The 72,089-nt window shown below is 38.9% G+C and overlaps 1 protein-coding gene across 1 annotated transcript; it reads right to left on the reverse strand.

The window, feature by feature from the left end:
- Positions 1–5,573: 5,573 nt before the first annotated feature.
- On the reverse strand, positions 5,574–31,481 carry LOC145978158 (uncharacterized). Its single transcript, XM_083110597.1, has 3 exons — positions 31,375–31,481; positions 27,953–29,298; positions 5,574–6,157 (listed from the first exon to the last, which is right to left on the reverse strand). Exons 2-3 carry the CDS (start codon positions 29,217–29,219, stop codon positions 5,574–5,576), a joined length of 1,851 nt encoding a protein of 616 aa, XP_082966723.1. The 5' UTR covers positions 29,220–29,298; positions 31,375–31,481.
- Between the last annotated feature and the right edge of the window lie 40,608 nt (positions 31,482–72,089).

Consider the following 72,089-nt stretch of genomic DNA (forward strand, 5'->3'; position numbering starts at 1 on the left):
AAAGCATTTCTTCAACATTATTTAATGATGTGGATGTAGATTCGGCATCACTTGAGAGTTCACAAGGGGATGTGAAATCAGTACCGGGAAGAACGTTTGCAATAAGGTCGGCACACTGCGACGAAGCAAGGATTTTTCACAATTCTCGCGAGAGTCACTGCGCGACTTTTTGCAAAAAGAATTGCAAAATTGAACTTTGCGGCCACTTAGATTGTGTTTGGAATGTTGTGTTTTTCTTCATGCTGCATGGGAATAATAATTCAAATTATTATTATTATTATTATTATTATTATTATTATTATTATTATTACTCTCGCAAATCTTTGACTGTGATAAATTAGCCATTTTTATTATTTTTCTATAGCATTTTCCATAATATTTCAAAAGCTCAAGGGGGGTTTAAACCCGGTAACCCCCCCTTGCGTACGCCACTGAATGATTTTCATAAGTATAAGAATTACACGACGTTTAGCTCCATTGACTCACAGTAATGTCACTTGCCAACATCCAGGTCTTCACTGTTTACTCACACGGTACATAAAAAAATTGTAATATCACTTAGGTGATTAATATAGTGCGTCCATTTCGATCTGCAGCCGAGAGATCGGGAGAAACGTGGCGGGCGGCGCTGACGGAGATGCCGACATTTGAGGCCTGTAATGCCCGCTTATTTTTGTGGACATCTTGCAAAACGAGCACTAACCTGTGTTATAACACGCAAAAGTTCTTCTGTAATTCTTCCAAGTTCCACCCTTATATACACAAATAAATACGCTTTAGAAATTATATTAAGAGCCACAGATAATACTCTGTAAAATATTTTAATCATAGTTTTGACCAGTAACGTCCTGCTTAAGTTTATATCCTTGAAAGAGTTTTGTGTCGATGGGGATCGTTTGGAGGTTTCGAATGTGCAACACTGTATCAAGATTACGCTGCAGACGAACCGTTAAAAGCTAATGGTGTTCGTGAGCTTCCTTGCAATCCGAAATCTCCTAGCTCAAGTTTTTTGTTCCTTCGCGACTACAGAGCTGTGAATATAGTGGCAGGCAGATGTAAACCAAGAGCGTGTTAATTTCGTACTGTGCGTAAGAGTGTTATTCTTGGTTACTTGCCGTTACTTGTTTGTGTTATTGCAGTGTGTATGTGTGTTGTGTCAGTCAGACGATTGGAATGCCAGCCGCAAGGTTCACGTTAGAACAAAGAATTTTTATGTATGACACTTACGTGAAAACAGACTCGTGTCGAGACGTGTGTAGGCAATTTGTACAGAAATTCCCAGACGTTTCACCTCCACATAGAGATACGGTTAGACGTCTTGTCCTTAAATTACGAGAAACTGGATCGTTAAATTTTAAAACACCTAAGCAAAAACGACGGATTCTAACCGAAGCAAAACTCGATGAAATTGGTGCAGCGTTAGAACGTTCTCCAAACAAACCTCTACGCCGTGTTTCACAGGAGATGGGCGTGTCAAAATCATCAGCACATACAGCCACTAAGCTACTAAAATTAAAACCGTACAGAGTTTCTATAGTGCAAGAATTACGGCCCCCTGACAACGTAAGTAGAGTAAATTTCTGTAATTGGGTTTTGCAGAATATTGTAGATGGTATTGTTGATCCACAGTTAATAATTTTTTCGGATGAGGCATGGTTTCACTTGCGTGGTCATGTTTGTTCACAGAACAATAGATACTGGAGCACTGAAAATCCCCGAATAATACACGAAGTTCCGTTACACGATGCAAAAATTGGTGTGTGGTGTGCTGTAAGTGCCAAAAGAATAATAGGGCCTATATTTTTTGAAGACACAATAAATTCAGAGAGGTACCGCACACAAATACTCGCGCCGTTTTTTCAGTTGTTATCAGATAATGAGAGACAATATGGGTATTTTCAACAAGATTCGGCCACAGCCCATACCGCCGCTGATTCTTTGGACGCTATAAGGGAGGTGTTTGATGACAGAATAATTTCAAGAGGTTTATGGCCTTCACGTTCGCCAGATCTTACCGTATGTGACTATTATTTGTGGGGAACCTTGAAAAATATAGTCTACCGAAATAACCCTCATAGCATCGACGAACTAAAAGACAATATAAGGGCAGAACTAGGAAGAATTACGGAAGATGAACTTTTGCGTGTGAATCAAAATTTCATCAAACGATGCCAGGAATGTGTGAATGTAGGTGGACATCAGTTTGAACAACTCTTATAACACAGGTTAGTGCTAGTTTTGCAATATTTATATAAATGTCTGCATATGTCCATAAAAATATGCGGGCATTACAGGCCGCAAATGTCGGCACCTCCGTCAGCGCCGCCCGCCACGTTTCTCCCGATCTCTCGGCTGCAGATCGAAATGGACGCACGGTACTTACGAAACGTACAAAAAAATATTTTAGCAACAAAAAAAGTTCCTGTCAACAAAAGGGATAAAAGACAAACCGACTGACACAGTCCAATCCAATGCTCCGAAACATAATGTGGGTGAAGGGGAAAAGTATGTCATGCTACCAAGATGGCCGCCATCTTGGAGAAAACTTCATTTTCTTAAATGAAAAGGTGGTCATGTGAAACGAACGTCACACAGTTTATGATATAAAGGGAAAAAACTACTTTCATGTCAAAAATTATTTATTTTGCTTACAATAAACAATAATTTAAGTTAAGGTTAACATAATTTATCTTAAGCGTAAATCTAATGCTGACAAATTTGATTCAATACTGAAGATTCTCTAAATGTAGCTTCCAATAAAGAATACAATTATCTTCTTCTATTACCGTGCAAAATAGATTCTAACGGAACAAGTAATTTGAAACAATGCAAAATGTATTTTTAATTAGCTCTATTCTTACCAATTCAAAATTGTTACAGAGACTAACGACTGCCATTCTAGCCAAATCAAGTTTTACTTTCCAATTTATAAAATTATATAATTAGTTTCTTATTATATTTTGAAAATATTTGTTGTAAATTGCGTTTATAAGTTATATTCATCTTGTTTAGAAATTGGATCACTACTACAATGCCGTTAAAACGTTCATCTTATTCTTTAATTGATTCTCATTGATACGTGCACGCAAAATGCAAATGTAGCCCAATGAAAAACATGAGTGGAAATAAAACAATTAAATTAACCATGAATGTACAATTGTTATGCAGTGCAAAGTTTCACAACTCGGTGGTATTATACTACACCTACAGTGCTGTACAATATATTAGTAACAACAGAACACAAATCATATGTATCGCATTGTATAATTTTAAAAAAATCACAGTTATGGCATTATAACACTTTTCCTACTGTAACAATTGAATTCTCCATGATCATTATTATTGTGTATTACAGAGGTTCGCAGATCGGTGGGCAAGAGTTTCATCTAATCATTATTCATCCTCATCGTCGCGATTAGCAAAAAGTGGCAGAACACCATCATAAAATCACAAAACACACAAACAATTCAGAGATTGTAATGATTTCATACACTGTTCTCAACAATTCCTACCAATATGTCATGAAATGAATCATTATAATCAACATTCCAAAACAAACACAGGTATTCGTGCTAATGTTGCATTTTACCTTCACGTTACGATGTACAATATATATTTTATATGTGCCTTTAAGAAAGTGAAATGCGTATGAAACTAAAGCAAGCCATTAGTGCAGGTATTAAAAGCAGAGCCGTGCATTACTCTTAGAAAATACAAAATATTAACTAGGCATTCATTATACATTCATGAAACGAAAAATTATTACCACGTGAAGATCAAAATAACACGGTCACATAAACAACTTCCGAAACCAATATTCGCTAGACTCTAGTTATGTCAAGAAGGGCCGGAACAGATGACAATCACAATATTCAACCATATAGAAAATAAATCAGAGGCGAGGTGTCCGGTCATCGGGTGATGCGGTGGTGACAAAGCAAAATAATAGAAAGCTTGTATTTTAAATATTTTAGAGATGAAGTTGAAAAAGATAATATTTGCATATTTGTGCGAAAATATTCAAATGACAGCATTAAACGACTACAAATACGAAGAGATTCGCTACCCCTAACGCATCGAAACGAGAGACCAGAACTGCTCGTCGTGCTCAGCCCTCTCGCTAAGTTTCCTATTAGATGCAATGCTGTTATAGTCCGATTACTTTCAAAGCATCTCCAGCTTCCTGTGTGAGTCCAGCAAGCGAGCCTATCAACAGAGTAGAGCGTGAGCGGGAGAGTTAGCGAAAGGTGCTGGGTTGAGATGACGTCAGCGGCTCGCTTCTTGATTGGAGGCTTCGAACCTTTTGACTCGCTCCAAAGCTGCAAATGCAGAACACCCAGAGATGTTACGAAAGTAATCTCACTCTACTGGGCGAAGGCAGAGCTGAGTTGAGCGCAAGCGTTCGGCTCATTTCGGCAGTCTCAACCCGAAACGCGGAACCAGCCATAGTTAATCGCCTGAACAAAGACGCAGAAGGCCTTATTTTGACGTTATTGACAGTCTCTTGTGTCATGTAGCTGCGCGTTTTTCATAATTGCCCCTGCATTTGAACTTTTAAATCCCACAAAATTCGAATTATATTTCGGAAAGGACAATTTTCCTAATATTCTGCTTGCTGCCTTGCAAATATTCGAATGATTTTTATTTACAAGGCCTTAAAAATGAACGGATTGTGTTTTGTGGAACTTCAACATCCCAGGATAAACCCCCATGTAAATTGGAAGCATTTTTGATAGAAGAAAATTTAGACAACGCTTTAAAAGAAAGTTTTCCGTTTGGCTACATTTATTTGCACTATAAGAGATACAACACCATCAGTTGAGAGGAGTTCTTCTGCTCTCAAGAGAATTTATACTTTTAAAAGATCAATGCAAAGGAGCAGATGTGCAGAAGAACTCTTGTTGTTTATAAGAGAAAATGAAAAAATCTACAATACAGTAATTCGCAAATTCGCCACGGAAACAAAAACGTTAGAGTTTATGTCGAAGTAAGGTAAGACGATTTAGTACGGAGAGAATACAAATTAATCAGATTAATTAATTCTCATCGTATGAAACAGGATAATTTATCTTCTCGTTGTAATATCTATAGTATTGCAGCGAGCTTTTAGATTTGAAAACGCAATGACCTTGTCGTTTATCACGAAGAATCACATCGACCCCCCCCCCCCTCTTTCCGATCCGGTTAAAAAATCGACAGTGACATTCGGCAAATCTGAAGATGACTTAGCCTCGCCACTGCCACTGCAAATGATGAGAAAGCAGAAAAGTATATAACAAGATTCAATAACAAATCGAAAAAAAAACTATTATTACATCATTAATACGAGTATTGTACCACAAGTGATTATTTAAGGTTGTAAAGAAAAAGTGAAACTGTACTGCTGAACCCTCCAAGAATCCGTGTAAATGGACTAATAAAAATTCAAATCATATTCAAGAAATAAGATATATGCAGCTGCAAAAAGACAGAATCAGTATTATAGAAGACCGGAAAGTTTCAGAAATATGCATTTTTTCAAAATGCTCGAAAAACTCTACACCATTCATTTTTACGTACAAGTTGACATACCTCTAATCTTTGCACTTGAAGGAAACTAATTCCACCCCAAGAACTATGAGAGCCAAACCTAATCCTATAAGTAATGCGCCAAAAGCAGCTCTTAGATCATACAAAGTTATTGGAACATCTGATTGGTCGAGAACAGAAACATTTGTCAGTCCGTGAAATTCATCAATCCATCTATGAACTAGACCACTTTCCATCAGACCATCAAGAATAGCTATGAAATTCTCAATGTAAGGGAAATTCTTGGCAACAATGTAACTTGCCATGAGAAGCCCAATTCTCTCCTCTGCAACGTGTGTAAGTGGAATGCCACTGTCAGTTCTGAAATCTGAGCTCAGTGTACTGGCCTCACGAAGGTATATAAGGGAAACAGCATCTCTCTTAACACCTACCCGATCGATTATTTCCTCTTCACTTTCAACTACTTCTGCACTGATGGACAAATGCCTTAAATTCTTATCGTCAAAGAGCTTCAATTCTTCAATCCAACTTGGAAATGTGGCTACAGGCAAACCAGAACGAACAATGTCGTCTACGGTATCTATCTCATCATAAAATACAGGGGATATCATGAACCGTAGCAAAGAACCTTGGTACAAAGTGCGAACAATCAAAAAGAGAAGAATTGAAAATTGATATACAGTTTGCAGATATTTGTTTCTCGGTTCTCTCAAAAATGAACCGTTCAAGAATATAGATAGAATTTGTAACAAACTTGTGCTGAGTCTTGTATTTTGGAATGTTTCCAAATGAAAATGATGAGTGAACTGTTCACAGATTAATATGAAGATAATCGTTCCAACAACCGCTACCCACAGACTCAAATGAAACGGAAGAAACAAGAACATCCACTGGGGAATACGTTCCGACTTGGGGACCAGGAAAACGATATGAGAGTACAGAACAACTGTAAGGAAATCACCCTCTATGAACTTTCTATAATTCATTATCGCGAAATTCCCATACATGTCAGCGAGCGATGGAGCAGCACCGCCACATGATGTAACGTTGGATAGTCCCGTCTCCTTATTTCGATCACTGGGTAGCTTCCATGGAATAGGAGTAAAATTCAAACTTTCTATTACTGTTGCAAGTAGTTTCCTAAAATCAGATCTTCTTAAAGTGCAGTTATTCGTGAATAGGTTCGGCGTCTTGACAATATAGATGGGGTATCCGTTACAATGTCTTGTCCTTTCCTTCAGAGAGAGGGAAAAACCGGAATTTCTTGTAAGAATCTGACGATATTCATTTATTAAGATCTCCTGTGTAAATGGATTGTACGACCAGAAGCTGAGACAGTCATTCACTGCAGTTGAACATTTATCTTTCTCAACCAACAATTCAACATTGAGGATATATTCTTTCCATAGGATAGAAAAGGTTTGATTGACACTTTCCTGGCTACCAAATTGCTCCCTGATTAGAATTATGAATTTTGCTCTTGAGTTCCAGTAGTCGAGATGCTTGGCTCCTTCCAAAAGATTGGAAAGCATCTCGTTGTTGTCTGCCAGCAATAAGAAACAGTTTTTCTTGCCATCTTGGTAAGAATATGGAGAAGAAACGTTACAATCGGCAGAATAATTCATTCTCTGGATCATGACAGACAAATTATCTTGCTGAAAGATTCCTTTGAGGCTTCCTATTATGGTATGTCGATCCTCAGAACACTCTATGATCGAAACGCTATGCTGTACGTTGAGTTGAGTTTCACAAACTCTCTTCACAACATCCAAAGCATTGAAGTTTCGTTCAAAAGCTGTAGAAGTAGGAACATGGAGAAGCAGATGGGTACTCACTGAGCATGCAAGTAGACATATGAAGATAGGTGACAGTTCTATAAACCTCCATCTGAGTAATCCAAACGCCATTGTAAATTAGAATGAAACTGATGGACTGATTCTGAAATTAAAAGATAGAAGATTTCTTAAAGTTTTTTAATTGGAAGTTAATTAAGAAAAATATTGTGACTGAAAAATAAAATAAAATCTATTCTGTACTTTTTAACGAGAAGTTTCATTGAAAACGGAATATCTAATATTCCTCCCGTTGAGTTTAGTATTACCTTGATAATTAATAAATAAATATAAATATTTTCTTGAAGTTTGTGCATTAATAAACGAAATTTAACTTATAACTTGTCTACAATATGGAATATTCCACCTGGTAGGGACGCTTACATTATTCAAATCAACGTGCCAATTTATAAATCTAATATGCTAATTGCATAGTAGATATAACACTCGGCTGGCGCAAATAACTTCAACTGGATATTGTTCGACCTACAATATATGCCTTGTGTTGTAACATCTGGGTTCAAATATGATACAACAGCATCCAAATCCAGTGATTCGGGGCGTTGGGGCTCGACCAGGAGCTCAGATGACCCTGTTTATGATCCGAAATTTCGATCTTAACTGAACTCATGAAAATGTTCTTGTTCTTCTTTTGTTATTTGTGATATTTACTTCCTATTCATTGTTAAGTTCAAGGTATTGTTATGAAAATGGCAAAAGATTGCTCTGTTATTGTATGCGTGCATTATTATGTTGTTGTCATGGTTATAATTTTTCTATGTATTCTGAAACTAAGTGCACAAATGCAAATGGTTGTGATCAGAATACTTCATCAGTGCCGCCTCCGTCAATGCATAAAAACAAGAGAATAATTAATTATTAAATATTGAAATAATACAAATTATTTAATACCCAACCAGGGTGGTAGTATGAGCGTCGCTACAAGATACGTAAGCCAAGGGGTCAATACTCTCGATACTGTGATAACGGAGAATGGAAAGAAGTTCAATACCTAGCATACAAACGTTAAGTTGGAAAACTTTTTGCCACTTTTTGCCTCCTCACTATAGCCTATTAATGCTAAGCCTTGTCTACCAAGAGAGCCTCCCCGATGGCGTAGTGGTAGCATCGTCGCCTTGTAATCAAGGGGTCCCGAGTTTGATACCCGGTGGGGGTACATAGTGGTTCGGATCCCACTTTAAACTGTAGGTCCAGTCCCAATTAGCCTTAATGTGCATGAAGTGGACTTTAAACACCAACTCAATCAATCAATTGTCTACGAAGAAAAGTAAACTGTTCTTGCCCCCTCCCCAACACACACACACACACACACACACACACACGTAGTTTCACACCCAATTGCCGCTACTGCTCATTACTCGTACTCACTTCGGAATAAAGATTATTAAGATTTCCTTACAACATTAATAAACAAAACAGAATTCCCAGTTTCATGAAAAAATGCAGATGGTCAAATGTTCTTCTCCCAAAATAGAAGCACACTCTACGTGTAGTGCTGCACTGAGCTATAATACACGAAAATCATGTATACACCGCATATTTGTTGTTTTCGTGGAACACAAAAGAATAACAGAAAATTGTACCAATTGTTTTTCCTGCTAAATGTGATTGAAATTCCGGTTTGGTGAGAATTGCTTATGATTTATATTTACGCGTTGTTTGTGTGTGTAGGCTATATGTATAACACACATGTACAGACATGTTTGTCGTCATAAGTCACATGTTACTTTGTTTCTTTCTAGGAACTAGAATCTTGACACAATAATATTTCACCTGTGACAATATTATTACCATAAATCAAGAAAATGAAATTGCTTGCCAATTTAATCTTTAGGCAGCTTGATATTCTTAACGTCAATGTTTTATTGTTTCAGTGTGCGTAATACGTGATGTGTACTCTACTTGATTGAAATTTACCACATATTAAACTAGTGACCACAATATTTTTCCATTATCTGCTAATTGGTTTATTCCACTATGATATGAAAATTAAGTCACTCCAAAAGCAATCTTGCATTTGTATTTTTTGTATTTGACGTCTCTTGCGTACTATTGTTGGCTAATCGTGGCTATACGTATATTTGAATGAAATGGATGAAGGGACGCTCAGAAATATCACCCATGCCCAAACCGGCATTAAACCACAATTTTTATCCTATTTTCAAAATTAACTATACGTACATTACAACAGCAAGTCTTCTTATGTACATATACAGTATAGTATATCTATTAGCACTCTTGCTATTCTTGTTGTTGATGTTGGAGAGTTTGTAGTCAAAGCAAATCAATTTTTGTAACCTTATGTAAAATGTCATGAACAACAGTTGTGCATTTAACATGCATATAGTATACCTTGCGTGTTGTGTTGTCATTTCCTGTGGGTATTGGAGCAAGTCCATGTGAGTTCACTTTGTCCTTCCGCTGGTTCTCTTCCAATGTCCTCTTCTCCTTCGGTTAGGAATGCCCTGGTCATTCTCTCTGCTTTGGCATGAATGTGTATCCCGGTGGTAATATTTCCTCTGGGCAGTCTACTTCGACATGTCTTGTTTCGTTCGTTTTTAAACTCTTATGCACGTTGGCTTGTTGTCATGATTATTTTCTGGTTCGAACTCAGTTATCATGGTCGAAGCATCCCCCTTTTCTACTACTGCGTCACTACAATTCCTCTCTTGATTCTGTTTACATGGGTCGTTGTTATCTGTCGAATATAGCATTGTTCACTATCATAATTTTCCTTACCACACTCTCGGCATGTTCTCTGCTGTCCTTTATGGATAAGTTGTAATGTTTATTTTGTGTTTCGTGTTTTCATATATGGACAATGTCCTATAGGTGCATACCTTTTCTGTATTGATTTGCATTGGTTGATATGTACATGTGTGCACTAAAGTATCTAGTGGGTCAGCCTGGCTTAATTTTTTTCAAGATATTTTAACTAATATTGGTTATGTGGCAAATATGATACAATTTTAAACACAATTCTAAGCCTTTACATGCCAATTGTGTGTGTGTGTGTATATATAGTATAATACGTCAGTATTCATAGTTTGACTTCATAATGTTTCGAAATTATATGTTACTAGCCGGACCCTGTGGCCGAGTGGTTAGCTCATCGGTTTCGAATCCCGCTCGGGCTTGTTTGTTTGTGAATGTCCATTCATCAATTTCATCACTCATCCCCATCTTCGCAAATTAGCCAAGATGCACAAAACGCGAAGTAAAATAAAATCAATCAATCAATCAATTATATGTTACTAACACCGTAAATTAAACCCGAGACCCACTTACACTTTCAATACCAGGAAAGTCAGACTATTGCGGTTATTAAATGCCACGTTCTACCTCTCATACTAATCATGATAAGGAGATAGTATTGGGACAAACACCATAGTGTAGACTGGATTGCCCGATTAGAGTTCGAACCTGGGACCTCTGGTTTCGTAGCATGTTTGTTGACCTCTCGGATGTCCAGTAAATACCTCCAATGACGGTAGGAAGATTGCACATGTGGAACAGTGATTTAGGCGACACACAGCTTTATTGGCCTTATTGTGGAGTCCACTACACAAAACAGCACACTGGCGCCTCTCTCGCACGTTGTTTCCTGAAGGCAAGTTTGACTGACATTCACGGAGTTAATTTTTCTGCGGAGTAAGGGGGGTGATCTTTCCACAAAGCACCAAAATGTCAACCTCTCTTTCACGTACTACACCCTGGATTGCATTCTTGTAGGGTAACGAGACGCTGGCGTCTGGACACATAGTCAGTGTAATCGTCTATGGGGCTTGAACTTCCCATATTTGTTTGTGCTTCTTCCTTCATTGCGGCGATTTTTCATTCATTCCCATATCTTCATTAGTTTATCAGTCCATAATGTTTTGTATTAGTTAGAGATAAAGCCCAACACTTTTAGAATATTTTTTTTCTTCTGCAACTTAATGTTTCACATTGCACGAGGTCATTGCAAATAACTCAAGACTACGTCATCTTGTGCGTGTGTGTGTATGTGTGTGTGTGTGTGTGTGTGTGTGTGTGTGTGTGTGTACATATACTGTATATATTACACACACTACATGTTGCTTGTTCCATGATCCTGTTGTTAGCTCTCTTTTAGAACCTCCCCACAGCAGATTTTCAATGAAAGTTAATCGCTGAGATATTCCATCTCGTTCTTATCTTCCGAAACAGAGGTTGGCGGCAGGTAAGGTACAATGCTCAAATAAGAGACAGATCCCTAATAACATACACTTGGCTATCGTCTCCAGTACAGTCTGCAATTTTTCAGCAACTAAGGGGACTCAATGCTTGTGCTTCGAAGGCGTCATGGCCTTTGTTTGATGGCAGTTGAAAGTGAGCAACATTGAGAGCAGGCCTGGTTATTTGTCACACTTTGAACTCTTGTAGTGGTTTTATAACCAAAACGAACAACAAACAAGGTAAGTCACTATTTCAAAATATTGCATATAATAGTATAGATTACTAATACAAAAGATTACAATTTTTACCTGCAGCAGCCATTTCATTTTTATTCGTTTCGTTCCCCCAGTAAGCCATAACAAGGGATCCTACTAAGAGATAGTATATCTTAATTAGAACCATTATTTCTTGTACATATTTCAGACAAAAAGCTTAGGTAGTAATTGTTGAAAATATAAAATTCGATGAATTTTTTCGATTATTGTTCTCTTTCATGAAAACCCCCTTATTTGTTAATTTCCTCTGATATTAAATGTAATTTAACCAACTATTCCAGCTATGAACAATCCGATATTGAAATTGAATTAATTGATTCTAGTGAGTCGGAATATGGACTCCTTCAGAGCACACCAGGAGGAAGAAATGGTCTCAGCTTTCAAAATGTGGTTGTGAGGCAACCACCTGTTTAGTATTTATTTTTCAATAATAGTATACATATTATTTTTTTGTATGTTTTTCATGTGTAGTTTGTACTCTTTTCTGGAGTATAAGTGATCCAAGTAAGGAGGACTCTGGCGAGAAGGTGCGGATAGGAATTGTGTATTTTAGTTATATATATATATATATATATATATATATATATATATATATATATATATATATATACATATTTGTTTATATTAATATATTCCTATTCTCCTGGGGTATTTGGTTTATAGTTAGGGATTAATTGAGGTGAAGTACAGTGCGTCCATTTCGATCTGCAGCCGAGAGATCGGGAGAAACGTGGCGGGCGGCGCTGACGGAGATGCCGACATTTGAGGCCTGTAATGCCCGCTTATTTTTGTGGACATCTTGCAAAACGAGCACTAACCTGTGTTATAACACGCAAAAGTTCTTCTGTAATTCTTCCAAGTTCCACCCTTATATACACAAATAAATACGCTTTAGAAATTATATTAAGAGCCACAGATAATACTCTGTAAAATATTTTAATCATAGTTTTGACCAGTAACGTCCTGCTTAAGTTTATATCCTTGAAAGAGTTTTGTGTCGATGGGGATCGTTTGGAGGTTTCGAATGTGCAACACTGTATCAAGGTTACGCTGCAGACGAACCGTTAAAAGCTAATGGTGTTCGTGAGCTTCCTTGCAATCCGAAATCTCCGAGCTCAAGTTTTTTGTTCCTTCGCGACTACAGAGCTGTGAATATAGTGGCAGGCAGATGTAAACCAAGAGCGTGTTAATTTCGTACTGTGCGTAAGAGTGTTATTCTTGGTTACTTGCCGTTACTTGTTTGTGTTATTGCAGTGTGTATGTGTGTTGTGTCAGTCAGACGATTGGAATGCCAGCCGCAAGGTTCACGTTAGAACAAAGAATTTTTATGTATGACACTTACGTGAAAACAGACTCGTGTCGAGACGTGTGTAGGCAATTTGTACAGAAATTCCCAGGCGTTTCACCTCCACATAGAGATACGGTTAGACGTCTTGTCCTTAAATTACGAGGAACTGGATCGTTAAACTGGAACGTTCTCCAAACAAACCTCTACGCCGTGTTTCACAGGAGATGGGCGTGTCAAAATCATCAGCACATACAACCACTAAGCTACTAAAATTAAAACCGTACAGAGTTTCTATAGTGCAAGAATTACGGCCCCCTGACAACGTAAGTAGAGTAAATTTCTGTAATTGGGTTTTGCAGAATATTGTAGATGGTATTGTTGATCCACAGTTAATATTTTTTTCGGATGAGGCATGGTTTCACTTGCGTGGTCATGTTTGTTCACAGAACAATAGATACTGGAGCACTGAAAATCCCCGAATAATACACGAAGTTCCGTTACACGATGCAAAAATTGGTGTGTGGTGTGCTGTAAGTGCCAAAAGAATAATAGGGCCTATATTTTTTGAAGACACAATAAATTCAGAGAGGTACCGCACACAAATACTCGCGCCGTTTTTTCAGTTGTTATCAGATAATGAGAGACAATATGGGTATTTTCAACAAGATTCGGCCACAGCCCATACCGCCGCTGATTCTTTGGACGCTATAAGGGAGGTGTTTGATGACAGAATAATTTCAAGAGGTTTATGGCCTTCACGTTCGCCAGATCTTACCGTATGTGACTATTATTTGTGGGGAACCTTGAAAAATATAGTCTACCGAAATAACCCTCATAGCATCGACGAACTAAAAGACAATATAAGGGCAGAACTAGGAAGAATTACGGAAGATGAACTTTTGCGTGTGAATCAAAATTTCATCAAACGATGCCAGGAATGTGTGAATGTAGGTGGACATCAGTTTGAACAACTCTTATAACACAGGTTAGTGCTAGTTTTGCAATATTTATATAAATGTCTGCATATGTCCATAAAAATATGCGGGCATTACAGGCCGCAAATGTCGGCACCTCCGTCAGCGCCGCCCGCCACGTTTCTCCCGATCTCTCGGCTGCAGATCGAAATGGACGCACGGTACTACCACTGTACCCTCATATACGGTCCATGACAGATTACGGGCAGCTATGTATGGAATTCCAACATGTAGTGTAAGAAAATACGCAAGAGGGCAGCACCTCGTGTGACTGACCAAAAGGGGCACTTGTGGACACCCCCTCTACCGGCCAGTTCAAGAACCACCCCAGGAGGGAGAAGGGGGAGGTTTTTTTATGTTCCTTTTTCTCTCCGAGGAGAGAGGCTACAAAAAGGACACAACAAAGAAATAGTATGGCGGAGTAGAAGGACAGAAAAACAGCCTGTAGAGTGTGTGCGAGTGTTCATTGTGCAAACAGTGCGGATAAGAATTTTTCTTCATGTGTGAAATAGAACTAAAGACCAGAAAAGGAGTGGAGTATATAAGTGCGAAAGAAAGAAGCCGCTGAAGGAAAGTGTATAAGTAAAAGAAGAGGACTGAACTAAGTTAGAAGGAATATGCAGGTGAGAGTGCAGTGAATAAGGGCCCCAACGGAAGGCGCCTGGACTTAATTAGAGTGAATGGAAGTAGTACAGTGGGCCGGGTTCTACGCCCGAAAATGAGGTATAGTGAGGTACACAGTGTTGCCAACCTCTTACTCGAAAAAAATAACCAAGGTTTTTCTTTTTCGGTCTAACCTAACCTCAAACAAGGAGCTGGCAACCTTGTTTGAGGCTTTTCTCGCAGTGTTGCCAGCTGGGGCTCGGTGGGGCTCAGTGCCAACCTCTTACTCGAAAAGTTACCAAGGTTTTTATTTCTTGGGCTAATCTAACCTAACGCGAGGAGCTGGCAATCTTGCTTGAGGCTTTTCTCGCAGTGTTGCCAGCTGGGGCTCGGTGGGGCTCGCAGTGTTGCCAACCTCTTACTCGAAAAAATGACCAAGGTTTTTATCTTGGTCTAACCTAACCTCAAGCAAGGAGCTGGCAATACTGCTTGAGGCTTGTCTTGCAGTGTTGCCAATATTTTACTCGAAAAGTTACCAAGGTTTTTATTTTGGTCTAACCTAACCTAAGGCAAGGAGCTGGCAATCTTGCTTGAGGCTTGAGGCTTGCTTTAATTAATTGCATAAATCAAGGTTGCCAACCTACTGGTATTTCTACCATGGTTTTTTTTACAAAAAAAAGAGAGAGGGGGAAGAGTTAAACAACCGACAATGCTGCCAACACCTACCTATAGTTTTTCTTACTTGATAAGGGTTTAGCCAATTTATACACTGGCGTAACATACACACACTGTGCAATAGAGCCGGCAACAAATATATACTGCCGTAAAAGAGAGATGGCAACACAGTATGTGTGTGCGTGTGTGCGTGTATAATATGTAGCATTATTAACTAGAGTGTGTTGGCAACCTACTTGCAATTAAAAAAAAACTAGAGACGTCAATGTTGCCGTAAGATAAAGAGGGAGACTAAGCTGGCAACAGTGGTGAGCGAATATGCCTTATTTCCAAGTTCTGGGCGTCAATGTATATCGGGATTTTTGTAAAAATCTTATCGCGGGAACGATGTGCTGCACATGCATATGCGCGCACCTGTATTGTGACGCAAACAAACAAATAAATAATTGTTGTTTTTTAGGATTCCTGGCCCCTAACCCCGCCAGGGTGCGTGGTGCCCAACCCAAAAAGGTTCTAACGGCTGCGACTCTAGATAGTCGCACCTCTGTAGGGTTTCACGTGTTTTTTTTTTTTTCCCCCAAACTTCCATGAAACCCTACAGAGGACCTCCGTAATGCATGCAACGTGTACTAACGACTCTAGTGTTATTTTGATGTTGTAATATTTTTGGATATAGAGTTTTATTGTGAGATATAGATAAAAATAATTATGTTTATTATAATATTTTTTTGATGAAGATGGATAATGTATGTGTGTGTGTTACAAATAAAGTTGCATGCTTTTTTCTAGTGTGTGTGTATGTGTTTTTGATGTTTCGACAGCATCTGAAACGATAAAAAAGAATTTTATTGTTAATTTTCTCGTGTAAAAAAAAACAACAACAAATTTTTTTTGTGCAAATTTTCTGATTGTCTCTCGTGCTATAGTGCAAAAAAGATATTGTAACTGATAACTAATGAAATAGACATTTGTAACTGATCTGAACTAGTGAAATTTTCGTATTGTGCCATTGAAACTGATTGTGCTAGTACAAAAATTTCTTATTGTGCAAGAAAAAAATGTAAAAAACTTGTTAAAACTGCTCTGTGACCCTCTCGTTCTTCACGTCGTGGACGAAGGACTTCTCTGCAATCAGGATAACGCTGCATACGGTGTCCTCGGGCAGCGCGTCGTGGAACTCGCAGACGACCTTGATGTTGGTTCGATCGTTGACCACCACCTGCTTCCTCTTCGTGGTATTGATGACGAACATGGGTCTGCGGGTTTTGAATTCGCTGGGCGTGTAGTACATGTCCATGCTTCCCTCGGTCACGCGTTTGAAAGAGGTGTAAGCTTCGTAAAGTTTGAGGTAATCGTCTTTGGTCATGTCGAGGTTGTAATTCTCGCGCGGGAACACTTCGTTTCTGCCATTCTTCAGATAAACATTCTTGATCTTGCAGTCGTCGAACATGCTGGAATTTTTTTCCTGGTTGTTATCGCGCCCGGTCTGAAAGAGCACGACGACGAAATCTGGCATGTCGAACTGTATGTTGTTGAACTGCGTCGTCACGTCGAATTCCATGTGACTTCCCGACGCCATCTTCTGCACGCACTGGTAACCGTGAAAGTGAATCGGTACCTGCGGACTCTTCAAGATCTCCGCTTTGTACTTGAGGGCGTAGTTTGTTTCGTATTCTACGATCGGCATTCTCAATTCCATGCTCCGGATGACGCACTTGGCCGCTTCAGGTAATGTGTTGGCTATCGGCGTGCCGTCGGCGTTCAAGTTGGTGTATCGCATCAGTGCGTCGTTGTCGTTGGCCGCTCTTCGAAACGTGACGCGCAATCCTCCCTTCCACATGATCTCCTTGTAGTCCGAGAAGAATCCCGGCAGCAGACGCATGGGAAAAAGCACCGTGTGACTTTTAGTCGATATTTTGGTCCCCGCTTCGAATCCTCCCGCCTGGTAGTATGCTGCGTCTGTTTTGGATAATTTCAATGTTCCCACTGCCGTCGACGTGATGCCTGGATAATCTATTCTGTCTATGACGGTGTTGTGTTTCCTCACCTCCACCTGCGAGAACAGGTGAGGCACGAAGTTGTCCACGAGTATCAAATTTGCATTGGGCGGAAACGCATCTCCGTTTTCCTTCTTCACCACGTCGAATTGAAGGTAGAGGTCCGCTCTGTGAGGATGAACGAACCCATCGCCTACGTCCACGTCGTATTCGATCTCCCTGTTTGCTTCGTTGAGATTGGCGAACGTGCGACGGTTGGGAGGGAAAGATTGCAATTCGTAACTTTCGATTTGCTCCATTTTCACTATGTGTGTTATTTATTATACGTTGATCTCCACGATGGCCGTCGTAGTGGCACCTGCGAAATCCACCACGTCTCCTTTCTCGTTTGTCACCACCAACTCTATGTCGTCTATGCGGTTGCGGCATACTGGAAAATAGATCGGCGAAGAGGGTGTGTAGATGATCGGTTCCATGAATTCGGAACTGGGTTTGAACGTAGCTATGATTCCTGTCTGCTTGTGACTTCCCAGCAGCTCCCCGTCCGAGGATTTCGTGATCATGCCTTCCGCCACGTTGCAGTGAACGTTCAGAGTTTCGATGGCTAGAAATTTAGGAATATTGACTGCCGTGTGCTTGATGCCAGCTTCGAGTTTGGTGTTGTTCTCGAAACCTAGAAGTTCTCCTATGGTGCCCAGGTCCACGGTCTCCGTTGCCGATACGATTTCCACTCTGTGCGTGACCGAATTTTGAGAAAGGTACGTGCCTTTGGGTAACTGAGCTTGCAAAGTGGAAAGATTGTATTGACCTGGCGTGACGACAATGTGCTCGCTTCCGACGCTAATTTTGTTGTTGTGCTGCGTGACGTTAGGTATGAGGTACATGCTGTAGAATGCACGCAGAGCCACGGATTTAGGATAGACGATGTCGTCGTGCAGCGTGAGTTTCAAGATTGAAGATTCGCTCGTGAGATGGAACACGCCCATCGTATTTAAGATTCCACAATGCTTTCTGAAAATGTTCCACCGACGGGTTATTTATTTTAGACATGTATGCGAGAACAGAAAGGCATAGGTGGCCGCAGTTAACATCGGTGAAACCCTGGATGCGTTTGTCATTGTAGTAGAGGTTGGCAACACTGAGATACTTCACCAACCTGGCAGGTGGTGTGCCACCGAACGAATCGAAAACAAATGCATTGTTATCGTCAATTTTGAGGTAGCATATCCAATGTGTACCAGGATTTTTGTAACTGTCCAGGTTGACCACGCCATACTCCTTTTTCTTCACAGCAGAGGGTAGAGAATCGGACATGAAAACACCCCTGAAGTTTTTTATTCCCAACAGTTCGATCAGAGATTCAATATCGAAGTTGGACAGGGCTTCTTTTTTTTTTTATATTTCTTCAAAGCATCGAGGTTGCTTTTTTGTTTTTTGGTTATACCTTTCCCCTTCTTCTCCATAGCCAGGTTGTGACGTTTCTGTTCTTCCAACTCGGCTTTGTTCTTCTTCGAGTCGATGACGGTTTTCGCGATGGCGGCACTTCCGCCGGCCAAACTTCCAACAGCCCCCAATGCTGCCAGGATGGCTGGGATGCTGAATATGAAACCTCCGATTTTTTGCTGTTTCCGCGAACGCTGCAAGCGTCTCAATTGAGGTGTGCTGAGAAGTAATTTCATTCCGTGTCCTTTCATCAAGCAAGAACGTTTCTTCTCGCGTTGTTTTTTGGTGAGTAAACCATCGAGGGTACCTAGATTTTTCAGATTGGAGTATGGTATCTGGTACACGACACCTTTGGGCTTCATGTTGATGCTCTATATGTTATCTTCACGGTATGTTATTTATATATATGTTTTGAGATTTTTTTTGTTTTGTGTAATTTTTTTCGGTATGTTATTTATATATAAATGTTCTGAGATTTTTTTGTTCCGTGTAATTTTTTTTTTTCAAGGATATACTCCGCGCAGAGCTGTTACACAAATTCTATTACGTGCTTTGTTTTCTTACCAAGAAGTTCCTTTGTACCCTTGTACACGATTTGAGTTTTGTTCTCGATTAAAATAGCTAGCTTCTCGTCGGATAACATGTTAGCGTATCGATCTGGTAAAAATAGACTGTATTGTGCGTTGAGCAACAAACGCGCCTTGGGACCATACTGGGTAGAAACAATTGAACCGGAAGTTATCGTGTAAGGTTTGTCCACTTCTAATTCCTGAATTTTTACATACTCTACTGACAAATTTAGCATTTGTTTTAATGCTTGAAAGTCACTCATTTTTTCAGTCGTCATATTGAAGAGAAATTTTCAGTGTGTGTGTTATTTATATATCAAGTTTTCGACAGAGGAAAAAAGTTCGTGCTTCGGAAAACACGATGATGTGCGTGATAATATCTTCCGTCTCTTGTTTAGATCTACGCCAATCATCCGTGTATTGTCTTCTTCCCTGCCTCGCCTCGTGCAGTTCGTCCATCCTCTCGTTTAATTTTTCCCCTGCAGCCGAAAGAAGAGTGTCGAGATCACCGCACCTCATGCCACTGATCTCCCGAAGATAATCCTTAACAGCCATTTCACAAGGGATGCGAAATTCCGGCGTTGATCTCGCTATGATTAAAAGTTTATTAACATCTCCGTTTACTGCGTGTTTAAAAATTTTACACAACAGTTCGTGTGGCAAGACGGTTATACCAGACATGATGTGTTTTTTTTTTTTTTACTGTATGTTATTTATATACCCCACCCAAGTTTTTGTTTTGTGTTCATGGCGATGGTGGTGCCCAGTGCTGCAACTCTTTCTCCCAGCGAAGCGTCTCTGCTGACGAATCTTTCGAAAGCTGCGTGCTCTAACTTTCTGTCTGCTTCGTGACGTGCATCCAGTTCGGTGCGAGTGGTGTTGTAAGCGATGTCGTGATCTTTGCATGCGGCGTCCAACGGATTCACACCCCTGTCTCCTCTCTTCAATCTTTTCTCGAGTTTGGTACCTGGTCCGCAGTACTGGTAGCCGGGTAAATGCATCTCGAAAGGTAACTTGTTGATGATGTCGTTCACGAGACCCTTTCCTTCGGCCACGTTCCAGAATCTCGGAGGCAGCGTGTTGATAATTTTAATGAGGTAACCTATGCCCTTGTCGTCGTTCACGATGAAGTTGGAAAGTTTTGTGCTGATCATGTCCACAATTCCTACCTTCTCGTTGTAGAAATTACGATTGCCTGCAGTCTCCTCTCCTGCAATAACCAACAACCTGTCTATGAGCTTGCGCACGTCGTCCACCCAAACGAATTCTTTGGGCAGGGTGTTGTAGAGTTTGACGCCGCTGCCTGTTTTCACCTGGTTCCATATCGGCTTGATGAGATTTCTGTACTTCTCGCCGCTGCTGGATTTGACCCTATTCTGCGAGGCGTCGTTGTTTTGGTATAAGGCATCCGTCATGATCAAAATTTCCTTGTAACTCTGGTAATCTTCGTCGGTGTAATCTTTCGGCTGCTTTTTGGCAACGAGTTCCCACAATCCCACCGTACCCGGATACCTGTTCCAACTATCCTTCTCGCCTAAATTAACTTTAATGTCGTTGCCTTCGAAGGTAACTTTCGATTTTCCAATCTTCCAAACCACACCGCCGCCTTCGTTGCTCTCCATGCTCGGATACAATCCGAAAACTTCATCCTTGTCGAATTTCGCCGTGCTCAGGTAGTCTCGTGCCAAAGGTCCCAACTCGATCTTATCCAAAGACGACGACGTGCTACCTATGGCTCGACGTCGTGGCGGTACGTCTCTTAGTTCGAACGGCGTCGAAGGAATGCTCGAAATGGGCGTGGGTACGGTGTAATTTTTAGCTGCAAGTGGTACGAGTTCGTTGATCAAATTTTTATTTTGTTCCGTGACACCTTTAATTTCTTTACCTAGATCGCCGATGGCGTCGATCACAGGTTGATCTTGACGTTTCTTCTCTTCGTAGAATCCGCGATTCTCGGATTTCCAACCTTTGAAGCGTTTCGCGAGGTAATCGCGAAGCTTGAGATTTTCGTCTTCGATTTTTCGTTTCGTCATAGCGTTATTTATACTCATCGTTTCTCACAACGTTGCAACGTTTAGAAAGTCGTTGATTTTGTTTCTGTATTTTCCCTCGTTAGGTTTTCTCGTCATGTCGATCGTCGCGAATCCGAAATCGTCACTGTTCCAACAGTGGGAGCAGCAGCGTTCCGAAAATTGATTGTAGTTCATGTCTCCGCCTACGTAGTCATCGTACGCGTGCTTGAGGTTGGTGTGATCTTGACGAAACAAACATATGAAATTAGCGTTGTCGCGTACTAACTGTTTTGGAATTTTGGAAAACGTTTGAGCTAGGAAGAAGCAATCTATTCCTTTGTGACGACCTTGCGTGAAAAAATTGCGAATTTCATTTTGATTTTCCAGGATGACATCGTCGAACACAACGACTGAATTTTCACGACAATCGTGGAGTGGTTTTATTTCCGAAGAGAACGTTGCAATGTCCAGACCATCGTACAGTTTTATCAGTTGCTGGTATTTCGCTTGTTCGAGACTTTTCGAAAATACGTAGAGGTGCCTGTTCTTCCAATCTAACCAATTCGGTGCGAGGAGAAAATTGTCCACGAGCAGTGTTGTTTTCCCACACTCTGAAGGACCTACGATCAGACAGCGGATGCTGTCGGGATGCAACTCACCGTTCTTTTTTTTCGTTTGACTTTCCGAATCCGGTAGACGCTTCACCACGTTCCACGTACTCACAAGATCACTTCGTTCGCGTCGATCCAACTTTTTTCCGGAAGTCCCAGCCATTTGACAAACAGTTTGTCGCCTTTCCTACGCAATACTTTCTCGATGAGGTACGTGTCGGGATGTTTTGTTTTAGAGAGTTCCTCTTCGTAAAATCTTCCTTTCAAAATCTCGCCGCTACTATCTTTTATTATATACGTGTGTCGGTTTCCGGGTAAAACTCGAACCACCGTAAAAAGTTCCGTGCTCCAATTTTTTGTGAATCCCTTCTCGAAGGTGCGTTTGAATTTGCTGATCCTCACCTGGTCTCCAATTTTGAATTTTGATTTTTTGGTAGTCGTGGGAGTGTACTTTGGACAGTAAACTGTAGAAATTAAACGCTGCTCGTCAGATTTCGTAACGTCAGCTGGCTTCATGCCTATCGTTCTGTGTACCGTATTATTATAGGTGTCGACGAGTTCCGGCAGTATGTCGACCCATTTGTAATTTCCTCGAAGCGTGAATCGTTTCCACATGTGTGTTTTCAAGGTTCGATTAAATCTTTCCACGATGCTGGCTTTGATGTGACTGAAGGTCGAATAATGTCGAATGTCATGTTTTTGAATAAACTTTTGGAATACGGCATTGTAAAATTCCTTCCCCCTGTCCGTTTGCAAAAACCGAGGCCGTCTGTCGCTTTCGCGAAAAATTGTCTTGAATGCTTCCGTGACGCATGTCCCCGTTTTGGCTTTCAAAGGTAGAGCCCATGCGAATTTCGAAAACGTGTCTATGACGGTGAGGAGGTACTTGTTGCCCTTGTTCAATTTATGCACATTTTTCAAATTGTCGCTACTCATCTCCACGAGGTCACTTTGCCAGAGGTCATCGATTCCCTTGGTTACCACCGCCAAACGTTCGTAGTTGCGACGTGCAGGTTTATGCAATTCTTCGACGATGGCTTGCCTAGACATTTTTAGAGATTACGTTTGAAGAGAAGCACCAGCGTGATGGGATTCAAAGAGGGTGGCACCTCACCAGTGTTTTGAATGATCAGCTTATCGCCGGCACTCACGTCAAAAACGGTAAGATCTTCGTCTTCGTGTATTTCATATATGTTGCGCGTTTCGTTCCAACGTGCCAGAGGAATGTTTCCTGCTTTCTGGACACCACGATTCGATATCAAGGTCATGGTGGGAACGCTAGCTTTTCTGCCGTGAGACCAGTACGAAAATTCATTTATCTGAATCGTGCCATCGAGGAGAAACTTGTAGTACGGATGATAAGGATGTAACATGTACAGTTTGTTACCTTCGACGAACGTGGAGATTCTCTGTTGATTGGGTACGCTGTTGATTTCGATGGCTTGCAGAGAATGCAGTTTAGCGAATTTAGTATCGACGCTAACGAGGTTGCTGTGAAGCTGTCCCAGTGTATTTTGTACGGGCAACAAATGTTCGACGATGGTATCCGTTACTGTAGAAAATGACGGCTTGATTTTCACTTCCACGTTCAACTGCTTGAAGTTTTCGTTGAGTTCTTGTAATTTGGCACCGAAAGAGGCCAGCGTCGATTCCTGCGTGGATTCCAACACTCCAACTTGATCTCTGATGTTGACGACGATACTCTGAAGGTTCTCGACTTGATTCAATTTCGAACTTTTCTCGGTGAGATCGTTCACGATGCTTCGCATCTCGGTAAACTGCGTGTGAAGGTCGGCGACGCTCTGCGAAGTGGGCAGCGTCGACACCAGCGAAGCAAGTTCGTCTCGAATCTGTTCCACGTTCGCCGTTTCCGTTTCTAGTCGTTTCAGCATACGTGATATGCTCCTTTTCAAAGCGTGTAATTCTTTTGAGGTGGGGAGATTGGCCACCCTACTCTCGAGATCGCTCAATGAACTTTTGATGTCGCTCGAATCGGATAGTGCCGTCACCGCCGTTTTCAATTTTTCCAAATCTTCGCTCGAAGGTACGCTCGTCCGTAACGATTCCAAGTCATTCTGTATGTTGTCCAGTACGTGATGAAAATGAGCAAGATTTGATTCGACGTTCAAATTTTCTAAATATTCGATCTTCTGCTGAACCGTGCTCAACGTGTCTTGTATGCTCGTCAACGCGTTTGCTTCAGCGTGAATATTTTTAATTTCTTCGTTGATCAACTCCAGAGATGCCTGAAGCGTAGCGATGGTGGTTTGAATGTGTTCGAAATCTTGATAAGCCTCCAATTGAATTTTTATGTTCGCGACGCTTTTGCCGATGACTTGCAGTTCGTCTGACGATGGTAGGTTCGTCATGGTATCTTCCAAAATCTGTAACTTGGATTTAATTTCTTCCAACGTGCTGGCGAATTCTTCTTGTAATTTGGAAACAACAACATGCAAGCGTTCTACATCAATATCCTTCACGACGGTTTGAAGTTCAGAGAAATTCTTTTCGATTGCCGAAGTTCGTTCTTCGATTTCGAGTTTCAATTTTTCCAAATCTTCATTTTTCGATTGAAATTGCTGCAATTTGGCCAAATCATTTTGAAGCTTATCCACGCTCAACTGTATATTTTGAACGTTGTCGTAAGAAGGTACGTCGACATAATTTTTTATGAGCGTTTTCAGTTCGGAATCGATTTTCAGAATGGGGTCGAGACATTGCGTTTGGAGCGTAGCGATCTCCGACTCTAAACTTTTGTTTAAGGTCTCCTGCAAAGCGATCAAATCGCTCCTCAACTTTTTAATTCGGACGTCCAACATGAGAATCTCTTCTGCGTGGTCTACACGCTTGGTGTTGCCGAAAATATCGTTAGGCATTTTGGTTAACGGTTATTTATAATAGGATAGACGATTCGTAATTCTACGAAGAGAGGAATGAGTTTGTCGTAATCTCCTAGGAGTTCCACGTATAAACAATCTCCTGCAGAAACATCGTACGTAATGTTAGAAAGCATCTTGTCGTGCTTGATTCGAAAAATGTTCTTGCCGGTAGATATTTTGATTTCGCCTACGTTTTCCGGATTCACGGTGATTTGAAGTTTTCCATCGATCGGAATTTTGTAAAAATGTAAATTGTTGTTGAAGACGTAAAACATCTTGCCCACATCGTCATCCAATTTCGTCCAAATGCTGTTAAGGTGAACAATCAGTAGACCGTTGAGTTTAGTTAACATGGAAGGTAGAAATTCATGATCTGTCGTCGCGCGGTGTACAGTCTCCATGTTGGTTTGTTTTCGGAAACCAAAGAGATTCATAGGTATGCTGGTTATTTAAAATACGGTCAAAGTTTTTTTTTGTAATGACAGTCAGTGTTTTTTTTTTGTAATAACTAACAAAATGATTTTTTTTGTTTTTTTTGTTTTTGTTTTATGAATCTTCTGTTGAAGATGGGCATATGTTGCAGGTTTTGCTTTCTGCTAAGCGATAGTGCCCCCACGGCAGTGTGTGGATTCCACATTGGAGAACACACCTCTTGTCGTCGTTGGGATCCAGGGCAATCTTCCTCACTTTGTTGGTGGTCAACACATGGTCGACGCTCTGGATGCGCTGTTCTGCTCTTAGAACCGACGACCTGGTCTTGAGGCAATCCACGAAGTCCTCGAATGTGAGATGCTCCCGAACCACCTGTCTGCCGACACCCTTGGCCTTCTTGGTAACGCTACCCTCGGCTTTGATGGTATAGGCCTTGGCGCGAAGACCTGCAAACTCGAGAATCACATCTCCGTCCTTCTCATCTTTGAGTTTGCCAGGCACCTTCTTGTTGCGGGCCAGGATACCGCTCTGGTTCGGTTGGGGATAGCCTGACGTGTCAAAGAGGTTAACCAAAGATGGAACTGTGGCTATATCCCCGTATGCGTCGGCTGTGTGAACGTGGTACACCAAGCTGTCCGTGTCCGTGTAGAGAAGCGAGATGTTGTGGCCGTAGTGTGGACGTAATATGTCGTAGTATGTCTCGAACATGTGGAGCTTGCTCAGATCCAGAACCGTGGCTCCAACGTAGATGGGCTTGGTGAGTTTCACCACACCTTGCCTCATGTGAATCAGAGCCAGCTGCTCGTTATAGATTGTTCGAGACTTGAACAATGGACTCGCGACAAGCTGACGACATCGCTCTTTCCTCGTCACCAATTTTATGTCCACGCGATTCCGTACATTCTCCATGGTCTTGCCAAACACCGCATTATTCATGAGCTTGAAGAAATCCTTATCAAGCTCGGACGTGGCTGCGGTGCGGTGTTCAGTGTTAACTTCAATATATGGACGCAACCACGGAGAATGCTCGAACTTGAGGATACGGTGAACTGCGTGGACTGTGACCCCTTGCTGCATCAACCACCGGAGATTCTGGTAGTGAAGGACGTAATTCTTTTTGGGTTCGAAATCCATGACGAGCTTCTTCTGGTTGGAATCGGGTGGACACTTGAACTCGGGTGCAGGGGGAAGATCGCAGAACGAATCCTGCAGCTTCTCGGAGAACTCAAGGTCCACCTCGGCGAAGAACCCATGTTTCGAATCGTCGAAATCTTTAATGTTGAAGTTGGAAGGGTCAGCCCACTCGAACCCTCTAAAGGGGAGTGGCTGCATCATGGAGTGCCCATACAAGTTATTCACGTCCGTGTGCATGATGTAGCTGGACGGTTGGGTGGAGTCGTAGCCAGTAGCCATGTGATGGTTGTTGGCGTGCGAGTGTCGCTGCGACACCTGGACCATTCCACCCCGCACGGCACGTTCCACAAACAGCATCATGTCCACGTCCGAAAGAAGCTCCAGCTCAATTTTCGTCACCAGAAACATGGCTGACCATGCCAGTCCGGGGAGACTATAGAAGTAGGCGGGATCCAGGTGGTAGATGGTCTTCGCAGTTGCACGAAACGCCTGGATCACGTCGGCGAGGAGCGTCACATCAAGTCTGAGGTAGGCGTCGTGGTAGTCTCCGAGATTTTGGCAATCCAGCTCACACCACATGGACTGAGCATGGTTATAGTCATCCTCAGAGATGCCCGAGCCTCGCAGTTTGCTATAGAAGTTTGCTCGAGGAGGAAGCGACGTCTCCGCAAACTTGGTAGGGTCTGTGATGTATTCGTAGGGGTAGACCCCCTTACGCCTGAAGAGACCGGCGTCCAAGTTCGGAAAATTCGCAGAGGTGATAAGCATTTTCTCGTCGCTAAGCTTCCCCGCAAGAGCATCGAGGCTGGCTGGGAGAAACCTCAGGGAGTCGAGGAAGCGAAGTTCGACGGTAGAGTCGGATTCTGGGATTGGCACTCGTTTGCTCACACTGATGTAACGCTCCTCGTTCTGCGCCAGGACGTTGATTCGCTCGTTGTCGTACCCAAGATGCTTGATCAGGTGGTGAAAATCGTACCCCGAGCCGTTGTGAAAAAACACAGGGATGAAGCGCGGGTCCCGGGCCAAGCGGTTGCAATCGTTGCACCAAGGACCAACGTACCTACCGTTAAAGTGATCGTGGTGTCGGACTTTACAGTTGTTGGCGGTGTACTCCTTGACGCAGACAGGGCAAGCAATGGCCTCGTCGTGTCTACGTTGATCGTCGGGGGTCAGTGGGAGCATAGACTTGGGGGTCAACAGCACCTTCCCTATCTCGTTGGCTTCCACAACCATTTTCTCGAGGAAGTGTTTGGCAGCGTCGGGACCACGGTACACGTAGGGCTCGGGGGCGATGTGTTGGTCTCGTCGCACGACAACGTATGCAAAACTGGATGCCTCGTGGAGTTGGTAAGGGGTGGTGGAAGAAACTTCAGGATCGGGATCGCAAGTGGACAGGGGTTTGAGGAAGGCCTCGAAATCCGCGATGATGATGGCGGGGTGCTCTACCATGGCACCGTGCATGTGGAAACGTTCCACGGTGCCAGGTTCGGGCAAGTCTGCCAGCCCAGGTTCGTTGGCATTGCAGTAGAGCTTGTGGTTAGCAAGCTTCTCGGCAGCGATGTTGCGGCCTCTGATGCGCTGGTAATCCTGCCATTCTCGATTACGAAATTTAGACAAGCACCTGGGACAAACTTCTATGTGGGTTTTGTCTTTGCTCAGCTGGCTCGAAACAAGTCTAGAGAGAGAACGGATGAGGGTGTAGTGATGGTGAGTTTCATTCTTGATGAGCAGAAGGTGAATTTCCTGCGCACCGTCGTCGTCTACGTCGCTCACCCGAATGGGGTACACCACATTTTCGTCGATGAGGCCATAAACGTTGATGGCCAACCGAGGGTTGTGTGTACGGGCCTCAAACTTGCGAATGTCCGAAAGCGCCACCGGATAGTCGATCCCAGCAATGGCATCTTCCAGCTCTGGCTCATAGGGTAGGTAGTGGTTAACTCGGTATGGATGGTTTTTCCAGTCGACAGGGTGCAATGCTGCAAGCACAGACCAGAGAAAGCACTTGGCGTCACTGTTTTGAATGTTCAGGACGGCCTTTTTATCCTCAATCGCTTCTGGTAAGCGGACGTAGCTGGAGGCGGAGAGAGGCACAAACTTGGAAAGTTTGACGCGCAGCTCGTGAGGCTCACCACACAGCGAACCCCCCGAGCCCTTAGCTTCATGTTCTTCTTGCTTTGCCAGCAGCTCCTCGACAAACTTGTTGTAGATGTCCTCGAGGTTGTCGACATCCGCCAAATGCAGCGTCTTCGCCTTGGTGTTGTGGCAGAAGCTGTAAATTTCATCAGACGGCTTCTTGTACCAGCAACAAAGCGATGCGTAGAATTTGGTAGAGTGCGTTGCAAGCGCATCGCCGAGAATGGAAATAATTTGGGCTTGCACGTTCTCCAAAAAGCTACGCACGTCGCATGAGTCCTCCGAAGTAAAAGGAAAGTCTTCTAACAAATGCTGGAAAGCAGACTGGTTCGCTTTCGCCACATGCTTGACACGTTTGGCGGGTGGTGCATTGATGGTGGCTGCTTCTGCCTCTCTCTTGGTGGAGGTCGAAGGCTGTGCCCCAGATGTATTTTTGCTTAGACAAGTAAGCTTATGTTTCTTGGCATACGCAATCGTAATATGTTTATTGCATCCGGAACACAGTTCAGTGGCAGCCAAATGCTTGTCTGGCACGCAGGTGCGACAATGTCTTGCAAAATTTTTGCTTAATATAGTTTTTTTGCACACAGGGCAATTTTTCATGGAGCGCATTTTTTTTGGGTATGTTTATTTATATGTGATCTGTTGGTGGTAGAGTGTTGTCTTCCTCAAATATGTGTTTTAATCAACTCTATAAAAAAATAAAAAAAAAATATATAAGAAAAATATGATTGTAGATAGAAAAAACACAATAAATATTGTATGCATGTGTAATTCTATTTAGCTTATTTTTGCTAGACACGAATCTTCTTCAGATTTTATTGCCCACTAGTATATTTTTCTACCAATCTAGTAGAGGTGTGAAACTATGAAAATATACTTGTTTATATATATTTTTTTTGTTTTGGCTGATATAATAGCAAATATATATATAGTTATTTTGAAATTCTAAAACTTTCAGGTATACTTATTTTTATATGCAAACATACATCATAAAAAAATTACACAATCGTATTTTTTTTCCATACACATATTTTTTATTTTCAGAAAACAAAATTATTTTCGATCTTTATTTTTTTTAAAAATTTATTTGTGTTTATAGTATTTGTCGGGCAATAGCAGATAGAGCAAGAATCGTTTTCCTACAACCCATAGTTTATAAATTACAAAACATCTTAGAAATTACATCTTGAAATTTTAATCCAAAATAACTCAAAAACAGCAGGCACTAGTCATCATCCCTCCATTAGGTTGTAGAGTACTTCTAATTTTGTATCGAATACTATTAAAATTTTCGAAATAGGGTAAAAACTAAGCCAGCAAATCAAGTTTCTCAAAAAATAAAAAAAATTGTCTGTATTTCCGAAACTTGAGGGGGTGGAATTGATTTTATTTGCCAGTCGAATAGTTCTCGTCGAATCCTATCCAACAAACCTAAAATCATCATCCTAGCTCAATTAGGAGCCGAGAAAATCAATGTCTTGGAAAACATCTTAAGATTTTTGTCTTAAGAAAATTTTCTTGACAGACCGGAAGTAACATCTTGACAGACCGGAAGTCGACTTTCTTAAAAATTAAGATATTTGTCTTAAGACATTTTCCAAGACATTGATTTTCTCGGCTCCTATGGGGCCTAGAACCATGTAACTTTGGTCTATGCATATACCAGTACTTGTCCGACCCTGTGGCCGAGTGGTTAGGACATCGTGCTGCGATGCCAAGGGTCCCGGGTTCGAATCCCGTTTGGGTTTGGTTGTTTGTAAATATCCATTCATCAATTTCATCATTCACCCCCATCTTCGCAAATTAGCCAAGAGGCACAAAACGCAAAATAAAATAAACTAAATCAATCAATCAATCAATTAATATACCAGTATTTTTCCTACATGTTCACTCACCTTACAACCCACCCGATCAAAAAAAAATACTCCCTGCACGCATACACACATGTATAAATTTAAAATATAGGTTCGATATTGAAACAAAAATATTATTTTTTTTTCCTCTTCTCCTCTCTCTGGCCAAGATTGCAAATAATTGCAGAAATAATAATACCATGATATTTTTTTAGACTGTAAGTCTAAATAAATAAGATTCGAATAACTATGTACTTCTACTAGCCTTTGCGATGGCGCAGCGGTAGCATTATAATCAAAAAATCTCGGCTTCGATACCCGCACAAGTAGTTCTTGAAACTGTAGGTCCAGTCCCGATTAGCCTTACTGTGCATAAAATAGACTTAAAACATCAAATCAATCAGTACTTCCAACAGCCTCTGCGATAGCACTGCAATAGCCTTGTAATCTCGGCTTCGATACCCGCACAAGTAGTTCTTGAAACTGTAGGTCCAGTCCCGATTAGCCTTACTGTGCATAAAATAGATTTAAAAAAACAACAAAATCCAATCCAGAGTATCAACAAATTCAAAAAATAGAGTTTCCCCTGTACACTTGTATAATTTTAAACTCAAAGTTCGATATCCTGCAGAGGTGGTTCGGATCTCGCTGTAGGCTCAGTTTCGATTAGCCTTACTATGCATAAAATAGACTTAAAACAACAAAATCCAATCGAGAGTATCAACAAATTCAAAAAAAATAAAATTTCCCCTGTACACTTGTATAATTGTAAACTCCAAGTTCGATACCCAGTGGAAGTGGTTCGGATCCCACTGTAGACCCAGTTTCGATTAGCCTTACTGCGTAAATTTTAGTTTTATAGCTAGTCAAGCAACTTGTGTGCGTATAACTTATGCTGATATGGTACTCACCTGACAGACCAAACTAATTCGGCTTCTATTACACTTGATATTTACACTTGGTATAGCGTACACTTTTATGCGACTACCCAGTAGCAATACTCGACTGCAACTGATGTGCGAAGAATAGCAAAAAAGCAGGCAAAAGCCTTGGCATGTATCACACCCCCCCCCCCCCCCGATTCACCAGACGTTGATTGATTAATACCCGAGTGCTTCTGGCGTGCCCAGCGAGCGAAACCAACACAATATCACCGGAAGGTCTACTCCACCCAGTTGCGGCCAGTTTTTTTGTGCGGGTGACCTTCCGGTGATATTGTGTTGGTTTCGCTGCTGGGCACGCCAGTGACGCAGAAAGCTCCAAAGGCAGCGATCCAAATCATGATGAGCGTGGGAACATGAGGCGATAATATCTGATTGTCTCCGCCGCCATTATTCCCACCGAGGTCACCCGCACAAAAAAAACTGGCCGTAACTGGGTGGAGTAGACCTTCCGGTGGGGATAATGGCAAAGGAGATAATTAGATGCCGCCGCCTCACGTTCCCACGCTAACTCCTCTAGTTACTAGCAGTATTTTGCCAAATAACCAAAATATTACGACAACAATTAACCCACCCACTATTGCCGACACCACCACTACCATACAAAAAAAAAAACACGTGAAACCCTACAGAGGTGCGACTATCTAGAGTCGCAGCCGTTAGAACCTTTTTGGGTTGGGCACCACGCACCCTGGCGGGGTTAGGGGCCAGGAATCCTAAAAAACAACAATTATTTATTTGTTTGTTTGCGTCACAATACAGGTGCGCGCATATGCATGTGCAGCACATCGTTCCCGCGATAAGATTTTTACAAAAATCCCGATATACATTGACGCCCAGAACTTGGAAATAAGGCATATTCGCTCACCACTGTTGCCAGCTTAGTCTCCCTCTTTATCTTACGGCAACATTGACGTCTCTAGTTTTTTTTTAATTGCAGGTAGGTTGCCAACACACTCTAGTTAATAATGCTACATATTATACACGCACACACGCACACACATACTGTGTTGCCATCTCTCTTTTACGGCAGTATATATTTGTTGCCGGCTCTATTGCACAGTGTGTGTATGTTACGCCAGTGTATAAATTGGCTAAACCCTTATCAAGTAAGAAAAACTATAGGTAGGTGTTGGCAGCATTGTCGGTTGTTTAACTCTTCCCCCTCTCTCTTTTTTTTGTAAAAAAACCATGGTAGAAATACCAGTAGGTTGGCAACCTTGATTTATGCAATTAATTAAAGCAAGCCTCAAGCCTCAAGCAAGATTGCCAGCTCCTTGCCTTAGGTTAGGTTAGACCAAAATAAAAACCTTGGTAACTTTTCGAGTAAAATATTGGCAACACTGCAAGACAAGCCTCAAGCAGTATTGCCAGCTCCTTGCTTGAGGTTAGGTTAGACCAAGATAAAAACCTTGGTCATTTTTTCGAGTAAGAGGTTGGCAACACTGCGAGCCCCACCGAGCCCCAGCTGGCAACACTGCGAGAAAAGCCTCAAGCAAGATTGCCAGCTCCTCGCGTTAGGTTAGATTAGCCCAAGAAATAAAAACCTTGGTAACTTTTCGAGTAAGAGGTTGGCACTGAGCCCCACCGAGCCCCAGCTGGCAACACTGCGAGAAAAGCCTCAAGCAAGGTTGCCAGCTCCTTGTTTGAGGTTAGGTTAGACCGAAAAAGAAAAACCTTGGTTATTTTTTCGAGTAAGAGGTTGGCAACACTGTGTACCTCACTATACCTCATTTTCGGGCGTAGAACCCGGCCCACTACTCTACTAATGGAATAAGTAAAACAAATAATAATAGAGATCTCTAATAACGTAAATAACACGAAACTGTAAATACAACAAGAAGCAAAAGGTATATAACCAATAATGTTCGTAATAATTTAATCTTTTTTTTTAACAACACAGAAATAATAAATTCAATATTTGTATACATAGTATTGAACCGGTTTCTTTTAATGAACAAATTATAGTGCTCACGGCGGAGAGGTGGGAAAGGGTTAAGACCTAAGACTTTCATAAGAGTCTCATGCCATCTCTTTAGACTCTCCCCGTTGTGCGTTACAGTGGTCGTTGGGTGAACAAACAGTGAGGCGCTGACAAAAACCCATCATTTGCAGAACTTGCTCCGAACAGCGCAAACGTCAAATGAAGAGGCCATCAATATAATTATACAAGTTAATCAGCTCAACATTAAAATTATTAGAAAAACACTTTAATTTCACCTGGAAAATGTCAATTAAACAATAAGAATTTGCTGTTGTTACACTACTATTCAACTGACCCCTTCATTTTTAAAATCTCCCTAAGTTTATTAAAGTGCAAATGATTTAACAGTGTCATGTACAATTTCAGCCCTGTAATGATAATTAATTGTGTTTACAAATAAATGCAAAAAAGCTAGTATCTCTTATTTAGAACTTCTTTCCAAAACACCGTTTTTTCCCAATCTTTTCTTTTTAAAAAAATTAATTAACAATAATAATAATTGCCTGAAAATGTTGTTGTCAATTCTAAAAATAGGTGAGATGTTATATATATTCCACCCATTCATATTTTTAAAAGAATATCCATTTCCAAACTTATTTATAGGCAGTTAACAAAAAGTGACTCTTAATTTAGTACCTTACCTTACAATAGTATTACTTTGTAATTCGAAAGGCATAGATGATTATTTACGTTAAAATTTTAGTGAAAATTTATATTCGACCAAGACTCAAACCAGTGTGTGAGAAGGGGGGCGGTTGCTATTAGTTTTGTCCACGGGGCGGGGCGGGGCGGGACGGGACGGGACGGGACGGGACGGCTTTTGAAAAGTCTCGTCCCGTCTCGAATGTCTCAAAAAAAAAATAAAAGCAAAATATTTAATCTTGCAAATACTTGTTCGCTTGGAAAAAAGTATTTCAATTAGAAACGTTGATAAGCGTGTATTAAGTCAAAAGAAAACTATTCTAAAGAGAGTAATGAATACCTAAACTTATTTTCAATACTCTTTCGAAACACAGCGTTACTACCCATTTTTGTTTATCCATTTATTCCAGGTTAATAATTTTATGTTACGATAGTACTCCAGATATTAATATATATATCAGAATAACATCAAGTAAAATGACAGGTAGAGAAGGTGGAAGGAGGGGCCAAAACATCGCCGAGTGTCTGAGTCCGAGATTTATCTTCTAAAAATAGTCTCAGCTCTATAGGTTGGAAAGATAAACGGACCGACGGATAGGGTTTATTATTATTATTATTTAATTTTTACATCAAAGGGTGTACAGAATTGAATGTTATTAGGAAGTAGGAAAAACATTGTAGGAAATATGGCAGTACAAATTGATAAGGAGTTGTTGGGAAAGTTGTTAGGGAGTCCAATATATTAGCAAGACTAAGAGAAGGAGATAATTAGGGACAAATAATCTTGTATTATCCCACTCCGAGCTAAAGAGAAGGAGAGAATACGGAAAATATGTAAATAACTAATTTGGCGATTTTAGTGTTTACATGGAACCATGACAAGATTTTATCACATGATTATTTGCACGAGTTGCGAAATTATTAGAATGTTATGAAATTTCGGAAATGTCTTTGTTGAGAAAATTCTTGTTGTTTCCCTCAGGCATTCCACAGGTGGTTGGATTCGATTTTTTTTTAAATCCGTTTGAAGATTATTTCCAATGCTTTTATTTTATTTATTAGTTTTTTTTAAGGAGAATACGATACCTTGGATTGTAATAACGAAATACTAAGGCTGATATAGAATATATTTCAAATGAAGAAAGGGCACTAACTTCTGTATAATCGTCGTAGGAGGAAACTTTGTTCTATGATAGGACTCCCCGATGGTACGCCTTGTAATCAAGGGGTCCCGGGTTCGATACCCGATGAAGGCACATAGTGATTTGGATTACAATTTAAACTTAATTTAATTATAATAATAATAATTATTACTATTTCAAGTATTATTATATATGTATATGTGTGTGTGTGTGTGTGTGTAGTGTTTTCGGGTGTTTTAATGTGACTGCCCCCCCAACAATATTTTGTTGCTCCCCTTCCGCCCCCCCCCCCAGTCACATTTTCCTGGCTCCGTCACTGGTTGGAAGTAAATTTATTAGGACGAGGAAAGTAACATCAGCTGTTGACAGTGTTACACCAAAGGATGTGATATGTGCTACTGTTTGTATAAATTATAGGAAATTTAAGCATAAATTTATAATTGTTGAGACTTGAGAGTTGTTTCCGTCATTTGATCGTAGGAAGAGGTTTTCTGAGACAAACTGGGATTATTTTACACATACACGAGAAAGGGTGGTTGTTTAAAGATAGAGACGTATTTTGCACATTTTTTAAAATTTCAGATAAATCGAGAATTTAGCCTTACTGTTATGAAAAGAAATAACGCAGTACAGGGAAAGAATAACTCTTCACATTTCTCGCACCTGGTGGGATGCAACACACATGAAAAAGATTGGTTTGGTGTTTTAAGTCCACTTTATGCACAGTAAGGCTAATCGGGACTTTACCTACAGTTTAAAGTGGGATCCGAACCACTATGTGCCTCCACCAGGTATCGAACCCGGGACCCCTTGATTACAAGGCAACGACGCTACCACTGCGCCATCGGGCAGGCCACATGCACAAGAGTATTGCAGGAAGTCTATGAACGATGATGAAGAGGGATATCTGAAATTTGACTCCCCTGCGGGTGAATTAGTGGATTTTAATATTCTTAAGGTTGATATTGTTTTGTTTTTTAAGTCCAATTGATTCACAAATAGGCTAAATCGCGAACCGACCTATAGTTTAAAATGCGATCCGATCCACTTTGTGACTCCATTGGGTATCGAACGCGGAGACACTAAATTACAAGACCTCGACGTTATTACTACGCCATCGGGGAGGCATCCAATTTACACAAATATGTTGATTCCAATAACACGTTATATGCATAATCTGATAATGATGCACTTTTGGTGCATCTAAACATATTTCTTCAACTATAGCATGTCTAAAAGAATCATTGAAGTTGGGATTTTTATAACTTCAGGAGGTACGGCTCTGTAAATGTGCGATATAAAATAAATGCAGATTTGCCTTCCATACGTGGTGGTCTTGTCACGCTTCTTCGATTCGTGAAACATACACTTTTGCAGGAACGACGTCTTGCATCCGCCTGGGGCCTTGCTCTAGCTAAACATAAAATATATTTGTTTAGCATAATCCAGGGTCACTTATTCCTGCCGAACTTACTAGAAAACAGGATTCTATTGGGATCATACGGCTTTGAATGAGATTATCAATGAAGATTTATGTACACTACTAATTATGATAATGAGCATTAATCAGGAACTTTACTTTTAGTCAACTGGATTTAACATCCTTTTTTGCTATTCAGCAAATATTCAATTCATCACTTTTTTTGACATTATTTTCCTTGCCAAGACAGCTGTTTTTATGCAAAATTTGCCAATCTTTACTACAAGTAAGCTAGACATTAGCTAATATTCGTGCTGTTATATTACTATTCTTGTACAGTCTTTGTAACATTTCATGTAATAATAATAATAGAATTAATTAATTTACATATTGAAGTGAATAGACCTATGAATTATATTAATGTATTACTCTAAACATTTGCTTAATTGTTGTCGTTTTTTGTTTGCTCCCACGACATAGTATATTTCTAGATGTGTGCCTGCCGAAGGATAAATTTGATCAAGCGGTGGTGGTACCGGGCTTAGAGGCTAAAGGGAAAACAAACAAGTATGTGCGTCATAAGCTGGGGATAAGAAACAGGACAATATCACAAAGAAACACTTTATGAAACTTATGTCATAGAAGGAGATGTTTAACAATATTAAGAACAATAAATTATTTCTATTTGTAATTTTAAATAGTCTTTGTGTTCGTACTACACATTTAAAAACTTTTTGTTGCTCCCCAGCGCCAAGGTTAGAATATTTTAAAAAATGTAATTTTTCACAGTAGGCTACACGGAAGTTCGACATTCAGAAAGAAAGAAGGTCCAGGGAAAAACATTTCAATACTTCCAAAAGGATGTAATGAAAAAGAACACTCACTTAAATGTACGATGGATAGACAGTTGTATGGAAGCAAGAAAACCACACGGTAGATTTCATAAGATACCTAGCAATCAGTAGCCAAGAAATTGCATTTTTAATGTCAATGTCCTCCTGATTAACGAACCTTATTTATTCTCACCACGCAATAGGTAAAATATTTGGAGCTTTATCCCACTTTCCGGAAAAATATTTTGTGTTTCTGCTACTTTTGACTTTTGTTGGCATGATATCCCGGATCACTTTTACGAGACGAGACGAGACAGCATTTTCACGAGACGGGACGAGACAGACCAAAGTCTCGTCTCGTGGCAACACTAGTTGCTGTACTAAACAAAGACAGCTCTTGTACCCTACATAAAGTACAAGAGTGTTGAAGGATTTCTGTTGCATTGTCAACTAAAAGCTGAAAATTAAATCTACCAAGAATTATTCTTATTTTTGTAAAATAACGTTACATATTTATTTTTATTTTTAGGATTACAGCTAACATTTTACTGTAACGGAGTCAAACAGAAACATCGAGATGACATTACATAGATACATAATTAACAACAAAATTAACATATCTTCCTTGAAAAGCAAACTGACCCGGGGTTCGCTCTACGTGAAATAAGTTCTGACAACATTATGAATGCATCTTGAGAGCAAACAACAGCGCACATGAGGTATGTTATTTTATGTCTAGTTTTCGTTCAGATATGTTGGCAGTCTGTTCGTTTCATTCAACTCATCAGTGATGTTACATCGTGTTGTTTACATTAATTTAGTAGTAGGATTACCAAGAGGGCCAGATTTAGGCGAACAGAAATTGGGAGCGATAAATTTTATGTGACATCTGCTCTTCCTTTCTGCTCAAGCCACTTCCGTAAACTGAGTGGTGAACTTCATGTCACTTCGTGTGAGAGTGATCTTTCACGACAATATCAAGTAGACTGAGCAGATTCTCCATGAAAGTAACACGAAGAAATAACTTTATATCTTGCTTCAGTACTCCCCATTCATGGTTTCCAATTCAGTTGCTGCAACACCACCTAGGCCCAAAACTATAATCCCTAATATCATAATGTCCGATGCCGTAATGGTGTCAGAAGTAATGTAACTTTCTTTTCAACCGACCAATCTACATTCATTCTAAAATGAAAATAATTTCTACCCTGCATTTGTACACCGTACATACACACACAAAAAAAAAAAAAAACTGTGAAATTAAATTGACATTTTCAATACTGCAATTTCGCATACATATGTATTTTACAGTACAAAATCATGTGAAGATACATTTCTAACGCCTCTAATTATTTGTAATACTGACAATTACTCCGAAAGCATTTCGGATTTCTGTTCTATGATAAATGGACACTAAAATGTCTCAAATATATGTGCATTTTATCCAAACACCTGACACATCCTCCATCGTTTCGTTTCAAATAAGTTGACATGTTCAAACATTTACTTATTTCCCTTTACACTTCAATGAAACTAATTCCAACGCCAAAACTAAGACAGCCATACATAATCCAATAAGTAATACAAAGGCAGCTCTTAGATCATACAAAGTTATTGGTACATCTTCTTTCAGTCGAAGAAAATCGTGTAGTCTATCATATTTCTCAAACCATTTATCAACAAGGCCACTCTCCATCAATGTATCAAGAATAGCTCTGAAGTTCTCAATGTAAGGAAAATTCCTGGCAATGACGTAAGATGCCATGAAAAGACCAATTCTCTCCTCAGCAACGTGTGTAAGCCGAATGCCACTGTCAGTTCTCCAATTTGAACTTAGTGCAATGGCCCCATCAAGGTATATAAAGGAAACAGCGTCTCTTTTAACACCTACACGATCAAATATCTCATGTTCATCTTTAACCACTTCTGCATTCTCGAACAAATTCCTCAACTTGTTATCATCAAATAACTTTATCTCTTCAATCCAGTTTGGAAATGTGGTTACAGGTAAACCAGAACGATTCATGTCGTCCACCGTATCTATCTCATCATAAAATACAGGACATATCATGAAGTGTAACCAGGAACCTTGGTACAATGTGCGAACAATCAGAAATAATAGAATTGCAAATTGATACATTGTTTGCAGATATTTGTTTCTGGGTTCTCTGAAAAAGGAACCGTTCAAGAAGATAGACAGAATTTGTAAAAAGCTTGTACTGAGTCTTGCATTTTCGGATGCTTCTAGATTAAAGTGATGAGTGAACTGTTCACAGATTAATATGAAGAAAATCGTTCCAACAACTGCCAGCCACAGACTCAAACGAAACGGAAGAATCAAGAACATCCACTGGGGAATACGTTCTGACTTGGGGACGAGGAAAACGAACTGAGAGTATAGAAGAACTGTAAGGAAATCAGCATGTTGGAATGTGTGATAAATCAGTGTACGTAACTTTCCATAAATTTCATATCGTTGTGGAGCTGTAATGTCACAGAAAGTAACGTTTGAAACCTTGACCTTCATAATTGGCTCATTGGGTGTATCCCATGGAATAGGAGTAAAATTCAAACTTTCTATTACTGCTACTAGCGGTCTCCTATACCCAGATCTTCCTAAGGTGCACCTTTCCGTGAATAATCCAAACGAGTTTTTAATATAAACAGGGTATCCATTAACATGCCTTGTCCTCTCTCTCAGAGAGAGGGAAAACCCTGAATTTCTTCGAACAATCTGATTATATTCTTGTATTAATATCTCCTGCCTAAATGGGTTGTAAGACCAAAAGCCGAGACAGTCATTTACTCCAGTTGAACATTTGCCCTTCTGAACCAACAATTCAACGTCCAGGATATATTTTTTCCACAGGATAGAAAAGGTTTCATTGGTACCTTCCTGCCTATCAAACTGCTCCCTGATTAGAATTATGAGCTTTCCTCTTGAGTTCCAGTATGGTAGTTGCTTGGCTTCTTGTGGAAGATTGGAGAGCATTTTGTTGTTGTCTGCCAGCAACAAGAAACAGGACTTTTTGCCATCCTGGTAAGAGGCTGTAGAGGAAACTCTACAATGATCAGATGAATTCATTCTCTGGATCATGACAGACAAATTATCTTGCTGAAAGATTCCATTTAGGCTTCCTATTATGGTATGTCGATCCTCAGAACACTCTATGATCGAAACACTTCTCTGAAAGTTCAGTTGAGTTACACAAACTCTCTTCACAACATCCAAAGCATTGAAGTTTTTTTCAGTCACTGTAGCTGTAGAAAGATGATGAAAATGATGTGTACTTGCTGAACATGCAAGTAGAGAGATGAAGATGAGTGAAAGTTCAACAAACCTACTTCTCAGTAACCCAATCCTCATTGTAAATTAGACTGAATCTGATGAATTGATTCTGAAATGAAAAGATTGTAGTTTTAGGTTCTTCGTGTATTTTAGTATAAAATATTTCTTGGAATTCATAAGTTACAAAAGGACAATCTTTTAAAATACCTAAAGGGAACACCTGCAAGGTAAAATGGATAATGAAATATAGTGTAGAATCCAAGCAATGTAATGTTATTGCATGACTTGAAGAAGACTTCCTCAATAAAAAAAAGAAATGACAAAATCCACAAAATTATCATTATATATACACTATACAAACGATTCTAAATAACTGCGTGCGAATCATGGAGCTTGATGTCAAAATATCAAAGTCCACTACAGAATAGAACTGACATTTTTACGTAAAAGAGAAGGAAAAGGAAGATGAGACTGAGTAAGAAACCAAACTATAAGTATTAGTTTAGGAGTATTTTCTGTGAGGAGATCTGTGGAAATACAAGGATGAGACTTGAAAAGCGTCAAAGATCTAGAACAGAAAGATTAACATTGATCCATCTGGTAAGCCTAAATGCTGCAAGGTAGAAAAAGATAGACTTAGTAAGAAATATTACACAGGTAGAGTAAATTTGGTAGATAACTATTACGTGGAGTTTGGTAAATAATACACAATATAATTTCTTGTTGCTCTCAGAAAGTTGAATAAGAATTACAAATTACTTACACAGAAGACATGATTTCACTTCAAATCCCACCCAAACTCACATTTTGTAATGCGCTTACAAAATTCACTAATTGAAACTTGTATAACTATTATACATTCAACTCCAAAGTCATGTAGCCTTCAACGCGTACTTTGTTTCATAAACTGCGTGCTATTTCCGCTGTCATCAAACCATTACCTTCTTTTTAACATCACATTGTTCAAACTCTTGGTAAATCCAACTATAGAACAAAGTGGGTTGAGGTTTGGTATGATTTCAAGTTAAAAAAAAGAAGAAGAAGAAGAAGTTCTAAGAACAAATATCAATGAAAATGAAGTCATTTCGATTCACAGCATGTCGAAAAATTAAAGCATTCTTTAAAAACCTGCAAGTAGCAACCGTTTTAATGAAATAACGCACATGGAACAATTTTCATCTTCTGAAAGCAAATCCACGTTCTATGTCTAGTACAGAACTGAGTTATAATGCAAGAAAACCTTTACATACTATATATTTTTGGCTTTCATAGAACACAAAAGATTATCAGAAAATTACACCAATATATCACAAAATTAAATTCTTCAATACACATGTTTCTCTGCTTAATATAATTGAACTTCTACAAACCAAAAAGAATAGCATCTGCTTTGAGGAAATTGGTTGTAGATATACATGTATGTGTTGTTTGAATGTGTAGGCTATACATATCAAACACACATCTTTTTTGTCATAAGTTCTATGTTACACAAGAATCCTGAGAGAATAATATGTTACCTGTGACAATGTTATTACTGTAAGTCAAGAAAATGAAATTGCTTTTCAGTTTAATCCCATACACAGGATTGATACTTTTTGTACTTGAGGGATTGATTATTTCAATATGCTTAATGCCTGGTGTACTCTTCTTGTTGGAAAATTGCCTCACATTACAAAGTAGTTAACACAATTTTACATTATCTATGTGTAAGAGAAATAAATCAATAACTCATTTCACACACCTCGAAGAAACTTACAAAATATTTTTAAAATGTTCAAATATCAATTTGTTTCTCGTAGTCTTACGAGGTATACATAAAAAAGACATACTGACTCAAATATAAGAAACCGAATGTTGTCACTTTTGAATATTGTTATTTTGACAACTGTGACATTTCGTATGGATACTGCAATGGTTTCTGCATACAAATAATTTGCATTCCGAACAATGTACCTTGGTTTATTCTTCTTATTTCCCCAAAATTCATGGCTGGCATGCTGTGATTTAAGATATGAAACGTTCCCGCGCGCGGTACTTAGGCGCGTAAGTAAATGAAAGAACGACAGATAAAAGTCGCCAACGCCTCTATGTTTTCGGGGGAATGATGAAGATAAGTTACCTAGTGCTTTCCCGACCATTATTGTGCTGGTAAGGAAACTAATTCAAAATCTTAAAAAAGGCCGCCGCGCGGGTTGTGGAGGGTTAAGGACAGACAATTAATTCCATTTGTGGGAAGAAGTAACCAGTGCTCGAAGTGAGTGGAATGGTATCATCGCAGTTGGCAAAATGTTCGCAAAGCATCCCCCAGCTTTCTCATTGCTACTATGTTAAAACATAGGAACAACCAACCATCTAGACCAAATTCTCGCCCAACATCCCACCAGCTAGCAAATTCCACTTTAGGCGTTTGGAATAACAAGTAGATACTACTTAAATGTGTTTATGAACCATTGACGCCGTTGTCTTTGAATTATTGCGGAACTGTCGGCTGTGTCAAAATAGTCGCAAGAACAAGACTAGAGCATTCGAGACTTAAAAAGCTAGACGTCGGACAAAACAGACGCGTTTGAAATGGAGATGGAAACAAGACACACTCTTCCAGTGCAATATCTTGTTTGTGACTTTATTAGACTAATCTGTGAGGTATACAAAGTTTGTCTAAATAAAAATTGATTTTATTATGTGTGTCATATATGTTTCTGCCATTACAGTGCAACAATGTAAGAGAAATATTTGTGAAATAAACTTGTGGTGAAAAAATAAAGAACACAAGAAAGTGAAATAGTACCATGTAATGTTTCTTTGTATAATAGAGGTTATAAAATGTGTGAAATCCCACATTATTAATACAACAACACGGTACCGGTAATACCTACACGTATGTATATGTGATAACTTTGAAGAAGGTTTCCTCAGAAATATGCATCGGTAACATTACTTCTCAACTCTAACACAAAGTGAGCAGTAGTACGCGTATGTATCCACTTTGTTATGATAACGTTGTAGCAAAATGTAAATCTTCTGTTCACCCCACTGCATATAAATTATAAGTGAAAATGCTAACAAAATGGATATGAACATTCAAATGATTGAGTTCGTGTTTTACGACCGCTTTATGTACAGTAAGGATAATCGGGAATGGACCTACAGTTTAAAGTGGGATCCGAACCACTATGTGTTCCACCGTGTTTCGAACTCGGGACCCCTTGATTACAAGGTGAAGACACTACCAGTGCGCCATCGGGGAGGCCCGTACACTAAATTGTATACGAGCATTTTAAAACTAGAAATAAAGAACCGAATACCTTTTTTTTCTTTCTTCCAACAATGAATTTTCATTTATACTTTTAATGAACAAGAAGTACATGATATAAATGTTCCTTTTGCTATGCAGTTTAAATGGTATCTGAGGCACTGTTCAGTGTGCCTCCACCGAGGATCAAACCGGGAACCACTTTATTACAAGGTTATCTGACAGTTTTGCCGCTACACATCAAGGAGGTTCTTGGGCGTTTAGAATCAATGAGTTTATTTGCCTGCGGATACTTAATTATTATTTTAATAAGCAGAAAGGTAAAAGAAATGTGACATTATCTCGTATATCCTCTTGTGCTCATCAATACAGAAGATTGACAGACAACTATACTAATGTGCATCACAAAAGTAGTGAATGTGTAGTTGCTTCAAGTTAATGTATCAATTTGTATAAGGCAGCAATCACAGTTGTTTTAAAGATCGATTGGTTACAAATTAACGTACACGCATCTAAAACAATATATTATACTCTATCTCCGGAATCTTTGGAGCAAACCCGCGCATAACGGAAGAGAAGGAGAGAAAGCGAGTTGGCGGAGCGAACAGTGTGCGTTGCTGAAAAACAGCTGGTATCTTCACTCACTTCAACTCTCACGAGTTCATTGGTCGAGCCTTTTCAAGTCACTACTGTCGCAGAGCCTTGTTTTCGTTATCTCGCTCCAAAGATTCCCTGGACAGAGTGTATATTTTCATTATTCTAAAACTTATACTTTTATTCTCACAAAATCATATCTTCTACGTGAGAATGTTGTTTCTATTATCTCTAGTTTAGAGAATTTTCGGATGTTGAATAGGTACTGAAACATAAAGGTTTCTACCATTCAATTTACGAACACCTATAGTGAAATCGCGCTTACTCCCGGAGCGGGACCCGCCTTTCTGACCCTCTATTGCCGCGTTTATGTACGAAGGAACTTGAGGTCAAAAGCGAATTAGACCAACCGTTGCCACCTTCTTTGGGTAACAAGCGGCAACCTTTCAAGGACTTCTCTCCGAAAAAGCCAACAGGGAAACAGAATTTTGTCTAAATAACAATTCTGTGCTGTGATTGCATACCGGTTCCCGGCGCGGCGGCACTGTGACGTACGAATTTGCCAAACATATTGCACTCTTGTTTTATGTAATGTTATGAAAAATTTACAAAACATAAGATATCCATCTGGCTCGGTGGCCGAAGGGCTTAAGTGATCTACTTTCGATCTCGCCGCCAAAATTCCCTGGTTCGAGTCCCGGCCTGGGTTTCAGTGTTCTTTATCAATGCTCGTTCATCAGTTTTACACGTACATAATCGTACTCATGATCACAGTCGCAAGTAGCCAAAAATGACAGGAAAGCGAAGTAAAACAACAGAAAGTGCAAGTACAGTGCATAAAGTAAAGTCACGCTATTCTTTATTTACGTGCAAAATTAAACGTAATACGTAACTTCATCTACAATGTAATACATAATACTTGCGTGTGTGATCCCATATAAGCGTGATACGCCTTGTTTATTTTGGCCATATGTAATGTTTTATTTGTTTTCTGTTAATTTCACAGAAATCTGTTTGATTTATTTATTTTCTGTAATATTGTGGTTTGTGTTATCAAATTTATAGTTTCTGGACTTATGTGTAATTAAAAGTGGCATCGCAAGCGGAAGTAATTTCCGGTTTATAAACATTTGTAGAACTGTCCAATGTTTTATTGATTCCGTTGCCAGGACAACAGTGCGTAAAAAGGCGAAACGTAAGTTGAGTTGTTTTAATAACAAACGCGCAGACAGTTATCCCAATAATATTTTACAAATTTCTGACATCCCAGTGAAAGATTCTCACAAATATTTAGGTGTGCATTTTGATAGACGTTTTACATGGAATACACACATTTTATATTTATTAAACGAAGAACAAAAGTTTTTAAACATAATTCGTAGCATGACAACAACCAAATGGGGTGCCCACCAAAAATTTTACTTCTTTTTTTATAAAAATTGCTTTCGCTCATTTTTCGACTATGCTGCTTTCAGCTACGGGGGAGCAAAATCCAGTCTACTCGACAAAATAAATATATTGCAAAGAAAAGCATTGAGAATTTGTCTAGGTCTTATGCAATCAAGCCCCAATGTAAGTGTTTATATGGAGAGTAAAGAAACTTCTTTGAGTCACAGGAGGATTTAATTAACAATAACATTCCTCTTTAAATCATGGGAAAATCATCCTCATCCATTTAATAAATTGTTTTAAATACAAGCCGATGTAATAAATCCTCATACCACAACATATTTATTTGTGTACTGTCATTACTTATTTCCAGAACTTCGATATAACACTTTCACTCTCTTACATCCTTTGATTTATCAACTAGATATTCCATTATATACTCAATGTTCAATCCACTTCAGAAATCTAGGTTTACATGCATTGTACAGAGAAAAATGGCCAATGCATGTAATGGTTTACACCGATGGTTCAAAGTATAACAAAGGTGTAGGATGTGCCTATTACATCCCAGAGAAAAAAACATTTATCAACAATTTAGATTACCTATAGATTCATCTATTTTTACTGCGGAAAGTTACGCTCTATTCAAAGCCTTACAATGTGGAATAGCTGAAGATTTTAAAAAAATCTTCTCCTTACAGATTCTCTGAGTGTTCTTCAAGCATTATCTACATCTTATCCCAAATTATATCATCAATCATATCTTATTATTTTAATTATGCAACAAGTTCAATTTGCTTGCAAAAGGAACATTGACATACAATTCAGTTATGTTAAAGCACATAATATTAACGTAGGAAATGATCGAGTGGACTTATATGCTAAACAGGCCAGAGATTTACAACTCATAGTCTCAATAGATTAATGTATACTGATTTATTACCACGACTGAAAATCAAAATTATGGAACAATGGAACGAATGGTGCAAGCATCAATTTAAGTTTGTGGGCAATACATATAGATGGATTGCAGAATTTAAATCCAAGGTCCTTTGGTTCAATTCATACACACTCACACGGCAAGTCATAGTTTTTATTAATAGATTAAGAACAGGACATGTACGTACTCCAGCACATTTAGCAAAAATAAATATTAAAACTCAAGAAAATTGTAAATGTGGCAATAATAATCCTGATGCTCAACATTTATTTCTAGAATGTCCAATTTTTTCAGATCAACAAATCACTCTCTACAAAGGTTTACAATGTTTAAAAATTCCATTTCCAATATCACTCTCATCCATTCTAACAGATTTATCCTTTTCATTAATATGGATGCTGTATGCATATGCTCGAAAATGTAGACTCGAAATATAAAATTATATACACACACACACACACACACACACACACACACACACACACACACACACATAATATATATATATATATATATATATATATATTAAAAAAAGCAAAAGGTCAAAAAAGTGAATTATTCATAATAATTGTTATATGTTTGTGATTCCGATTAATTTGAGAGACTAACTATCAATCATAGAAGAAAACATTAAAAAAAATGCAGTACAATAACGGTGTCCAAAGTCGACAAGATAATGCTGACATGGACAGTTAAAAAGAAGAAGAAGAAGTTGAGTTGCGTGAGATGTTAATTTTGTGAAAAACACTGTTATAAAAGAAAATCCGCAGCTTAATTGAAATGTGATTGTATTTGTGAATATCGTTGTGTTTTTTTTGCAGTGATTGTTTAAAGGTAAAATGTGTTATTAAACTTGTAAAATGGCAAGAAGCTATTTCTTTTTCTGATCGTACGTCCTGAGAATGCTCAGCTCAGTGTAGCATAACATAAAAGAGAGTCCCATAACTCTACCGCACAAGGTGATTGGGCAATTACGGTGACGTAATCCAGTGGTGATCACCCAAAAGGAACGTCACAAGTGTCATGCAGAACTAACTTATCCCTGTTATGAGTCTTGTAACTTTCTTGAACTTTGTACCCCTAAACCCAAAAGAGTTCCAAAATTTGTCAAATTAGAGCCAATGGAAAAGAAGTACAACTGGTAGAACAGCCAGTCCAGTCCATACACTTGGTTCCTTCTTACATCATGTACATTGAATGAAATCAATTCAATAACTACAGCAACACAAGCCATGCATAATCCTATAAGCAACATGCCGAAGGCAGCTCTTACTTAGCTCATATATAGATATTGGGATATTCTCATCACTACTAATGCGTACATGTTTTGGCCTATAATATTTCTCGAGCCACAATCAACAAGACCTGCTTCAGTCAGGGCATCCAGCAAAGCATTGAAATTCTCAAGGTAAGGGAAGTTTTTGGAGACAATGAAAGAGTTCATAAAAGGCCCAACCGTCTCCTTGGCAACGTGTGTGAGACGAACGCCGCTCTCCGACCTGTAGTCTGAGTAAATATTTTTTAGAATATAGAATCACAATTTGCACGATTTCGAAAGCTAACTCAACTTATAAGGTGGAAATAACTTGGCTTTTGTGCTAATGTAGGCCAACAAAGCAACGAAATCAGTTTTTTTAGAATATCAACAAATTGTAGCAAGCGTACCGTGTGCTGAGAATAGTTAAATGACCTTGGACACGGGAATTACATAACAGAAATAGAATCATACGATTCAAGAGATGGATAGTAACCTGCACTAATGCCTAACGACATTACAGATATTGCTTTGGTTTAATGGAATTGAATTTACGAAAGGCTGAATATCTGTATAGCGATTGGTAGTAAATTAGTACACATGCTCAAGCAGACATGGGTCCTATTTTACTTTTACTTTTTCTGTTCATACATTTGAACGTAATGTATCACATAATAAAAAATGTATTACTGCTGCTCCTCAAGAAAATCAAATCATCTTTTCAATTTAATCTTGCAGAGAGTCTTTTAAAATCAAACAAATTAAAATTCAATGTTGAGCTAAAAGGGATGAGGAGACAGGTGATTGGAGAAGGTTAGAGAATTTAGAACTACATAATTTGTATTCATGTCCAGATATTATTAGAATGATTAAATCAAGAAGACTTAGGTGGACAGGCTATGTGGCGGGAATGGGAGAGGAAATAAGAGTTTACAGGATTCTTGTTGGGAAACCTGATGGTAAGAGACCAGTAGGTAGACCAAGACGAAGATGAAGGGATAACGTTGAGATGGACATAAAGGAAATTGGTAGGGACGGAAAAGAGTATATAGATCTTTTTCAGGATAGGAAGAGAAGGAAGGCCTGTGTTGCTGCAGCCATGAACCTTCGGGTTTAAGAAGCCTAGAGAGTTAGTTAAGGTATGGCCAATAAGTATTATATCCTTTGCTTATAATTTTGAAGTACCTGGATACCTTCCAAATGGTCATCAACTCTATACTGAAAGAAACACTGGTGTTTAGCAACATAAACAGTGGTTCCAGGAGGTCCATGCCACATTTTGGTCAACGTTAACCTGAGATGTGTTAAAATAGTGTTGATTATATCAATTGATCATTTAAACTGTGATATTTTAACAGCACTGAAGTCGCTATTGCTTATTTAGCTTTTCACTTGAGAAATAATCTCGTTAACAAATATTTGTAATGTCAAAATCATGAAAGTTAGCACACATTTTATTCTCAAATACGTATTTTGGTGAGCTAATAAAATGATTGAGTTGGTGTTTTAAGTCCACTTTATGCACAGTAAGGCTGATCGGGACTGAACATACTGTTTAAAGTGGGATCCGAACTACTATGTACCTCTACCGGGTATCGAACCCGGAACCCCTCGATTACAAGGCGACGACGCTACCACTGCGCCATCAGGGACACCCTTAAGAAAATGAGAATTTCCAATTTGTTATCACTTCTAGTAAACAACAAATACACATTAAAAATACTATTTTGATTGCTTGTTTAATTTATCATCATCATTAGTTGGTTTTACAATCATTATTCTAATGACTTTACAGAAAGAAACATAGCCCTTTTTTCATTCGTTGACGCCGAACCTTGCCATTGGAAGAGTTTCACGTATCATAACGATATTATTTACAGATCCACAATACGATTGTGAAAAATTCACACATACTACTCATTCTATCGATCTTAATCCAAAACTTCATACTAAGACAACAAATTTTGTACAAATTGATCGATCGATTGAAGTGGAACTTTTGGGTGCGTCAGTACTTAGGCTATCTGAATTCGTGACATTATACGGGACCAAGCCCCATACCATAACTACACTATGTAAAATCAACACGTGTCTCCGAGGACTAGAATCTCATTACTTATGATTAAAACTGAGGCTATAAAGGAGCGCTCAGCACATATAAGGACAAAACAAAGGACAACACACACTCCTATAGAGGATTATACTTATTCTGGTCCAGACGCCAGAGCCTCGTTGGCTTGCAACATTTCAGTTAGCGTGGTGTATTGCGTGGAAGTAAGGTTGACTTTTGGGTGCCTTACCACCAGAAGGTCACCACCTTACACCCCAGTGCAGCAATTATGAAAGTGTCTTGCATAAGGTGAGAAATCTTCCTGAATAGTGAATATGTAGTAGAATAATACTTCTCTTCATAAATACCTTCCCATTATAAAGTCATCCCCATTAATTATTATAACACTAGCTGATTGCCCAGCGTTGCCGGGGTACTTATTTGTCCCAATCTTCTATTAAATTTGTCCGTGGGAGAAACATGGCGATCATAAATCCACTCCGCATTACTTAATAGACTGCACCTGTGATTTGTTGGTCGTGATCGAGAAAGCAAGTCTCTCTCCCCCCCCCCCCCCTCTCTCTCTCTCTCTCTCTCTCTCTCTCTCTCTCTCTCTCTCTCTCTCTCTCTCTCAAATGTCATCGTGAATGTCACCAATTAGCTTAGCGATTCCGAAAACTATGGATTCGACACTAATGTAGGTAATTTTTTGAATTTTATTTTTCACCCCCTCTCAACCCACATGCCGATAGGTGATGAACTTCGAGTTGAACGGCATTCGTATTATCACTATTCATCTTAGCGACCCCGAAAACTGTGGATTCCACGCTAATATCGGTCGTTTTTTATTATTTTTACATGGCACCCCTTCCCAACCCACCCCCTCCCAGGGTTGGCAAGGGTTTGAACGGCATTCGTAGTGTCACTATTCATCTTAGCGACCTCGAAAACTATGGATTCCACACTAATATCGGTCGTTTTCGATTATTTTTACATGTCACCCACCCCCACCTCCCCTAGGGGTGCCAGAAGTCTCTTACCCCCACAGTATTTCTTTCCAGATTGTAAGTCATATGTGTACCAAGTTTGGTTAAAATTGCTCCAGGCGTTCGAGAGTTATGCCGGAACAAACACACACACATACATCCATTTTTATATATTAGATTAATAATTTTGTTATTAAGAATAACTATTATAAATTCTTAATTCAGCGTGCAATTGTGATTCCAACGTTGCTAAAGTAATGCTTAGTATACCGAAATGTAACAAAGCAAGACACGGAACAAAATTCCTATCATCTCTGGTGAGTAAAGTATTGAATCAACTGTCTGTAAACTACAGAAATGAGAAGAGGCATTTAGCCAAATACAAACAAATTAAGATACAAATCTATGAATACTGCCACGGTGCCTAATTTACAGCATTACCTCTATCCTGTATGTGAGTTATGAAATTGTTTATGTATTCTTTTTTGTTATTTTTTAAATCATAAATATTTGTAATTTTCTTCATTGAATACTCTTACATGTTTTGTATATTAATAAACTATTAGCACAACGTTTTGATGTATGAATGGCAAAATGTTATTTTATATAGTTACAAATTCAGTAAGTACATTGTGAGCTTAATTGTAATCCTACTACAACAATTTCAATCTAAATTCAACAGTATTTTGAACACTTTAATATATTTTTATTTAATGTTACCATCTTTTTGTACAAACATGCAGCTATTGGTGACAGTATAGAACACACTGCATGGTGTATAGTGCCTACACTTATTGTAATACATTGAGTAGCTTTCACATGTTCAAACAAAATTCACTCTTCGGAACAGATAGATACAGTAGAGGCAAGTGGGTTCCCAAACTGGGGGAATGGGGACGCTCACTCCATTGATGTGTATTGATACAGTTATAAAATTATAGTTGCGGTGAATCTATTTCAACAACATACCTAACTGCTACTTACATCAATTCTACATTAGGAATTCAGATATGTGTTCATGGGTCGTGCACCTTTCCCGAATTGAGACAATGTTTTATCAAGAGTCTTTGCACTGTCTTACTATGTACAGTGGAATGCAGAAGTATTGTTTCGCAGAATGTCAATGACTATTTTCTTCAAATTTTTCTCTTGTGTCCTACGTGTATATAAGGAATGGATTTTTACGTATGGTCGCGCAGAGATTCTCAGCCGAATAACAATTGTGTGGACAATTTGCTTGGTAATATTTTGCATTCCGCTCTACTCACAAGAATATACGTAACTCCTATAACATGGTGCGTGAGCACATTTGAGTAATAGCACTTAATAATGATGCAATTCCCTCCTTTATACAGCATATTTGCCCAAGGTGCGGTTCAACCGATATTATTCGATTGTTTTCAAGTAGAATATGCTGTTAGTGTGTGATTAATCTTCAATTCTTCTCAATGAAGAAGAACACTTTTCTAATTAATGTTACAAGACGTTAAAATGGGTGCATCACAATTGCGTTGTACAAATTACACAGTGTTAGTAAATTCGTGGACTGTATGAGTCCCGCCTTGGCATCGGTGTTAGTTAGTTTCCTTCTGTTTGCTCATTCAACTTGATCTCATCATGACTGAACCTCATCTTCGCGACTAAGCTAAAAGTAGAGGAAAACTATCTTCTCGAACAACAAAATAATGCAATGAAGAAGTTAGCAGTCATAACAAAACAATCCTTTCATGTGTTTTCAACGCACAGTTTTGCCACACATCTACTCTCCACATCTACTCTACGCCACCTTGTCCCTCCCCCGCACTAGCACCTTCCCACGGTCTCCACATTCAAGTTGCAAACTACGGAAACAGCGTATCCGCAGTCATGTGACTGAGACTCCACGTGGAGTAGACGAGCAGAACGACAGCTGCGCCCATTGGCTGGGGTTGAGTGTGATTGGACGAAAACAACTCGCCCGCTGTTTAACCCCACCCACGTTCGTGGCGGCGGCTTCCTTCAGTTCTTGGACGTTAACGATGTAAACGCGTGGACTATACTCGGCAAGTGTGTGTTCGCAAGCACCTTTGCTTTGTTGAAACGCTACTGTCGAAAGCTTACAGCTAGTTATGACAAGCTTGATGCAGGCTTGCCTTAGCACGTTTGCTGCAAATTCGATTTATGGTTACTATTATAGATAGCTGAATGAACTCACAGCTTCAAATGAAGAGTTTGCCTCAAGTTTCTTCACTTGACATGGCAAGCTTTCTTGAAGTTTTCAGAACGTTTTCTGTGCTATCTGGAAATAACTACACTGTATATCTTCACGTTCTACATTCTGTGTAAAGCTTTACCACACATTTCTTATTTATGGACATTCGGCCTTTTCCGAATGCAGACATTGGTCATCCCAATGTTAACAATGTTCCTTAGTTTTCTCATCCCAACAGCAAATGCTTGCTTTATCTCTTGGTAGTGGAAAGGAGCTGATTCAATGGCGAAAACAACAAGAGCCGCGCCCAATTCTATCAACCACAACAGAAATATGACTCGCATGTGGTACATAGAAATGGGTACACGCTTATCATTGACAATGGGTATTTGCTTAACTTCGTAAAAACTATTAAGCCATATCCTCATGTGACCACTCTCTTTCATACTATCAAGCATAGCATTAAAATTGTCAACGTAAGGGAAGTTTTTGGAAACAGCGTAGGATGCCATTAACATTCCGATTCTCTCCCTGGAGATATGTGTACGAGAAGAACCATCGTTGAACTTGGAATCGGAGTTTAAACGTGTTGCTATGCCATAATTCATGAAAAACACTGCGTTTCTTCTACGGCCTACACGGATAATTACTTGACTCGGATCGTCTATTGCCTCAGCGTTGCTAAATACAGCCCTCAACTTGGAATCTTGAAACATTTTCATTTGAGCGAACCAAATACTCATTGTAGCTACTGGCAATCCTGATTTTAATATATCATCTACTGTGTTCAGCTCATCATAATATGTTGGGAACATCATATAGCGTAGCAGAGAGCCCTGGTACAAAGTAGCCATGATCATGGAATAAAATGTAACAATCAGGAATATAGTTTTCAAGTATGTGCTCTTAGGTATTCTGTAAAATGAACCACTCACTGTTATATACAGAATATGGAAAAATGTTGTAGTAAAATTCGCAACATCTCCCCTTTCAGAGTCGAAGCTTCGAATGAAATATGTACAAACGCAGATGACAACCAACCCACCTGATATTGCTATCCACAGGCTACGTTTGTAAGGAAGAAACAAGCGCAACCATTCTGGGATGCGAGCAGCTTTCGGAACAAGGAAGCAGAACTGACTATAATGAGTCACGGAAAGGAAATCAACAAATTGTAAATAATTATAGTTCAATACAGTAACTCTTGATGGAAAATCTGAACTTGACGGGACAACTCTCCCAATAGGACGTCCTAATGTTCGATTACCGAGTTTGTAGTTTGAAACTCGTCCATTAGAAGGTGACCATTGCACGGGTGTAAAATTCATGCGTTCCACTAACATTGACAATAGTATTCGAACGCCCGAATTCAATTTGCCGTCTTCTCTGAATACCCCAGGACCACCCCTGATGTACAAAGGATATCCATTAACATGCCTTGTCCTTTCTCTCAATGGAGGCGAGAAATCTATACTTTGCCTCACAATTGTTTCGAAGGATGACCCATTTTCCTTCTCTAAATTTCCTTGTTTAAATGGATTGTAGGACAAAAAGTTGATACATTCATCTGTCTCAACGCAGCCGTCCTTCTTTGCCAGTATTTCAATATCAAGGATCTTCTCATTCCATAAAGCTGTGAAGGTAGGGATGATGTTTGTCTGGTTGTAAAACAGCTCTTTCATTAAAATTATGAACTTTCCTCTTGTATTCCAATAATAAAGGTTGTTTTCCTGCGCCAGTAGATTAGAAAGTAATGCATTGTTGTCAGAAAGCAACAGATAGCAAGATTTCTTCCCATCCTGGTAGGAACGTGTGGAGTGAACGCTACAACTTGCAGAGTAATTCATATTCTGTATCATGACAGACAAAACATCCTGTTGAAAAAATTCTTTGAGGTTCCCAATGATGCCATCTCCTTCCTTCGAACACACCACGATAGCTAGACTACTTTCTGTGTTGAGTTGTGTTGAACAAATTCTCTTCACCACTTCCAAAGCGTTGAAGTTGTTCTCAATAATAGGAAACGGAGATAAGTACTGCTCGAGTTGCAGACTTGCTGAACATGTAAGCGGACAGAAGAACAAAAATAACATGTACATGTGCATGTGATTCATTGTTAATTGTAGGGAACCGGCGAGAACTGATCCTGAAATAGAAACAAAATATGTTTCACGTAATTGTCACTAAAAATTGTACTTAAAAATAATCAAGGCTGAAAAAATTATATATATATGGGAGGGTTGTGTGTGCATGTGTGTTATCTATAGTTTCAATCATCTTTCTTAACTCTGGTCCAACTCAGCAATAACAGCTGCTATTTGCAAATTTGTGATCGGACAAGAATCAAATGCTTTACATGTGTGGGAAAGAATACACGAATTATTTGAAGTTCCCGATATGCTCTAGTGGCAAAAAAACTTATTATGATATCAATGGAAGATATTATTCTATTAATGTACAATTGTTGTTCTCATGAACGTTACATATTAATGTTAAAGTTACAATATATAAATGTTCGAACCCGTGTGTTTAATTTGATTTTATACTGGGTATCCCACGGCACAACCGAAGTATACTTTTTATCTGATTTCTCCAGTTGTTGCTGTTGTCGCAAATTACGTCGTCGCCTTGTAATCAAGGGGTCCCGGTTTTGATACTCGGTGAAGACACATAGTATTAATTGCGTCATCTTATTTTCACTTCATCGTGTTCCAGGCCATTGCAGAAATAAGGGATAGGTGCTTGTTAGTTGTTCACCATAGTACTATAGGCTAGCGATTGCCATTTTTCGAAGAGATTGTTAACCGATTTTTCGTGTTTTGCTTTTTCCATTTTACGTTTTCGAAAAAAAAAAAAAAAAAAGTGACCATCCCTATTATAGACGACTACTTGTAATGTACGTACAATTACCAGAGACCACGTTTCCATGCAGAACAGGCGTGTGACACCAAGTACAAATCGTATTAATAATACACAATATTATAAAAGTAATAACATGATAGTGAAGAGTGTTTCTCAAGTCATCAGACTCAAGGCAAACTGATAATAAAGTCATAAAATAAGGAACACATGAAACCTTCAAGATATTATTTGAGAATCAATTTACTTCGAAGAAATATCTTGCGCTTTCTAGCTGGACGAAGCTTACTTTATAGTATAGTTAAAAGTTGTTTACATGCTAAAAGTTATAAAAAGTTGAAGTTACCATGGGTCCTTTAATAATTGATAAACTTTGATGACGAATTCCTTTACAATGTGAAGGAGAGGAACGTCATACACACTTCTTGCCACGAGAACTTCGAAATAACCACTCTGTGTTTGAATCAGTAATAGAATAGGGGAAAGAAACAAATTTAGCATTAAATCTTTGTAGTACCATAGCAAAGTATATTAGCATAATATACAAAAAGCAATCGTCAATTTGTCTTTGGACATAATGTAATTGAACTTGGAAAATTTCCATACACAATCCGTGATCTGCAAGATAATACATTTGCGCGTCAAAAACATCATACACTGCTTTTGATTTTCGAAGATATTATCAATATTATGCCATAAAGATAGACGAATCTAATGTTTTTCACAGAAAGATAAGAAACTGTGACAAAGGTTTTGTAGGTAACCTATTCTATAATGTACTTACAACAATTGCTATATAGTAACTTTCCTTTTATCAAAATTACTTGTCATAAACTTCAATGGACACGAAAGATACATTTGTTACAGAAATACATGATGTTGTCGTATGATATTTGTTTTAAAGCAGACTACGACTCACGAAACGATGTGCACTTTATCAGCTCCTATATGGAAGTAGTAATGGCAGCATTATATTCCTACGCGTCAGCAAAAATTTGATGCGGCTGGTGTTATGTTACATCCGGTCGTAGCGGGCCACGAGCGGTTTTATTGTTGAGTCAGCAGAACGTGTCTGATCACCTTGAAGACATCGGAAGCGGTGGGGTCAATGGATTTGTCACGTTGTTTCTTGATGTATGCTAACCTAACACGTGTGTGTGTGTGTGTCTTTGGAGGAAATCCGCGCGCAACCATTGCGTATGATTCAAAGACATGAAGAAATGATTTAAAGATGGCGCCGAAGGTGTTGTACCCCGAAAGTTTAGCGGCTAAGGTTATTGCTCTGTAAAACAAGAGGCGTCGAGGGTTCGATTCCTGGTAGAGTCAATATTGATTGATTGATAGATTGAGTTAGTTTTTTAAGTCCACTTTATGCACGGCAAAACTAATCAGGAGTGGGACCTACAGTTGAAAAGTGGTGATTCGGACCACTACGTGCCTCCACCGAGTATCGAACCTGGGACCCCTTGATTACAAGGTGACGATGTCAATATTGAATGGTCTCGATTAGCCTGTGCGTAAATAAAGGCAACAAAATGGTTGAGTTCGAAAATCGAGTTGGGTTAGTGGTTAATGTTGTCACCTGGCAATGAAGAGGTCGCGGGTTCGATTCTCTAGGTAGTTAAATTAGGCCAATTGTTTAATCCCGCCATTATAGGTTCCGATTAGTCCATCTGTGCATAAATAGTGTTTGAATAAAATCAATATGGCGGCCTTGGGTTAGTGGTTAATGTTGTCGCCTGGTAATGAAGAGGTCGCGGGTTCGATTCTCTAGGTAGTTAAATGAGGCCAATTGTTTTGTCCCGCCATTATAGGTCCCGATTAGTCCATCTGTGCATAAATAGTATTTGAATAAAATCAATATGGCGGCCGCGTTTTGTGTTTAGCGGCGGCGGGCGGCGGCGACCGGGGCGCGGGGCGGGGCGGCGCGGGGCGGGGCGGCGCGGCGCGGCGCGGGGGTTGTTTTTTTATTCCGCGAGATGTTTTAATCAAGTGGTTGAGGGTTCGATTCCCAATGTTGGTGAAAATTGGATATTCAATTGTATTTGTTTAAAAGTTCCGATTAGCTTTTTGTGCACAAAGAGAAAATGAACTAATTGGAAATAGGATGTTTATGCTGTAATGAAAAGGTCCCGGGTTCGATTCACAATGTTAAATTGGCTGATAATGATGTTTTTTTTTAAAAAAAAAAAAGAAGTGTGTTGAGTCCCCATTAGTATTTAGGCAGGAACAGATATTAAAAAACAAAACAAAATGCCTTTTGATTACAACGCAAAGACTTTACCGCTAATGTATAAAGATAAATTAGAATCTGTTGTTTTGCCGTGTGGGGCCCCAGTACCGATTAGCTTAAATGCATAAAGAGTAGGTAAAATAAGCAAGATGGCCGTCACTATTGTTTTGTGATCAAAGAGGAGTCACAGGTTCGATTCAATCAAAGGAGGCAAGATTCTATGTTTCAATTCCATGTAAAAGTCTAAAGTTATATTTCGATTAACCTCAATGCATAAAGAGGAATTAAACAAAAACAAGCAAAATGGCGACAGATGTGATAAAAGAAAAATTGAATTAGTTTTTTATAGTGACAAGAAAAAATAGCGAATCATTGTTAGAAATAGAATGAAAATAAAGATACTTGCCTTTGCGTGTCCAGCGCTGTGCAGAAAAGCTCTCATGCTTTATCTCCGACAAGTCCACAATACACATTTTTTTTTATTGTATAGTTAATTATTAATCTTGTTATTAACACAGATTCTTACCAGTGTGAAGAAAAGCTCTCATGCTTTATCTCCGACAAATTCACAATACACACTTTTTCATTATATAGTTAATTATTAATGTTGTTATTAACACCGAGTTTTACCAGTGTGAAGAAAAGCTCTCATGCTTTATCTTCGACAAGTCCACAATACACACTTTTTCATTATATAGTTAATTATTAATGTTGTTATTAACGATTGTTACCAGTAAAAATATAAACCATGAGGATATTTAAAAGGGTGATAAGTGAAAAAAGCCAAGACATATATTTTATCCCTGTTTATTACCAATATTTACAAAATTCCAAAGAGCCGCACACACACACACACACACATACATATGTAAAATGTTTATATTGTGTCACCAGTTTATCAGCATGTTATTTAACAAGTTTTTATTCTTCAAGTTTGTTCACTCACCCACATAAGGAATTGTGTCACTATCATATCCATTTTCTGCTGCAACCACTGAATTAAAATGTTTCACTATTTTTTCCACAAGCATGTTCTCGCAAAAAACAAACACTTCTTTGGAAAGTCTTTTTCCGTCGATGTTTTGTATAGACAAAGGCTCAGGTTTTGTACATCCATGTAGATGGGAAAGCACAAACTTCTCCTTATTGCATGCATGGACAGGGGAAATATCTGTGCAACCGAAACATTGTTCGCGAAGGTCGAGAATGCAAGATTCCACACAGTTTCCAAAATATGATTTCAGATACGGCGACACTGTTTCACACATAACTTTCGCATGCTCGATGCACACAAATATCTTCATAAAGTTCCGCCACGAACTTTCTGCGATGAACACTATCTCCAGGGAACCGTAAGCTGGTTTCTTCCTTATAATGATCTGACGGCGATTGTACAGTGTGGTTATCAGCAATTCATGTTGCTCACTTAGTGGGTAGGAAACACGAGGCTGCTCACCTGGAATAGCGATGTAATTGTCGATTACTGGAAATAATTCCTGAAGAGCGTGCCACTCCTGCAACTGTAGTTCAACACCGGCCGCCCCGCTTCTGTGTAGCCTGACCACAGGTTGGAAATCCAGATAAGAGGAAAGTCCGATTGAGATAACTTTTGTTTTCGAAGCATTCAAATAGTAGACGTGATCAAATAATATCGACTGGCGTATAAGACTAGTTACTTGTTTTTGTTCTTCAGGTAAATGCTGATCGCTCTCTTTCTGAAGAACCCCTTTGAAATTAGTGTACGGTTGAAATCTTTTTTTCAGCGGCATCGAAATAGAGGATTCCATGACTAAGAACTGCGAGATACTGCATGTCGCAGCGTGCAGGTATACATTTGAAGAAATGCGTGGGTGTGTTTTTGAGACGCATGCGCGCGTAGCAAACCAGGCATGTGCTGGACAAAAAAGGTGGAGGGGGGCGGGGCATTGCAAAGATCAATGGTGAGAGAAAAATCAGCAGAATATCATAAACGTCATATTGAGGAAATATTGGATAACAAATATTAATTAATTTAATTAAAGCATCAACCGCATTGTCGATCTGAAATTAGGTTTATAGACAGGGGGCAAAATGGAAAATATCGACGATGTTCTAGTATTGGATTGTTTCTGTATTTCCATCGGTATAATCCTCCACCACATTTGAAGCATACTGTTTTATCCTCTTTTTGAATGTAAAATAATCCTGCTTCGGACAGAGCTTCTACAAACGGGAATTCTTTTGATTGCCAGTTTCTGAAAGAGGACAATCTAGCATTGAAAGATCCCATCTCTGGATATTGCGTCATTGTTCTGTAAAGACACAAAACAAGATAAATATTATAAGTAAGCTGTTGTAAACTGTAACGCTACAAAATTATTAATATACTATTAGGACTATATGTAACTTGTATAAAATTTCAAACAGTATTTACTGTCAATATTTTCTAGTATACGTACCGAGTATTATAAATTTAATTTACGAGTCAGCAAATAAGTTGTTATAATATTGTCGTTTTTTATCGGTACTGGGAATAAAATTTGAAATTTATGCATGGGTTTACCAGAGGCTCTATGGAATAAATACAGAAAACAGTAATGCCCACAGTACACAGACCCGTAACTTTGTATCTGATGAGTGTTGTACGTATAGAATTTAGAGTTATTTTCCAAAAATCGCAAATGGTTATGCACATGTGGAGGTTTTCCGTAACTATCAAAAAATTCCCCCCGGGAGTTACTGTCTATGTAAATTGCTACCCAGTGCTACCCTTCGCGAACAATGTTTCGGTTGCACAGATATTTCCCCTGTCCATGCATGCAATAAGGAGAAGTTTGTGCTTTCCCATCTACATGGATGTACAAAACCTGAGCCTTTGTCTATACAAAACATCGACGGAAAAAGACTTTCCAAAGAAGTGTTTGTTTTTTGCGAGAACATGCTTGTGGAAAAAATAGTGAAACATTTTAATTCAGTGGTTGCAGCAGAAAATGGATATGATAGTGACACAATTCCTTATGTGGGTGAGTGAACAAACTTGAAGAATAAAAACTTGTTAAATAACATGCTGATAAACTGGTGACACAATATAAACATTTTACATATGTATGTGTGTGTGTGTGTGTGTGCGGCTCTTTGGAATTTTGTAAATATTGGTAATAAACAGGGATAAAATATATGTCTTGGCTTTTTTCACTTATCACCCTTTTAAATATCCTCATGGTTTATATTTTTACTGGTAACAATCGTTAATAACAACATTAATAATTAACTATATAATGAAAAAGTGTGTATTGTGGACTTGTCGAAGATAAAGCATGAGAGCTTTTCTTCACACTGGTAAAACTCGGTGTTAATAACAACATTAATAATTAACTATATAATGAAAAAGTGTGTATTGTGAATTTGTCGGAGATAAAGCATGAGAGCTTTTCTTCACACTGGTAAGAATCTGTGTTAATAACAAGATTAATAATTAACTATACAATAAAAAAAAATGTGTATTGTGGACTTGTCGGAGATAAAGCATGAGAGCTTTTCTGCACAGCGCTGGACACGCAAAGGCAAGTATCTTTATTTTCATTCTATTTCTAACAATGATTCGCTATTTTTTCTTGTCACTATAAAAAACTAATTCAATTTTTCTTTTATCACATCTGTCGCCATTTTGCTTGTTTTTGTTTAATTCCTCTTTATGCATTGAGGTTAATCGAAATATAACTTTAGACTTTTACATGGAATTGAAACATAGAATCTTGCCTCCTTTGATTGAATCGAACCTGTGACTCCTCTTTGATCACAAAACAATAGTGACGGCCATCTTGCTTATTTTACCTACTCTTTATGCATTTAAGCTAATCGGTACTGGGGCCCCACACGGCAAAACAACAGATTCTAATTTATCTTTATACATTAGCGGTAAAGTCTTTGCGTTGTAATCAAAAGGCATTTTGTTTTGTTTTTTAATATCTGTTCCTGCCTAAATACTAATGGGGACTCAACACACTTCTTTTTTTTTTTAAAAAAAAACATCATTATCAGCCAATTTAACATTGTGAATCGAACCCGGGACCTTTTCATTACAGCATAAACATCCTATTTCCAATTAGTTCATTTTCTCTTTGTGCACAAAAAGCTAATCGGAACTTTTAAACAAATACAATTGAATATCCAATTTTCACCAACATTGGGAATCGAACCCTCAACCACTTGATTAAAACATCTCGCGGAATAAAAAAACAACCCCCGCGCCGCGCCGCGCCGCCCCGCCCCGCGCCGCCCCGCCCCGCGCCCCGGTCGCCGCCGCCCGCCGCCGCTAAACACAAAACGCGGCCGCCATATTGATTTTATTCAAATACTATTTATGCACAGATGGACTAATCGGGACCTATAATGGCGGGACAAAACAATTGGCCTCATTTAACTACCTAGAGAATCGAACCCGCGACCTCTTCATTACCAGGCGACAACATTAACCACTAACCCAAGGCCGCCATATTGATTTTATTCAAACACTATTTATGCACAGATGGACTAATCGGAACCTATAATGGCGGGATTAAACAATTGGCCTAATTTAACTACCTAGAGAATCGAACCCGCGACCTCTTCATTGCCAGGTGACAACATTAACCACTAACCCAACTCGATTTTCGAACTCAACCATTTTGTTGCCTTTATTTACGCACAGGCTAATCGAGACCATTCAATATTGACATCGTCACCTTGTAATCAAGGGGTCCCAGGTTCGATACTCGGTGGAGGCACGTAGTGGTCCGAATCACCACTTTTCAACTGTAGGTCCCACTCCTGATTAGTTTTGCCGTGCATAAAGTGGACTTAAAAAACTAACTCAATCTATCAATCAATCAATATTGACTCTACCAGGAATCGAACCCTCGACGCCTCTTGTTTTACAGAGCAATAACCTTAGCCGCTAAACTTTCGGGGTACAACACCTTCGGCGCCATCTTTAAATCATTTCTTCATGTCTTTGAATCATACGCAATGGTTGCGCGCGGATTTCCTCCAAAGACACACACACACACACGTGTTAGGTTAGCATACATCAAGAAACAACGTGACAAATCCATTGACCCCCTCCCCCCACCGCTTCCGATGTCTTCAAGGTGATCAGACACGTTCTGCTGACTCAACAATAAAACCGCTCGTGGCCCGCTACGACCGGATGTAACATAACACCAGCCGCATCAAATTTTTGCTGACGCGTAGGAATATAATGCTGCCATTACTACTATGGATATAGTCATTGATTTTTCAATTTACTACGGGAAACAATTTTTACTGTTATGTGCTTGGTTACTTCACTATATTTCCTTTCGTTTTCATTTTGGCGCCTTCTTCCTTGTGGAGGCTTCCTCTAAAGCGGAGGTTTTTTTTGTTAGCGATAGTGAAAGACAAAGGAAGCTAAAAGAGTTTATTTACATGATTCTAAATCCTCGTACACAAATGATTTTACAGGGCCTCCCCGATGGCGCAGTGGTAGCGTCATCGCCTTGTAATCAAGGGGTCCTGGGTTCGATACCCTGTGGAGGCACAGTGTGTTCGGATCCCACTTTAAACTGTAGGTCCGGTCCTAATTAGCCTTACCGTGCATAAAGTGAACTTAAAAAACACCTATCCAACAAGTGATTTTACATGAATTCTAACCGAAGATCACTGTTGGTTATTCGTGTGCTTTGATAATTTTTATTCCCACGTTGAAAAATAGAACCATATTTTTTGGTGTAATTGAAAATACAACTATAGTCACAAAAAGATGCGTTATATTATCCCTTAACTCCCTAACTAAAATAAATTTTCTTACGATGAATGTTAGCCAAAGCAAATTAATCTTGAATAGTTTTTAGTATAATTCCATGTTTAACTGTATATTCTCTTGTGGTGAATCTCCTGGCTTGATTCAGAGTGTGACAAAATAGGATACCAGCAAGATTTCAACTAATGCAAATACGATAAAAATAGTTTGAGAGTAGCTAGTACACCCAACGCCGGAAAAACAGAAGGCGAATTGTCCACCACCATTTTCATTAGGTCTGTGTTACACAATGTGATTGATTGAATTGTTGGTTTAAGTCCACTTTATGCACAGAAAGGATAATCGGGACTGGACCTACAGTTTAAAGTGGGATCCGCACCACTGTGCCATGTGTCTCCACCGCTATCGAACCCGGTACCCCTTGATACAAGGCGACGACGTTACAACTACGCCTTCGGGGAGGCCCTATTACACAATGTGATGACAATGAATTGAAATAATGACGTCAATAAGCAGAGAACAATTCCTGCTTCAAACCAACATAGTTTCAATCCTTAAAACAACACAGGGTGTAGAATAAAAAAGTAATGAAAATAGCGGTGGACAATTTGCCTACCATTATCTTTGTCGTTGACTGTACGTATCCTTAATCTTCATCCCCCAGAGCTCGCCGTGGTGATATAGCCGCCATAGAGTTATAGACCAGAATCTTTATTAAGTTCACTTCATGCTCAGATAAGCTAATCGGGAATGGACCTACAGTTTAATGTAGAATCCAACCTACTTTGCAGTGTGCCTCCTTGATTACAATGCGACACTACGAGGAGAAGTCGGCAGATTTCTAAACAATCCAGCTCATTTTATCTATTAAGGACACGATTTTGTTCATATTACAAGCAGGTTTATATATTTATCTTCTAATAATTGAGATTCATCGGACAATAAAGTATCCTGATAAGTCTTCGTATATGTATGAAGAAGTAGATTCACTTAATTCTCGCCAAGTTAATGTTATCTCGATTCCTTCACATTTAAGCAATTCTGTAGTAATTTCCTCGCATCTTGCAACGGTATTGTACCCACACATATCTAATTGTTATACAATGGGAATATAAAATGAAAAACCATGTGGTTTATGGTCTATATATTTCTACTCAACAGCGAGGCAAGCTCGTTCCATTGCAAGGAGTGTAAGAGTACTATTATTATCCAAGTTGAGTCATTCCCTATCGCTTACATTAATATCTGTACCATGACATTCACTAACAACCACGTCGATAATATTTACATTCCCTTTAATGGTAGCAGATGTAGAATTAGAAACAATATCCCATGATATAGATCCGCTCATATTTTTAGCCATTTGTTTTACTTCGTCATAGTTGGTTGCAAACTGTAATTATTCAACACAAAACCCTAATATCTGCTACAATTGAAATAGTCTGTATTATTCTCTTTTGCAGGTGGGTCATTCCCTGTCAAATTATCCGATGGTCTGATCTTTGCATTTTATAAAAATTAGTAATTTTTGGTACAGTGGTAGTACCAGTAAAGTTGTCGAAAACTGCCAAATTTCAGAATTCTTGGGCTCTTAGGTTTTGAATTATTGACTTTCAAAAAAGCAAATCCCAAAATGTGAAGACATTTTGAAATCTTTGAACAGCTGTAAATCAAAAACTATTTGACTTAAAGAGCTCATATTAGTGTCATTCTCTCCTGCTTTTAATGAGCTTTAATTTGAAATGCAAAATAACTGTGCCATTTGAATTTTGTAATTTTTCAAAAAATCGAAGAAAAAAAAGTTTCTTGAAAATCTCAAAAACACCCCTTTAATTTTTTGAAGAAAATATATGTTTTAAAGACATCAAGTGACAATTTGTGTGCAAAATTTCATAATGGCTCATTAAAGCTCATTAGAAGCAGAACAGAATGACACCAATTTGAGCTATCTAAGTCAAATAGTTTTTGATTTACAGCTGTTTAAAAATTTCAAAATGTTATCAAATTTTGAGTTTTTTTTAGACAATAACTCAAAAACTAAGAGCCCCAAAAATCTGAATGAATGAATGAGTTAAAATTTTTGGGTGACGAAAAATCTGAAAATTAGTAGTTTTTGTCCTCTTGATAGGTACAATGAATGAACAAAAATATTAAAAATTTGAATAAATATAATTTTATTGGTTGATTTGACATGGAATGATTTAGATTCAATATTCCGAAGGCTCCTTGCTCTGGTTTCCTTTCATTAGCAAACGATTGAATGAATTGCTTTCAAAATCATCTTGGGATTTGCGTTTCAATCGATCGTGTGTCCAGAGAAGGTGTATCCGTTTAACGAATCTTTGGTCTTCCCTGCATATCCAAAGTTCTTTTTGGGAAAACTGTAACTTCCATGAAACCAAAAATTACAGATATTCAACTGCAGCAGGAGCTCTCAATATTACCACAAACAATATTGTGTATTAATTTGCGAACTTCTTAGGACCTTGCGTATTCCCCAGCCAACCAGCTGCTACTGTGGTCCTACTTAGCCCCTTCTCTTATCGTCGCTACTTTGAGTCCTGATAAAATTAACTCCACAAAATTTGTTTTATTTGAAATTACATTAAACCACAGTTTTACAAGTAACCCTTAGGCGTAAATAATTCACAGTTGGTACTAATTTGAAAATATACTTGACTCAATATAATCTCCTAATACAATTCAATAGAATCTTTTTGGAGTTCTACTTCAATGTAATACATTAACAACATTAAAAAGTAAAAGTAAAGTGCTCCCCTGTGCTTTGCACCACTCCATGAAGACGTATAGGCGGTGTGGGTTTAGGGCCACACACTTTCTTAATCTCGGTCGAGTTGGGGACGATGTGATCAGATGTGAAACTTTACCCCCCAGAGTTTCCTCCAGGTACCAACTTTATACGACGCTGGAGCCTCTTGAACAGGTTTAAAAAGTCCCGGTTCTCCCGTCCGAGGATCGAACCCGGGTCTCTCGCATGGTAGTCAGGCGACATAACGACTTTTTTTTAATAAAGGAATACCCCTACGCGGTGGTATCCCCCGTCATTCACACTTTTTCAACTTTTACACTTTTCAAATTTTACAGTATTCTCAGTTTTTCACGTTTGGACAAAATGGACTACACATACCTTACCCGGGACTCGAACCCGGAACCCCTGGCGTTGCAGCGCGATTTGCTAACCACTCCGCCACGGAGGTGACTGAGCTACTGATTGACTTGTTGTTTTAAGTTCACTTTATGCACAGTAAGGCTAATCGGACTGGACCTACAGTCCAGCCAGACCTACAGCCACTATGAGCCTCCACCGGGTATCGAACCCGGGCCCCTTTGATTACAAGGCGACTACGAATATAAGCAATGAATTATTTTTATTGTAATGTTTTATTTTTGCACATCTATCTTGTAATCATGCTGTAGAAAAGAAAAGCATATTTTCAGAAATACGAAATTCCTAGCGCAACTTATTTTCGGAATACATTTTCATTATAGTACATAATGTGCTTGCACTATGAGGTTGTATATTTGTTCAATTAATGTGTGTTCACCTTGTTTTATTAATTCCGATTGAATACGGTCTTCCCCTGGCGCTTTATTATTTTTAAGGCTATAATGATTTCTTCCACTTCCATTCTATTTCGTTCTGAAACAAGTACTTCTGCGCTATACACGTATGTTTTCCATCTCTTCTATTTCTGTTTGTGGTCTATTCAGCAGTTGACTGAAGTATTCGGTCCATCTTTCCATTATGCCTTCCTCTTCTTCAATTATCTCTCCATTCTTATTCTTACAATACATTGTTCTTGGTTGATATCCGTTTCTCTCTTGTTTTGTTCATTTTCCTCCTCTCTATCTCTCTATTTTCCGACATTTCTTCAATTTCTTCCATCTTCTTCTTTTCATATTATCTCTTCTTTTTCTTATTTCTCTTTGTGCCTCTCTTCTCTTATTCTTATACTCAGTTATACTGTCTCTTGTTTTCCTCTGAATCATGATCATTCTTGCTGAATTACGATATATAATCAATATTTTACATTCATCATCATACCATTCATAGGATTTGACAGGTTGCTTACGTATTCCCTTTCCAAATAATTCAAAATGAAGCATTGCTCTAATTTCAAAATATTTCTTGCCTGCAGGAAACGTCCAACATTCACTGTAGAGATATGAATGTGTGTTAATGAATTGGCTAATTTATTGGGCAGAGTAGGTGCACAGCGACATTTTGCTCGCCATGTATAAAAGGTACGGTAAAGTTCCTTGTGCATATAACACCGTACCATGAAGCCACATTTTATGGGATGTGGGGGTATAATAAAAGAAAAGATTTTAGCGAAATTGTGCTCTTTGATACAGATTGCTTTTTAAAGAAAATTGAAAATTCAATGACTAGGTTCACATACGTTACGATGAAGTGACATGAGTATTACATGACATGATATATTCTAAAAACAATATGTTTCTCGTGTGCACTGAACTTTAAGAGAACTCAATTAGTTAAAAGGAAATATATTAAGTGCAGTAAGTAATTCACATTACAGAATAGTAAGTAGAAGCCATTACTTACAAATCCCATTTCCTTACCCATTTCTGGAAAGCTAATCGTATACCATAGCATAATAGGAATACTATTTTATAGGCGCCATATTATTTTCCCAGCACGTTACTGCAAAGATATGATGTGAAATGTAGTTTATGATGGCTTTTGTACGTAAATCTATTACCCATCGGATCAACAGTAATGAGTGTAAATTCTTACGTTCAATTGAATTAGTTCCGAATACACTTTGAAAACGAATGAGCTTTGTGATATAAGCGCAACTCTATGACACAAAAGAGTTTTTATATATATATATATGTATATATGTAGCATGAAACACAGAGTTGGCATTTGTATTTGCAAGGTGTGACGAACGCACGTGTATTTGGCTCTTGTGCCGCTCTACATTAAAAGTGAAACGTGAATCAATTGTCATTTACAAGGGACAGGTGTCTTGTGGGCGGAGCAAAGGTAAAACCTACCTATTCGATATTTGAACTGCAATTAGTTCGGTACATGAGTATTCTTTGAGAGTGTCCATTAATATTATAATATCATCACTCATTCTCATCTTCGCGATTAGCCAAAAGTGGCAGAAAAGGGAAGTAAAATAAACTAAATGAATAAAAGTATTATTTTCTGTAATATATGAATTCCTGTATAACCTTTGGGCCGACAGTTGCACAATAATATCAAGCATGTATAGCAAGTGGTGAAGTTTTTTTTTAAAAAAAATCAATCACTGTTCAATTTCTTTTTAATTTTGTGTTGTCATTTTCAGTAGGAAGTTTGAGAAAATTGTATTCAATTTACATTTGTTCATCAAAACTGTGTTCTATGTATGTACTTTGTAAAGTGTTGAAATTAATCATTTCAAGGTGGGCGGTATGTTCCGTACCTTATGCTTTTGGAGCCAAGATGGCCGCCATATTATTCTCTGGACACTAGTGCCTACTGAAATTGAGAGAGTGAATAGTCTGTGAAGAGAGAAGCGACGATGTGAGAGATGTATTGCAGGTTGGCTGCAAATAATGTATATTTTGCGACGAATACATCATGTTGATGTAATTGAGTGTTTCATTTATGTGTATTAGTCTACCTACAGCACCATACCTTCCTGGATATGCTACAAACAGCGGCCGAAACAAGAAAAGAGTCTTCATGTTGGATGACGGGCGCGAACAGTCACCGATTTCTTAAGGATTGAAAGCATTTCATTCTCAATTTTTAAAAGCATGTTTGTATTTAATCAGAATACACCCTGTATAATGAATGTAGAAATGTATATTTAAAAGAAGAAAAAAAACAATTTACCTTATTAATCCAACAAAACGTCTCCTTATTACTGATCACTATGTTAAATCAGAAAATACAAATTACTTTATGTCATGTTACTTTCCACGTTTATGTCGCGGCTGATTATATGCAAATAACCTGTTAAGTCCCATTTGACACTACGTTTAAGAAAGATAATTAACATTAACCATCTTAGATAGGCAAGAGTAAACGTACATTAGTCTTCAAAGATATGAATATTTGTAATGATTATTGCAAGATAATTTACAATTACTTAAATTTCTTTCTCTTTTCTTTCAGCAACGGTTAATCAAATTTCAAGCTCGTTGTGATTTGCAATGAATTTCTTATCGCTGACATCGAATTCCATGCATTTCTTGATTTTGTTCTTATCGTATAAAGACCCGAATGTTTTTAAAATTAAGGGATCGTAGATAGGCTATGTGAAGCCTGATATTCGAGGTTATTTGGCTGAGAGAGGTGTATCGTAAGAGGGGGGGGGTATAACTCTGAAAAGCTACGTCTACACTTAACCAAGCAAGGGGGCTAGCCCCGTGAAATAAGAACTACACTCACGATTAACTTTAAACACTACAATTGACTGGTCTGGCAAGGGTGTAGAGAAAATGAAAGACAAGGATAGAGGAACGTTCGTTACCTGTAGATCTCGACGTGACGATCGACTCGCTGGTTCGTTGATGAAACTCTCCTGAAATAAAACTCCTTTCCGATAGCGTACTACTCCTCGCTGTAACGTTCGATAACAACTATTTACGCCATAACTTTCTTAGTTCAACAACTTGTATCATTCCGAGGCACTAACTGTGCACGCGATACATTTCAGATACCGACTGGGGCGGAGAAATATTCTCCCGAGCTATTTAAACGAAATTCGAACTTCGGCCGTTGAGAGACCGCGTCTCTCAATAACGGTGCTTTCAGCGTAAAGCTGTGTTTGCAGTATCTTTCCTGCGATTCCGGAAGAATTCGTATCAGCGGATTTTTACATCCGCTGAAGATCGCAGGTGGCATTTGCTTGAAAGAAGCTCTTTCCAGCTTCTTTCATACTCGGGCCCTTTTTATGAAATGGTTAGACTATCGGACTATGGCGCCCGGGGTCCCGGATTCGAGTCATGCCTTCAGCATGATACGTTATGTAGCCTTCCACCTTCAGTGATAATGCATTTATACCATCCCCTACATTCGATCCCAACGACTGAGGAGAGGTTCAATGTCTTGGATGTAGTGAACAGAGTTTGTTCAACACAACTGAACATCAAGAAGAGTGTTATAGTGTGTTCAAGGGATAGAGATATTATCATCGAAATCCTTAAGGGATTCTTTCAACAAGATGTTTTATCGTTCATGGTACAGACTATGAACTCATCAGCATATTGTAAAGTTCACCCTGGGATATCGTACCAGAAAGAAAATAGATCTTGTTTTATTCTGCTGGCAGACGACAATACGTTACTTTACAATTTACTAAGCCAAGCAAAATACCTCCCCTACTGGAACACAAGAGGAAAGTTCATAATTTTCATCAGAAATCTCCTCCACAACCAAGCAAACATCATCAGCACTTTCAATGCACTATGGCGTGATAAGATCCTTGATATTGAGATAATAGTAAGAGACAGGAGTTGCAATGAAACACACTCAGGAAGTTTATATAATTGTATCAACTTTCTATCGTACAACCCACTTACATACGAAAATTCGGTGGAGAAAAATGGGTTATCCTATTAAAAGCCTTCATTAAAAGAAAGGACAAGGCATATTAATGGTTATCCTTTATACATCAGGAACGATCCATGGGTATTCAAGAGAGACGGCACTTTGGAGACGAGAGATTTTTACATTATTATACCTACGATAGTGGAGCACCTGAACTTCACCCCCGTCAAATAGTCATTGTCTGAAAGACGAACATTAACCTACAAGCTCCGTAGTGGAAGAATTCCTGATGAGGTTAGGAGAGTAGTGCCGTCACTCCCAGATTTTGATTAC

The sequence above is a fragment of the Lepisma saccharinum genome, chromosome 24 (assembly GCF_977018435.1).
Source record: "Lepisma saccharinum chromosome 24, izLepSacc3.1, whole genome shotgun sequence".
Lineage (NCBI taxonomy): Eukaryota > Metazoa > Arthropoda > Insecta > Zygentoma > Lepismatidae > Lepisma > Lepisma saccharinum.

Bases quoted from the DNA above. Each gene is read 5' to 3' on its own strand.
- LOC145978158 (XM_083110597.1), bottom strand. From the start codon at position 29,219: ATGCGCTCCATGAAAAATTGCCCTGTGTGCAAAAAAACTATATTAAGC. The intron at 6,158-27,952 runs GCACCGTGGAAC...CTTTGTACCAAG, and splicing joins GGCAGACTTGCCCGAACCTG to GTTCTTTGCTACGGTTCATG.